This window comes from Porcisia hertigi, chromosome 30 (genome assembly GCF_017918235.1).
Source record: "Porcisia hertigi strain C119 chromosome 30, whole genome shotgun sequence".
Taxonomy (NCBI): Eukaryota; Euglenozoa; class Kinetoplastea; order Trypanosomatida; family Trypanosomatidae; genus Porcisia; species Porcisia hertigi.
In genome coordinates this window covers 1442599-1509172 of record NC_090589.1, presented here as the reverse complement: position 1 = coordinate 1509172, position 66574 = coordinate 1442599, and the positions used below count along the sequence as shown (strand labels likewise).

General features: G+C 53.6%; 25 protein-coding genes across 25 annotated transcripts in view; all 25 read right to left on the bottom strand.

The window, feature by feature from the left end:
• Positions 1-2552: 2552 nt before the first annotated feature.
• Positions 2553-3221, bottom strand: JKF63_03166 (uncharacterized protein; the record flags this gene model as incomplete). Its single annotated transcript, XM_067899187.1, has 1 exon — positions 2553-3221. One exon carries the CDS (start codon positions 3219-3221, stop codon positions 2553-2555), a length of 669 nt encoding a protein of 222 aa, XP_067755631.1.
• A 326-nt stretch (positions 3222-3547) lies between these two features.
• Positions 3548-4716, bottom strand: JKF63_03165 (uncharacterized protein; the record flags this gene model as incomplete). The annotated part of the gene is made up of 2 exons (XM_067899186.1): positions 3548-3697; positions 4534-4716. The coding sequence occupies 2 exons, from the start codon at positions 4714-4716 to the stop codon at positions 3548-3550; spliced, it is 333 nt and encodes a 110-aa protein (XP_067755630.1).
• Positions 4717-5116: 400 nt separating this feature from the next.
• Positions 5117-9160, bottom strand: JKF63_03164 (uncharacterized protein; the record flags this gene model as incomplete). The annotated part of the gene is made up of 1 exon (XM_067899185.1): positions 5117-9160. One exon carries the CDS (start codon positions 9158-9160, stop codon positions 5117-5119), a length of 4044 nt encoding a protein of 1347 aa, XP_067755629.1.
• A 778-nt stretch (positions 9161-9938) lies between these two features.
• On the bottom strand, positions 9939-10184 carry JKF63_03163 (uncharacterized protein; the record flags this gene model as incomplete). Its single annotated transcript, XM_067899184.1, has 1 exon — positions 9939-10184. The coding sequence occupies one exon, from the start codon at positions 10182-10184 to the stop codon at positions 9939-9941; it is 246 nt and encodes an 81-aa protein (XP_067755628.1).
• Positions 10185-11026: 842 nt separating this feature from the next.
• Positions 11027-13600, bottom strand: JKF63_03162 (uncharacterized protein; the record flags this gene model as incomplete). Its single annotated transcript, XM_067899183.1, has 1 exon — positions 11027-13600. The coding sequence occupies one exon, from the start codon at positions 13598-13600 to the stop codon at positions 11027-11029; it is 2574 nt and encodes an 857-aa protein (XP_067755627.1).
• Positions 13601-16320: 2720 nt separating this feature from the next.
• On the bottom strand, positions 16321-18084 carry JKF63_03161 (uncharacterized protein; the record flags this gene model as incomplete). The annotated part of the gene is made up of 1 exon (XM_067899182.1): positions 16321-18084. The coding sequence occupies one exon, from the start codon at positions 18082-18084 to the stop codon at positions 16321-16323; it is 1764 nt and encodes a 587-aa protein (XP_067755626.1).
• A 1606-nt stretch (positions 18085-19690) lies between these two features.
• On the bottom strand, positions 19691-21010 carry JKF63_03160 (uncharacterized protein; the record flags this gene model as incomplete). Its single annotated transcript, XM_067899181.1, has 1 exon — positions 19691-21010. One exon carries the CDS (start codon positions 21008-21010, stop codon positions 19691-19693), a length of 1320 nt encoding a protein of 439 aa, XP_067755625.1.
• Positions 21011-21801: 791 nt separating this feature from the next.
• Positions 21802-22236, bottom strand: JKF63_03159 (uncharacterized protein; the record flags this gene model as incomplete). The annotated part of the gene is made up of 1 exon (XM_067899180.1): positions 21802-22236. The coding sequence occupies one exon, from the start codon at positions 22234-22236 to the stop codon at positions 21802-21804; it is 435 nt and encodes a 144-aa protein (XP_067755624.1).
• A 1020-nt stretch (positions 22237-23256) lies between these two features.
• On the bottom strand, positions 23257-23931 carry JKF63_03158 (uncharacterized protein; the record flags this gene model as incomplete). The annotated part of the gene is made up of 1 exon (XM_067899179.1): positions 23257-23931. The coding sequence occupies one exon, from the start codon at positions 23929-23931 to the stop codon at positions 23257-23259; it is 675 nt and encodes a 224-aa protein (XP_067755623.1).
• Positions 23932-24858: 927 nt separating this feature from the next.
• On the bottom strand, positions 24859-25473 carry JKF63_03157 (uncharacterized protein; the record flags this gene model as incomplete). The annotated part of the gene is made up of 1 exon (XM_067899178.1): positions 24859-25473. One exon carries the CDS (start codon positions 25471-25473, stop codon positions 24859-24861), a length of 615 nt encoding a protein of 204 aa, XP_067755622.1.
• A 950-nt stretch (positions 25474-26423) lies between these two features.
• JKF63_03156 (uncharacterized protein) lies at positions 26424-28091 on the bottom strand (the record flags this gene model as incomplete). Its single annotated transcript, XM_067899177.1, has 1 exon — positions 26424-28091. The coding sequence occupies one exon, from the start codon at positions 28089-28091 to the stop codon at positions 26424-26426; it is 1668 nt and encodes a 555-aa protein (XP_067755621.1).
• Positions 28092-32512: 4421 nt separating this feature from the next.
• On the bottom strand, positions 32513-33223 carry JKF63_03155 (uncharacterized protein; the record flags this gene model as incomplete). Its single annotated transcript, XM_067899176.1, has 1 exon — positions 32513-33223. One exon carries the CDS (start codon positions 33221-33223, stop codon positions 32513-32515), a length of 711 nt encoding a protein of 236 aa, XP_067755620.1.
• A 1946-nt stretch (positions 33224-35169) lies between these two features.
• JKF63_03154 (uncharacterized protein) lies at positions 35170-36255 on the bottom strand (the record flags this gene model as incomplete). The annotated part of the gene is made up of 1 exon (XM_067899175.1): positions 35170-36255. One exon carries the CDS (start codon positions 36253-36255, stop codon positions 35170-35172), a length of 1086 nt encoding a protein of 361 aa, XP_067755619.1.
• A 902-nt stretch (positions 36256-37157) lies between these two features.
• Positions 37158-38324, bottom strand: JKF63_03153 (uncharacterized protein; the record flags this gene model as incomplete). The annotated part of the gene is made up of 1 exon (XM_067899174.1): positions 37158-38324. One exon carries the CDS (start codon positions 38322-38324, stop codon positions 37158-37160), a length of 1167 nt encoding a protein of 388 aa, XP_067755618.1.
• A 2261-nt stretch (positions 38325-40585) lies between these two features.
• JKF63_03152 (uncharacterized protein) lies at positions 40586-41131 on the bottom strand (the record flags this gene model as incomplete). Its single annotated transcript, XM_067899173.1, has 1 exon — positions 40586-41131. The coding sequence occupies one exon, from the start codon at positions 41129-41131 to the stop codon at positions 40586-40588; it is 546 nt and encodes a 181-aa protein (XP_067755617.1).
• An 853-nt stretch (positions 41132-41984) lies between these two features.
• JKF63_03151 (uncharacterized protein) lies at positions 41985-42419 on the bottom strand (the record flags this gene model as incomplete). Its single annotated transcript, XM_067899172.1, has 1 exon — positions 41985-42419. One exon carries the CDS (start codon positions 42417-42419, stop codon positions 41985-41987), a length of 435 nt encoding a protein of 144 aa, XP_067755616.1.
• Positions 42420-43140: 721 nt separating this feature from the next.
• On the bottom strand, positions 43141-45369 carry JKF63_03150 (uncharacterized protein; the record flags this gene model as incomplete). Its single annotated transcript, XM_067899171.1, has 1 exon — positions 43141-45369. The coding sequence occupies one exon, from the start codon at positions 45367-45369 to the stop codon at positions 43141-43143; it is 2229 nt and encodes a 742-aa protein (XP_067755615.1).
• Positions 45370-47856: 2487 nt separating this feature from the next.
• On the bottom strand, positions 47857-48660 carry JKF63_03149 (uncharacterized protein; the record flags this gene model as incomplete). Its single annotated transcript, XM_067899170.1, has 1 exon — positions 47857-48660. The coding sequence occupies one exon, from the start codon at positions 48658-48660 to the stop codon at positions 47857-47859; it is 804 nt and encodes a 267-aa protein (XP_067755614.1).
• Positions 48661-49755: 1095 nt separating this feature from the next.
• JKF63_03148 (uncharacterized protein) lies at positions 49756-50244 on the bottom strand (the record flags this gene model as incomplete). Its single annotated transcript, XM_067899169.1, has 1 exon — positions 49756-50244. The coding sequence occupies one exon, from the start codon at positions 50242-50244 to the stop codon at positions 49756-49758; it is 489 nt and encodes a 162-aa protein (XP_067755613.1).
• A 2017-nt stretch (positions 50245-52261) lies between these two features.
• On the bottom strand, positions 52262-53791 carry JKF63_03147 (uncharacterized protein; the record flags this gene model as incomplete). Its single annotated transcript, XM_067899168.1, has 1 exon — positions 52262-53791. The coding sequence occupies one exon, from the start codon at positions 53789-53791 to the stop codon at positions 52262-52264; it is 1530 nt and encodes a 509-aa protein (XP_067755612.1).
• A 1196-nt stretch (positions 53792-54987) lies between these two features.
• On the bottom strand, positions 54988-56361 carry JKF63_03146 (uncharacterized protein; the record flags this gene model as incomplete). Its single annotated transcript, XM_067899167.1, has 1 exon — positions 54988-56361. One exon carries the CDS (start codon positions 56359-56361, stop codon positions 54988-54990), a length of 1374 nt encoding a protein of 457 aa, XP_067755611.1.
• Positions 56362-58052: 1691 nt separating this feature from the next.
• On the bottom strand, positions 58053-58796 carry JKF63_03145 (uncharacterized protein; the record flags this gene model as incomplete). The annotated part of the gene is made up of 1 exon (XM_067899166.1): positions 58053-58796. The coding sequence occupies one exon, from the start codon at positions 58794-58796 to the stop codon at positions 58053-58055; it is 744 nt and encodes a 247-aa protein (XP_067755610.1).
• A 1191-nt stretch (positions 58797-59987) lies between these two features.
• On the bottom strand, positions 59988-61166 carry JKF63_03144 (uncharacterized protein; the record flags this gene model as incomplete). Its single annotated transcript, XM_067899165.1, has 1 exon — positions 59988-61166. The coding sequence occupies one exon, from the start codon at positions 61164-61166 to the stop codon at positions 59988-59990; it is 1179 nt and encodes a 392-aa protein (XP_067755609.1).
• Positions 61167-63476: 2310 nt separating this feature from the next.
• JKF63_03143 (uncharacterized protein) lies at positions 63477-64655 on the bottom strand (the record flags this gene model as incomplete). Its single annotated transcript, XM_067899164.1, has 1 exon — positions 63477-64655. The coding sequence occupies one exon, from the start codon at positions 64653-64655 to the stop codon at positions 63477-63479; it is 1179 nt and encodes a 392-aa protein (XP_067755608.1).
• Positions 64656-65482: 827 nt separating this feature from the next.
• JKF63_03142 (uncharacterized protein) overlaps positions 65483-66574 on the bottom strand; it is a gene marked incomplete at both ends in the record, with an annotated part of 1788 nt that continues 696 nt past the window's right edge. The window contains one exon of the mRNA XM_067899163.1: positions 65483-66574. This exon is cut by the window's right edge and continues 696 nt beyond it. Within this exon, the coding sequence (XP_067755607.1) occupies positions 65483-66574 (1092 nt within the window).

The window sequence follows — 66574 nt, the reverse complement described above, 5'->3', positions numbered from 1 at the left end:
GCAAACGCCAACGACCCGGGCAATTCACATGTGTCACACATTCGTGGAAAGCGAAACTCCCTCGAGAAAACGCAGTCTTCGAGAAAGAGAGAGAGGGGGAGAAGGCGGGAATGGGGTGTCGGAAAAGTGCGTCGTGAGGTTAATGAGAAGAAAAGAGCAGCGTTCAGGGGCGGTACGGCTCCGCATTGCTTCGATGGCGTGGCATTTGGCCTTCCCTCTCCCTCTCCCTCACACACACACACACACACACACACACACACACAGAAATTAAGTGCCAGTCATATGGCGCACCCCATGCGCCCCACATTGTGATGAAACACCTTTGCAAGGCAAACCAAGACACACACAAGATGGAATCAAAAAAAAGGGAACGTGACGAGTCACGTCCGGTGCGGCCTGGTACGCACACTCGTTGCGGCCCAAACACGCATCATTGGCGTGTCACCGTCACGTGCATCAAAATTGTGTCCAAACAAAGCACTGCGGCTGATCAAAGGAGCAGGGCTTGAGCTGGCAGCATACCAAACGAGCGGTGCGAGGTTATCCAGCTCTTTGAAGCCCCTGAGATTAGTGCTTTCAGTTCGAGATCTTTCTCGATGCAGTTGAAAGAACATCCACTTGCCCCCCGCCTCCTTCCCAACTACAACCCTGGGCAAGCCTTCGATGCTTGATAGATGTGCGGTTCGTAGCAGACCAGTGCAACAAAACTAAAATTTAAACGCTCCCAAAATCAACAGAAAGGGTTGAGTCTTCACATGACAACCAGGAAAGAGCAGAGGCCTTGATTACTGTCAACATCCTCGGACTTGGCAGTGTCTTTAAACAGCATCTTTGCGTGCAGTGACAGAATGGCGCCCTGGGAAGACGCCATTACTGCAATCGGCCGAATTGCTCTCCAGACAGCTTCCTGGAAAATCTGATAATGTAAATCTCAGGGATATCTGCAATAGTCACTGATGTGCTTTAGGTGTCCATACATCTCCCCCCTGCTGGAGCGGGGAGACCGTAAGCCAAATCGATAGACGGCGGAGAATATCTCAGCCTTCATCAAGAGACGGTTCACAGGGGGGTTGGGGCCTCAGGCAGAATCTATCTTAGAGTCGACGGTCGTCATGGTCAGGGTTATTGAAATTCGTTTCACGTATCTTGCCCCACCTTTGCATCAGGGGGCCGAGGCCTCCACTGTCAAGAGTCGCACCTACAGAGACCATTGCGCTGTGGTGTAGGTCCTTCCCCGGCAAGATAGCCAACCTCCACGCTTTGAACAACAGCCCGCAATTCCTTTGAGAACTTGGGGAAATCGTGGGGTTTCTGAATGAGTCGTGTCCGACACTGGAGACACAAGAAGGAAGTGGGGTGATTTCTGAGCACATTGGCACCCTCGGTAACAGAGCAGACAGGACCTGGGTCCTAATTGAATAAATAAAAAAAGTGCGCAAGTGAACATCGGAACAGACCCAACTGTGGCAGCGTTGGGGGAGATTTGATTGCTCCCGAGTGAACGTCTGCATGGAACACTTCTCCTCCCAGTACACGCAGGTACACTTTTGTTTTTTTTTCTGGGCGTCAATCGCAACTCAAAACATGTTGGCTAGTGCGTAGCATAAGTGTGGTGATTTAAAGATGGGATTTGGGTGTGATAAGTCGTGAATAGTAGATGGCAGTCGTGTAAGTGATGTGAGAGTGGGTTGTATGAGATATGTGGCGCTGCTAGAGGTGCAACGAGTGGCGCTGGGGATACAACGACGACGCTTCTCTCATTCCAAACCCCAGGTTGCGCAGGCTATTGGCCGGAGGGGGAAAAAGGGTCACAGAGGGGATGATAGTCCGGCAGCCTTATGGCAATACATGACATGCAGAATACAGTCGTATTCAAAGAACGCATACACGCTGGTGGTGATTGTGCAACACCTCGGGTTTGCTAAAAAAAAAGACGAATAAGCCTGATGGACGATCCCTGGCTTCAGTCGACTTTCGGGCGTAGAGGACAAAATGCGAATCAGTGACGCTGGTTTCGTGAGGCTCGTGAAGGAGCCCCGAAAAACTGTGCGGAGCAGGGTCCTCGCTTGGGGGGAAAATGAATGAGAGATGAGCTCAGTAAAAGTCGTCGTCCTGCTTGTGTTTTTTTTTTCCTGGGCGCCGTCGGTGTGTGACGACGACTCCTACGCGGTGGTATAGCAGCTTGAGCTTTGGGCCGCTGAATGAGAGATTCCAAAGGGGTCGCTTTGTGCGCAGTGAGCGGCGGAAATTCATTATCTGTGATGTACTATGGAAAAATTGTGAGAGGGAGAGTGCTTGCAAATTCCACACAGCCCTATCATGAGTTTGAAATGACATGACAGCTCGTTCTTTTGCACCACCAAATGCTCCCACATCACCAGGTAGAACGCGAAAGAGAACTTATATGGTTCTCCGGGGGAGAACTAGGTGTGGTGTGGTAGGAGTAGTGGCAGTGGCTTTGCGAAGGCATGCAATATACGTACTCAAGGGCAGACAACAGGCCCCCTTGAACCTAGAAAACTAGTGAGGAGTACTAAACAGAATGCTGTGCGTCACCACCTTGGAGATGTGCCACTCGACCCAGACGAAGTTGGCATCGTATCAGGCGTTGGGCTAAAGCCGGCTGACGTGGAGATGTCCTCCTCCTTCATGTTCACAGGAGTTTGACGCGAACGTGTCCAGCGGCGCATAATCTCCTGATCAATGTTCTTCGCCCCTTCCAGCACTTTCCGGTGCGCTTCTGTCGGTGCTCCGTCTTGGGACTCGTCAAACTTGGTGACCGCCTTTCGCGGATCCGAGACTCCGAAAGAGATCTTGCTGGGCTTGTGCGCCAAAGCAAATAAGATGTTTGAGAAGAGCTCGACGGCATGCTGGCATCTCGAAGCCTCTTGCAGGATTGTCGGATCTGGCAGGGCTCGCTTTTTCGTCGTGGGCGAGGCCGTCGCGAGTGCTTCTTCGTACTGCCGCACTTTGTTCTCTGAGGGGCATATGCTCTGCATGTAACGGCATCTCGACTCGCAGATGTCCAAGTCCTCTAGCCGCCGCTCTTCTGCGACGGAGTTATAGACACTTTCCCATCCTTGCGGAGCGCGACTGCCGTTCTCCAGGATGCGGGCCGTCTTTTGGAGGCATACTCCACGACAGTCGGAGCACCGCAGCACAAACTCAGCTAAAGAGAAAGCTTGGGCCTCGTACGAATCTTTGTTCTCTTGAAGGGCCATGATAAGAACCTACCAGTAGTGTGTGTGTGTGCGTGTGAGTACATGAAACGCACAACTAAGATGGGGGTTATGAAAAGGGAGGGTAATCTGAAATGGAAGGGGCGAAGTACATGATAAATGGGCCGACGCCCTTGTGCCGGAATCGGCACCAAGTGCAGGCGTTCAGGACGATTGAGATAGCGTCAAGACGCCCATACACTTCATGGTGGGTTGGCCTCGAAACGCAAGGGTATTTCTTGTTGTTTTTTTTTTGACGATGAGGAAAAAAATAAATCAAAGAAAGAAAAAAAAACAGCGTTAGTAATCGTGAGCGATCCGCAAGCTGCTTAGTCGAACAGACCGAAGCCCATATCGTCGTCCGCTTCCTCCTCGGGCTCGTCCTTCTTTGTCTCAGCGGCCGCGGCAGCGCTCGCGCCGGTAGCGGTGGCGGCGGCAGCAGGGGCAGCAGAGCCCGAGCCGACCAGCTTTGTCCGGCCCTCGGCCATCACGTCATTGAAAGACTTGCCCTCCAGCTCGGTGAAGAGGGCATCCACGCGGGAGGAATCGATGGCAACGCCGGCGGCCTTCAGGACAGCCTGAATGTCAGCCTTGGACGGCGTCTTGCCAGAAAGCGCCACGAGGGCGTACGCGGCAAGGTACTGCATATTGACTACCCCTGTTGAGTGTGAAGGGGTGAAGCATTGTACCATAAGCAGAAAGCGAAAAGATTGACGGGGTAGGCCCAGTGGGGAAAAAGAGGGAGAGGTGGTGGCGAGGAATAGGCGACATGATAACTCAGCATACCAGAAGAAGAGCGCCGAAAAAAATGTGGAACAGCACTGCTCGGTGAGGACAATAGTTTAGGACAGGAAAACTGAGCTGTTGCCCTACAAAGCACTACAAGTGCCTTTTAGATTGCATCGTCCTTATTGGGCCTCTTTTTTATGAGAAGAGAAGCGACAGGGGAGGCAGGGAACTCTTTCGTGGGTGTTTTTGAGGTGTTTGACAGCGCCAAGAATAGGCACGTGTTCTTCTCACCAACATGTCCCGCACAAGCTCCTTTACTTGAAAAGTCGTTGTACTTCAATGGAGGAAAACCAAAACAAGGTAGAAAGAAACATGAAAACAACCTATAACAACGAGGAGACAAATCTTGACTCAGCGGTAGAGGCGTACGACGACCTGCAGTAGATGCGGCTTAGTCGAACAGACCGAAGCCCATATCGTCGTCCGCTTCCTCCTCAGGCTCGTCCTTCTTTGTCTCAGCGGCCGCGGCAGCGCTCGCGCCGGTAGCGGTGGCGGCGGCAGCAGGGGCAGCAGAGCCCGAGCCGACCAGCTTTGTCCGGCCCTCAGCCATCACGTCATTGAAAGACTTGCCCTCCAGCTCGGTGAAGAGGGCATCCACGCGGGAGGAATCGATGGCAACGCCGGCGGCCTTCAGGACAGCCTGAATGTCAGCCTTGGACGGCGTCTTGCCAGAAAGCGCCACGAGGGCGTACGCGGCAAGGTACTGCATATCTCGGTGGGAAAACTGAAGTCAGAGAGAGCGGATATTCAGGAGACACGGTCATTCGTGCGCGACGCGCGTTATTGATGTGGTGACGAGAGAGAAGAATAGATGACAAAAATGGGTGGGGGTAAGCCAGAAGGCACATGGTCACCGTGTAAAGGGTGACTAGGGAAGGCGAAATTACATTTTAAGTTGGGATTGAATATCCTCTTTTGAGACGGTGTGCAAATGACCGAGAGGCTCATGGGCATGTACGGATATCCGCTCTCTCGCCTGGCCTTTTGTTTTTTTTGCCATTCCTTGGGTAGGGGAGGGGGGGGACTCCGTTAATCGGGATTCAGAGGAGAAACACTACGACACGCGAGTATAAATCGGGTCTTCAGGTCTGATCTGCCGAGCACCACGACTAGTGCACGCGCTGAAGATTCACAACTTGCTGCTCCACCGCCTCGGTCGTGAACGGAATCAGTGGAAGGCCTCCTTTCTCCAAGAAAGAATTCGCCTGTGCGACTGTTTCATCACGGTACTGTTCAAATGGTTGCATTTCGGTTTCCACGGCGCTGAGCCTGCACTGCTCCTGTTTGGCTGGCGGTGCTACAAACAACCCAGACTCCTCTACGCCCTGGGCGAAAGCGTGGAGAAACACGTCCGTGGCGACGCGGCAGACGTGGTCCTTCTCGTGGGCCGACAGCTGCACGAACTTTTCCACCATGTCCCCATCGATAGTGTTGAACGATTCATACCGGCGCAGACGCTCGCGCGTCAGTGCGCATCCCGTCTTGGAGGCGAGGTAGCTCACCCCTCGTTCTTGGCCGGTATGTAAAACCTCCCGAAAGATCTGGTGCGAGAGACCGGCTAGCGGCCGCAGCGTACGCTGCAGTGACACCTCCAGCGAGCGCAGGACAAGGTAAGTAGCGATATGCAGCGGTGTCACCACTCCAAAACCACCGTGTGCTGTGGCAAAAACGAGCTGTGGGCCAGCAATCCCAGGCAAAATCAGCTGATTCAGGACCGAGGAGGACAGTGATGGGGGCTCCATCAGTGACGTTGCGGCAAAGCTGCCTTGCCTCACACACGTCACCAAATCACCTACGTGGAATTGTGCACGCAATTCGTAGCGGTACTGCGGAGTCGAATTTGCAGACGGACTAGCATCGCCGTCTCGTGCCTCAACGGGTGCGGGCACCACCCTCAATGCAGTGAAGTTTAGGTTATCATCGAACAGGCAAAGGTTCTCCGCGTCGGAGCTGACGTGCCCATCTATGACGCCGCGCAGGTTGGCGTCGCAGCAAAGAGCCTTTAGACCACCCTGTAGGGTGTCCACCTCGATATAGAAGGCGCTGTGGCGCACGTCTAGTGCAACGAGCACCGAGGCGGCCAGGGCTGTGTTATAAAGAGGTATCAGCTTGGTTACCGTCAACCCGACACGGCAACGTTCCTCCGCAACAAAGGTCTGATCCTCTGAGGTCCACTTGTACAAACAGACACATCCATTCACACCGAGCGCAATACGGCCCTTGTAATGCGGTACAGTAGCACAGCACTGCAGCGCACCACCGATGTCCTTGCTGGCGATGAGGTGCAGCCGCTGACGCTGGTGGCTCTCCCGCAGCGAAAACCAGGCAATTCTGCCAGAGCGTGCACGCTGCTCATCGGGAAACGTGAAAGACGACCCAACAAGAAGCAGTTGCTGACACTCCTCGTCGCTTACCGCGGCATGCATGCTCGCCGGCGCGCTCATCAGCTCGCCGAACCTCTCCCCAGCCACGCGATTTTCTGCACCGTCTAACCACGCCATGTGGAGAAAGACGCAACGCTCGTTTTCGAGGAGCGGCACGGCAGCACCACGCCACATGGCTAGGTCCGTAGTCCACGGGGACTGTATGACAGCCGACGGGAGGAAAAGGATCTCGTCCCCCTCGACCTTGCGCACCGACATCGCATAGCCACCCCAGGATGGAACCTCATGCAGATGGGTAATTGTTTCACCGATGGGCAAGAACGTCTGAGACATTTTCTCGAGAGCCTCAAGGGAGCCAATATGAAGGCAGCCATCTTGCTTGGAATAGAGGGCATAGCACTGTAAATCGGCGTCCAGTGTCGCGGCGGCCGAGACGCCCATCAGGTGCAGCCCAGTAAGCTGGACACCGCCACCAGGACAACACAACACAACAAGGGGGTCGTTGCCGAGGCACAGAAATGCCGCATGTGAGCCTCCGAGCTCTTGGAGCTCGAGCAGGTGAGGAGCGACAAACACAGAACGCCGCGTCTCCCCCCGCCGCAGAAGGTTAACCGTGGTCTCAATCAGAAACCCGTGAAGGGTGCCTACGTAGATGATCGGCGACACATCCATGTCCTCCACGGACGATGACAGAAGATGCGGTGCTGTACATACGATACTGCGGGGTACCGAGTCCAACTGAAGCCGCCCTATCAAGTCCGTGTGGCAGCGCCCCATCTCGTACATACAGACAGCACCGTCCCACTGCCCGACAACCAGCAGTGTCGAGCTCACCAGCGAGAGTGCGGACACCGCGACGCAGCCGGGTGATGAAACGGTGTGGAGGAGTTCCTGGCCACGGTAGATGATCACAACGCTCCCGTCACACACGGCGGACAAGCCGTGCCGAATAACCGCGAAAAGGATATCTGGGTCATCGGCTTGCCGGGGAAGCTGCGATACTAACTCGTACCGAGTACCAAACAACCGTACCCAGGCAATGCCACGAACGGAAACGAGTACCAGTATGTCCAATTCCGCATCGGGGCCAATTTCCACGAGGAGGTGGCGGGAGGCTACCTCGGGGAAGAGACTAGAGGGAAGCTCCTCCAGCTTGAGAGCTCGCGATGAGACACGGAAGAACCGGTTTGCCGCAGCTGCTGACGTGAGGCACATTAGTCCGCTGGCACAAAGAACGCGCTGAGGTTGGCAGTGAAGAGGGATACTCGCCTGCTCCCGGAGCATCACAGCGCTTCGCAGCACGCTGATGCCGCCACTGCGGTGGATGCCGGTGGAGGCCACGACACTGCATCGTCCACCATTTTGATGCGTGGTCATGTCGAGCACCGCCCCGCAGTTTTGCAGCACTCGTTCGCAGGACGCCTCATCGAGGCGCACAGTAAAACTACTGTCCAATCGGGAGCAAAGCAAGTAGAGATCTGCGCGCAGTGCAACTATCTCTGTAGGGATCGTCGGCGCTGGATGCGGCAAAAAGCGGAATTCCAACTCAGGACCTTCACCGCTCATGTTCCTCGAGAGCACCGCCACACGTGCTAGGACACCGTCGCTGAAGCCGATCACCAGCTCTGAGCCGTCAGCGGACACGGACGCGCAGCTCACCTCCGGGACTACGTGCCGTGAAGGTATTTCGCGAGAAAACACGCCCTTGCGCGGGCGGACTTGATGGATTAGCGTGACAAGGTGATTGCCCACAACAAACAGACCATGGCGACTGACGACGATGCGTGTCGCGGTAGGGTCGACATTGGGTTGCAACAATCCACAACGACGCACTCGAGAACCAAGCCAATTTAACGCTGCAGGTGCAGTCGGTAGGTAACCCGGTTGGAGAATTAGATTATCCCCATGGCTAGTCTCACCTGCCGATCCAGGCTCGGTCACAGGCGAGAAGGACAGCTCATACACGGAGACGTGCGCCTTGCCGTAAGGATCTGTATAGAGCACGTAGAACGAGGTAGACGCCGACGCGTTGTCTTCCCTGGTCGCTGCCACTCCAGGCCGCTGTGTAGGTGAGTACGCCTGCCCCATTAGCCACGGTGAGGGAAGCCCAAAAGAAATATCCTTCACGTCATACTCAGTGCAGTCCATGTAGGAATGAGAAAAGATCTCAGCCTTGGCATGGCGACCGATGCTAGAGATCAAATCCGGAGAGAAAAGTCGTGTTAGATGACCGTTCTGCTTGCGCTTGACCACGTCTCGGGCGAGAGCGGCAAAGACATCGAAGTAAAAAAGCTCCCCGCGTGTAAGTGCAAAGGCGACGAGCGGTGGCGATGCGCCAGCACCAATGACAGCGCTGGAGCAGCAGCACAGCTCCACCTCGCCGGGGTCATATTGGTACATACAGCCACTTGGCTCGCTATGAAAAAGTGTGGTCATGCGCAGCGGCGCGGCGCCACTGTTCGGCTCGGCGGATGTCTCAAGCGCTGCAAGGATAATCTCCTGTTTAAATGTGCACAGAAAGAGCAGGTGCCGTGGAGGCTTCTGCGGTGCGGATGGGTCTACAATGAGAACGGCACAGATATATTTCAATGTGCAATGCAGGTGAAAGTCTTGCACATGGTCGATCCCAGAACTCCCCTGGCGACAGGCATAGAGGGACAGGAGAGAGCCTCGATTAAGCGCGACAAAAGTTATCCCATTGCCACAGAAGTTGCCAACGCATGCGCCAAATACCGCCGCTGACGGTCGTGAGGTCGATAAAACGTACATGTGTGCCCCAATGGGGATGAAACGGGGGTATATAAGGAGCGATGTCGAATAGACCAACGAAAGCCAAGGCGAAATAGGAAGCTTTGCGCCATGTATGTATATGTGAGGGAGGTCAGAGAGACGTACAAACATTTTAGAGTTGGGAAAAGCGCGCGAGCAAGTCAGTAAGCAGTGGGGGGGATGTAGATGTGAATCACTAGAACAGACGTGAGATTGTGCGAGGGCCTCGACACTATACACACCGGTAAAGTGTTTCGCGGTGAGCAGCCCTACGAAGGCTCGAGTGTGCAGCCACGAGCACAGCCACTGAAAACTCACGCAAAGCAAGAGAAACCTTGGGGTGGAAAACCAAAAAAAAAAGCTTTGCTTCGCCGATAGAATTTGCTTTTCATTTTTTAAGTCCAGCTGGAACGTCGTCGTCCATGAATACAAGAGCGTGACCGCCCGCATGCCGGGATAATTGTGTGAGTCCAAGGCGGATTGAGCACAGCCGATTTCGGGGAAGTACAACGGTCTGCGCTGAGAAATAGACTTCACACGTCTACTGCTCTGCTCGTGCGTGGACAGTGCGGTGGACGTTCTTCAGTTCTTCCCTTATACGTTTGAAGCTCATACTACTACACCACCGTCGCCAACAAAGGCGCCTTTCTTTGAATTTCTCTCGAGTTACTGAAATTGCGTGTTCCATGAACGCGCTTTTGGGGGGAGGAGGAGACTAGATGGAAACAAAACAAAAAGAATCGCGATCTTCGCCTACGGGAGCTCTCGCGTACAGATCCTAATGCTGGTGTTGGGGACCAGGAACGGTCATCCACCACACCACCAGAGAGCCAAGGGCCGCCGTGAGGAGAACTTTGTCCATTACCGTGTCCCCGCCCGTGGCAGAAGCGCCAGTTTGGGTTGTCATTTCGGGGGCCTTTGTGACCGGTGGAGCTTTCTGAGCAGCAGGTGCAGTCTTCGAAACCGCGGCAGCGCGGAGGAGGCTGCTGCGCTGCAGTGCGGTGATGCAGGTGCGACGAAACATAATCTACAGTAGGATAATGGGGTAGCGAGTGGGGGGGGGGGAGGGGAGGGGAGAGATGAACAAGAAATACAGCTTGGAGAGTTTCTTCAGTCGGTAAAGGAGAGAGCCAGTTCCCGTGCATGAGTGGGTGTTGTGAGGGAAATTCATACAAAGCGATATGAATGAGAAAAAGGGGGGAGGGCAAAAATGGAGACGAATTTAGGAGGGAAGACCGAGGGGGGGAGAAAGATGTGTGCCATTTTTTTTTTCGAGAAGAAGACAACGGCATGGCAAACATGATGTGCGGCATACTGTAACGCCGCCATTGTAACGCCAAGTGCTGAAAAAAAAAGAGTCGGCAGTGGCAGTCGTGAAAGAGCTATCACTGTGAACCGCAAACAGACCCAGTGACTTGTAAAGACGCGGGTTTTCTGTGCCGGCTTCATTATCAGCCATACGTCAATGACCCCTGAAGTAAAAAAAACAAACGAGTGCTCCTCATCTCCCCTGATCTCGGGCTACAAGCAAGAGACGGAAAGATGCAACACGCTGAAGCAAAACAGGCGGGAGAATGCAAGCGCAGTCCACCAAAAGCGGTAACAATGAGGGGTGGCTTAAAACCCTACGGATACATATGATCAGCCAGATAGCCGCCTTGGTCACCTGGTAACGAAGGGTACCATGCTCTGCGTAAGGAGGGGGGAGGGGGGGGGGTTGAGGGTCAAGAGGGATCACAAAGAAGTGAGGCGAAAACAAACAAGGGAGCCATGATGGCAGTAATGAAGGCAAACGCACGCGCACATGTTTGCTATGAGCCAGAAAGAAGAACAGAGCTACCCAGGCAACATATCTACAAAGTATATCTAGGCTTGATTCATCGAACGACCTGTGGCGTCACCGCAGGTCTCCAACAAATAGGACAAAACAGTGCTAATGCGGCCGCAGCGGTTGGAGGAAAGATTGGAATCGCAAGGATAGTAGGCTGTGTTTACCGTGTCCTCCAGCGAGTCCACATACGACCAGAGACCCCGCACAGAACTGAGTTGCACCCCGTTTGTCAAGAACACGTTCATGTACTTGGTGCCCGGTGGGTTGAATGCGACAAAAGGCAAGTTCAGCTCGGCGGCGAGTATTTTTGCGTAGCCGCCGTTGAACTGGTCTCCTACGATCAAAATGTCACCCGGGACGTTGGTGCGCCTAAGCTCCGCTATGTAGCCCTTCACGTTATCCAGCGCGACAGACGGCGGGAACCCCTTCTTCAAAAAGCCCGCCTTTTGCACAAACGCTGCCCGGCTTTTTTCGTCCCATATAGTGGTGAGGGGAGCGATTGTGCCGGCTACCTGGAGAGCGATGGACTCCCCCCAGTCGTCCAGATCGCGGAAGAGGGAAAGACCCCTGCTGTTCGAGTTCAGTGTGATCACGTGGTACTTGCTAGAGAGATCAACATAGTCAGAGAAGGAAATATTTGTTCCATCGGTAGCCGAATTGAGTGTGGAGGGCAGCGCCACTGGGTGCATGCGCACCAGGGAAGGTTTCGAGGCAAACCACGTGGCGAAGTCAGTGTCGCCGTCAGTGCCGAAAGTGTACGACAGCGCCGCTAAAAAGCCCAGATCTAGCATCCTCAGCGGCGCGTCACCGTTGGCATTGAACACCCGTTCACACAGCGGGGCAAATGGAGTGCGTCCCATCACTGGCGTATTCGTTGACACTGCGATAGGTGTAGTGAATCGATACTGAATGCCATTCGAGAGTGCCACTGTGAATGCCACAGCGAGCATCACGATAACCCACCAGACAAGGAGTGCCTTCTGATCTGTGCGCAGTGCGATGCGGCTAATCATCAAGCGTCTCTCCGCCTCCACCACATCTGGGTGGCGGTAGCCACAGAGCTTTTTGACATCGAAACACCTCAGGTAGTCGAGGATGAGGTTGCGGCAACAGAAGAGATATGTGTCGATACGCCGCTTCTGTTCCTTTTTCTCGTCTGCCCGCGCGTCATACGGCACCCTTAAAGCGGCACCTAGTTCCTTTTTCGTCAACACGTGCTTGCGCTTGCGGGCCACCATGCAATGAGACACAAGAAAAAAAGCAAACACGATGCCTGCTGCTGCCGGGGAGTGGCTAATGCCTCCGCCGATGATACCCAGAACGAGCAAGACTGCGATAAGCGCAAACGAAGCGTAGGTAGCCCACTGACTCTTGCGGCGAAGCACAGTCATCCAGGAAAAAATGTAAATGCACGTGAGGCCGAGGGACGCGATCGCTGGCCAGACCACTGACGGGGGGCTGCTGCGGGTGCTAAGCGTCTGCGCCGCATAAAGGGCAAAAAGTGGCACACAGCCAACAGTAACCACAACGGAATTGTACAGCAACGTGTCACGGTCCATACCAAACTCCTCTAGTACTGTGGAAGCATAATACCAGTGTACCTTTTTCGCCTTTTCCGAGTGGCGTTTGTTGGCATACCGGCGCATCTCGAGATCGTCACACTCAGCACGCTTGTTGATAGCAGACCACTTGTACACCAGCGCCTTCCAGTAGAACCACACGTAACAGATGACGACTAGAAATGTTGCCACCAACACTGCAATGTTCGCGTAGCGCTGCGCCACAAACACGAGCGACTGCCCCTTGACTGGGGTCTCGATGATCGCCCATAGCACCGGCATGAAGACCGTTAAAAAAATGATTACGAGGTATACAAGGTAAGGCGGCTTACACTTCGAAATGAACTTGTGCGACATTCCCCAGAAAACGGTGTCACTCCGCTTTAAAACCCACAGGTTGCGCAACATATCCATCAAGGCGCAAAACACTGTGACCATCACAAAACTGAAGTAGAAGAACATGGCCAAGTATGCAAACGGTTGCATGTCTTTGTTCGCGATAGGATCTGGTGGCGAGAACAATCGATACAGTATCGCAAAAGTGTAGTCCAGTCCTAGCACGCCCATAAACACTGCGGCGCAGTAAAGTAAAAGAGTGAGATAGACTCGGTATGGCTTCGAAATGAACGTGTCTACAACAATGTCCACAAACCAGTTGTACGTAGGTGGATCGTACGATTCGTATTCGTAAGACCGAACAAGATTCTCGGGGGTTAGCGGCACGTTGACGTTCAGGTCTCGCAGCACCTCGTTCGATTCGTACTGTTGTGGGTCGGTGTAATAATAGTAGTTCCCGTCGCCATCCTGGTAGTAAAAGTTTTGATACGACGATGGATCGTAGTAGTTCAAGTAGTCTTGACCATTCGACTGGGTGGCTGCAGTTTCGAGCTCCGCCGGTGTCTGCTCTGTTGGGAAAGCGTTGGGGTCTGTCACCACTTCGGGCGTGTAGGCGTTCCCATTCGATGTCTCATACGACGTCTCTTCTTGCCTTGAACGATTGAGAAGGTGCGAGCCCTCGGCCGCACCTACACAGCGCCGGGTGGAGCTCATATTTGTCTGTCCGTCTCTCTCTCTCTTGCTGTCGCCAACGCACGTGCTCGCTCGCGCGCTCCCTGTAGTTAAGTGCACAGATGCGTGCGACAAACGGTGTTTCGCCGTATAATCTATGCAGACTGGGGAGAATAAATTCAAATGGTCCACAGCCCAAGGAATAAAAAAAACCGTGCACCATGGCGTGATGATGACCAATTAAGGCACAAGCAAGCAGGAAAAAAAAGATTGGTGTGTGGTTGTGTGGAGCTGTGGCGTCGTCTCCGTCATCACACAGAAGCGTTTCTCCGACCAGCTGTGTTGGGAAGTGTTGAGACCCCTGCATGATGTGACTTGAGTACATATATATGTATATATATATATATATATCGATTCCCATTGGTGTGGGGTGCATATTGCATGGGCCCGCCAAAGGTCTCCGCCACTGAGCACGACTACCCGAAAAGACTCGGTCTCCCTCTCTACATTTACAGAAGTGACACGCCCAGCCTCGCTTGCACTGCTCGTTGCACGTCTCTTGAGCCTTTCCTATCTTTTGGGTGCGGATGGTGTGCTTTGCTGTTTATCGTAAAACTCCTCAGAAAAGTTGGCTGATCTCCGAACACCTGCCGCTCATCGTAGAAAACGAAAAAAAAAAAAAATGACGTCGAGTGGGACGAGTTCCCAAGGAATCGGGAACACAAAAAATGCAGAGAGAACGGTAAAAGAGAAGAGCACAACAATGGCACAGAGAACAGCCGAGCTTCCCTACACAACACATTATCACACACAGTCCGCAAGAGAATAAACGCAAGAATCACGTCGACGAAAAAAGGAGAATGTCGAGAGGAAAAAAAACAGCAACAGGCATGTTCCTGAACCAGAAATGAGACAGTCAGTGTAGAGAAAAAAAGCCGTGACGGCTTTCGCTAGTGTCAAGCACCGGCCCAACTGAAAGTTTACCAATATGCCTCGGGACCATAAAGACTCCATCAAATACATTACGCGCGCAGCCACAGCTCGTCCGTCTCTGCTGCGGTGCGTCTACGTCCGGGTCGTCTGAAATGAGATGTGGCTAGTCCAATCAGGACATGCCGGTGTTTGCTGACCCCTCCTCTCGTTTTTTTTTGTTTCCCGCCTTCTCCGGGCATGTGCTGTGCGCGATCGGCGCCAGGCAGGCAGGCAGACGGGCGGTGCACGGCACGCTCCCCCCCCTCCCCGTCCCCGCCCTCCCTCACCCAAGCGACCCGCGCGCCAAGCGTCCTGCTCCAGAGCAGACGCTGGTGCTGCTGCTGCTTGCCATGCAGCCGACGACAGCAACGCATCGGCTACGTGCATGCCGGGTGGGGAAGAGGGAAAGGAGGTAGGAACCAACCAGGGGTACGTCGGCGCCCCCTGAGCCCCCCCCCTGCACCCACAGCCCGTGGGCTGTGTTTCTCCCGCAGTGTCGCATCCAGCCGCCGTGCTTCGCAAGGTGGCGTGATGCCTCTTCGCGCAGGAGTCTGTGTCTCCTACACTCGTCGACAGCGTGGGAGCTGGTGTGCCTGAATGGTTTGCCCGCGTGCGTCGAGACAGGTGTGGCGCAGCTGCGTCAGGGACAGGCCGCCCAGCTGCTGAGCCCGGGCAGGAAGAATGCATGGTCCGTCGTCCTGCGGGGGGGGCATAGGATATATCACGCTGAACAGCCAACGGAGGAAGAACAAGCAGCGCTGGGGTGATACGGGCACCCGCAATATTGCATGACCGCACAATACATCAAAGTCCGTTTGTTTTACCGCGCGTGCTGCATAAACGAGAAGGAAAAACAAATGGCTTTCCTTTGGTATGCGATGTGGAGAGAACAACAACGGGGGGGTATTTCAGTCAGTGCGTGTTCGTCTGTTAAATCTACCTGCCTCCTCACCAGTGTCACTCTTGCAGTGTGTCTTGGGCATGTTACTGATTATCACTAGAGCAGAAACACACACAGCACAAACTGAGGCGCTGGAGAGCAAGAGCACAGTAAAAGCAAACAGAATCGGCTGCCTCCCAGGTGGCCCAGTGTGGAAATCTACGCAAGGGATAATCATTACAGTAGAAAGACCGCTAGCTTCGGAGTACGGCATAGAAACACCTGCGCGTTCGCTCTCTCTTTGTGTGCCGCCGGCACCCCCCCCCCTCTGCATACCTTTAGCGTCCACGTCTACCAGCTCCAGGTCTGAAACATCGGCAATAACCTCATGTGAGCGCTTTTTTTTTTGCGTGGCAGCGTGCGCTCAACGGCGGTACCAACAAAGAAAATCCACACGCAGACGCATAAAGCTCCCTGCTACCCTCATCACACACACACACACACACACACACACACGTCAGGACGTAGTCGTGTCCGTAACTACACTTGGAGAGTAAGGGAAAGTAGCGCGTAGACGCACGATCCAGAAACAAAAGGAGGAAAACTGAAAAGTGGGGGGGACGAGGGGAAATCGAGACAAATCCGATGTGCGAAAAAAAAGGCGCAGGGGAAAAAAATGAGCAGAAACAGCGAAGCGCGGGGATATACATAAATATATATATATATATAATTTCTTTTCAACTGAGCTTCGCAAGGGGATCAGCATCCACACGCCCGAACGCACGCTAAAATATCGGCAGGCACGATGCTTTGGTAAACCGAAAGTACAGGCGGTGTGACGGAGAAATACTTGCACGCCTGGTTTGATCAGCATGTACTCTTCTCGGGTTCTGCTTTGTGGGGAGCAGCGCTACCGCGCGCCGCGGTCCATCGTAGCGCGGCGTAGCTGCTTCATAGCGATGCTGTACCTGTTAGAGAGCGTTTCGTTTCCGTCGCCTTTGATCTTGCTGCCTTTGTCAAACAGCTCCTTTGCCTTGTCTACATTACCGCGGCGGTACTCCATCTCCGCGGTTTCGTAGTACGTGAAGGGCAATATCATGGAATCCTGCGGGATCTTCTTTTCATTTTCCAAGATTTTGTTCATGTAAACGAATGCTGCATCGATGTTCCCACTGCCCTTCTCAATGACGCCAGCGAAGAGATTGTACATGTTCTCGGCCTCCGGTCCACTGAGATCTTTTCCCTCTGTCACTCGCTTCAGCTCGGCCAAGACCCGGCTGCCCTGCTCCTTGTTCATGTGTGCCAGGTCACGGTTGATGTAGAGCATGTACACCCCCGAGAGCGGGAGCAGGCGTGGGTTAGCGATCACACGGTTTGCGAACCGCGGTGAATTGGAGTCATTCTTGGACTTGGGATTGTACATAGAACCCACCTTTTTGAACCAGATCAGAGCCTCTTTTTCCTTGTCTTGCATGACGTAACACGCCGCCATGGACAGCACAACCTGGCCAGTGTAGGCGAACTTTTCGTTTGTTTGTGCCAGGTGTTCAAGGATCTTGCGATACTGCTCCCTCGCCTCGAACCACTGCTGGTCCATGAAGAGAGTGTCGGCGTAGAGGTACTTGATAAGCAAAGGCACAAGACCGACCCTCTCAGCGTTCTCGGCAGCGCGTGTGATAGAGCTTAGCGCCGACTCGACCTCCCCTTTCTTGCGGAAGTAGAAGTTTGCGTAGCCGTGAAAGTAGGTGTTGGTTGGGTAGCGCGCATTCATGGTCTCTAGAACGTGTCGCGCGCGCGACAGAGATACCTCAACGTCACCGAGGCCAGTCGGCAGGAAAAGGTAGAGCGTACATAACACCAACGCGGCAAAGGGAGAACGAATCGTGTTGCTCTCGAATACCTCTATCAGGTACTGCTCACCGAGGTCGCGGTCAGAGATGAATCCGATGATGCTCAGCAACTTCATCAAGTTCGCTGGCACGAGCGCCAAGAAGGCGTAGAAAGTGCCGGTACCGTACTTGATGCACATTTTCAGCTCGTACGGAATCCTGTTTTCGGTGTCTCGCTCAACTTGCTGGATGAGGTTGTGGTAGCACCCCCACGCCTTGCGGAGGTTGATACCACCCTTGATGTAAGAGTTCATCATCAGCTGACCAATGGAACGGATTAGAAGCGCGTCCGCATAGATCACATCACACTCCAGCTTCCATGTCTGATCAAAGTAGTCCCCATCTTTGGTCGCGTCCTTTTTGCGTGCCTTGAAGGCTTTCTTGTTCCTTTTCTTTTCTTTTTTCAGTTGCTTGCGCGTCTTCTGTTCCTCCTCCTCCTCCTCCTCCTCGTCTCCGTCATCCCCCTCTTCGTCAGAAAACATGGGGTCGTTATACTTCGTTGAGGTTGAGAGAGAATCTGCTGCTTTGAACAGGTCAAGGAGAGTTTCGCGATCTTCGTTTGTCGAGGTCATCAGAGTCTTGACAAGGCTGACGTTGGCCCACTCGAGCGCGTAGCGTGGGTTCTTGTCCTTTTTTGCACGTAACTTCTCGAGTGCTTCGTCATACTGGTTGTTCCACATCATGTGCACCGCCTTCTCCACACCGCTGTGGATATTTCCTACATCAGCGGCGGTGCTGGTGACACTCGCCTTACTGTTGGCGTCAGTGGAAAGGCGCTCAGACATGATTGCGGTGATAAGGACGGAAAAGGAGGAGAGAAACGAATGCAGCGGGGGAAGGGGGAAGGGGGGGGCAGCAAATCGCAACAAAAGAACAAACAGAAGCGGCCCACTACTCAAGAAAGGAGCCTCAGCAAGAAGAGAGCCACAGCGGCGACAAACTGGGTACACGGAACACTAGTGTTGCGAAGGAAGACGACACCTATATACGGAGATGCATGCACGCACGGGTTTGCACAGCAGATGACTGACCGCGCACGGTTTAGTTGCCAGCGTAATTGAAAAACACCTGAAAGCGCGTGCAACTGCGTCCCTTGTACTTGAAGGAGAACTTTTTTTCGAGCAAAAAAAAACAAAATAATTTACTGCTTCACAGAACGACGGGAGGGTCAGAGAAAAGAAAAGTTGTGGCATAGAGGTGGAAGTATGTGTGCTCATGAGAGCAAGTAGAGAACCGCGGCGTTTTCCCGCCGCAATAATTTGTCCTATCACGAATGGCTCGACCTGTGTGACTTACCACGAGGTGACCAGTCAGGGGCATCATAACCAGCTGTGCCACGGATCCAGGAACTCTCTTGTCCGGATAAAAAGAGAATGGGAAGCCTTATCCTCCGTGTGAATCAGCGCACGGCGGCGTGTGTCTGTGGAGGGGGGGAGGGAGGAGGAAGGGGGCATACTACACATCACATTCACCCCATTACCATCGCGCAGTGACTTGTTAGAGTGGGTTTCTGTTCGGTGATGTTTTTTTCTTCCAGGTACTAGTCGAGCTGGAAGTGGGAGAAACACACACAAAAAAAAAAACAAGAGGGCCGTAATATCGCCCTCGGGAGACAGAGAAGAGACACGGTACAGAGTTGAGATGGGGGGGGAGAAAGAGGAGGAGAACAACGCCAGTACAAATCCGTCGAATCGATGGGCACCACCATCGCAACTTCACACCAACAAAAAACAAAAAAAAACGACAACACCACACAGAGGCGAGGAGTTCTGCTCAAAACCAGCACACCGGAGCCGCCGTTAGATGGCAACCCCGTGCCCTCACTTAAACCACGTCCGCAGTATCCTGGTGCCCCCCCCCAACGCTGCGTCATTAGTGCATATAGATAATGCCGTGCGTAATACGAGAGCGGGGAGGCGTCAAAGCAGCTTCAACCACTATCGGCTGGAACCGTACCCCCTGCCCGAGATGCATTCGCGAACACTCATACACGCACGCGCAGAAAAACCGACACGAAACTACCACCCCTGCGCCGAGCCGAGCGGAGTGCTCGCGGAGTTGAGAGGCACGGTCATGCTCAACTAATAGCAACCAACAAAACCATTGCGCACAATCAGAAAAGCGTCTCTGCGAGAGTAAAGACCAGCAAAAAAAAAGATACTACATATATTCATACGAGAATGAGGAGAGGCAAATGTTACAGGGCAGAGATGACGAGTGGGCAACGCGCACGAGCGTCTTGGCGGCGCCGGCATAGAGGGCTCAGCTCCGATTCCTCATCATTGAGACATCAGGAAAAGCACGGAATTGGCACTGGACATTAGGTTGGGGAAGCAAGCATCGGGTTGACACGCTCTGCTCAGTGGCAGCAGAAACCTGCAGCTCGTCACCTTACTCAGCGGTTTTCACGAGGAGTGCTTTCTCCTCCAAGAGCTCCGCGCAATACTGGCGCTGCTCACGCACCCACTTGAGGGCTTGGAGGCGCTGCTTTTCCTCGGAAAACACCAGCTTGGAGGCGTAGTCATCCAGCTCCTGAATCGCCACATTGCATTCTGCTGCCAATTGATTTAGATGAGGGGTGAGCGCGGCAATCACCTCCTCCTTCTCCTTGGCAGATATGGTGAGAATGCTGACCGTGCGCCCCGCCCTCTCCTTCTCGGTGAGGAGCAAATTGTAGATTCCGGGATGGATCTTCTCCTGCGCTGGGATGATCTTCTCAATGTCGTACAGCTCCTCCTGGATTTCCGGCACCTCTACCTCCCGCCGCGACCACCCACGCGCTACGATCTTGTCGACCTCGTGAGAGAGACCACACTTCTTCAGCGCCCTGTCCACCACCTTGGCCCGCTTCTCCAGCTGTGCGATGCGGAACTCCTGCGCTTTTATAACACGTTCCTGTGGGACGCGCTGCTCATTCATCGCCTGCTCCTTCTCACCATGGATCGTGGCGGAGTCCTCGTCGATAATCTTGCGCGCCACCGAGTCTGATGGGTCGGCCCGTGACTCAAGCCAGGCGTCTGCGGCCTGCATGTCTGCCTTCATTCGGGCTAGTTCTTCCCCCGTGACGGTTGTATCACGATCTACAACACGGATTTGGTTGTACAAGGAATCGACGTCGTCAATCGTGGAGCGGCGTTTCTCCACAAGTTTGGTCAGCGCGACGATCGCAGCGCCCTTCTTTTCAGCAATGATCTTCGCTGCCTTCACCTCGTGATCGACCAGGCGCTTGCGCGCCTCCAGCTCTGCGAGAGAGACGTCACTCTTGTAGTCCTGCATCTTTAGCGCGCCAGCACAGCCCCGATCTGTGAGCGACTTTATGTTGAAACCAGCCTCCTCGGCAAGACACTCCGCCTTTCGCGTGAATGTCCTTTGTTTCTTCTCCTGCTCGCGAATAAGGCGGTGCAGCTCTTGGATCTCAGCACGGTCCTTTTGGTTCTGTGAATCGATAGCCTTCTTAGCGATCTCCAGTTGAATCATTACGTTGCCGTACTGCTCCACCGAAACACGCTGGATTGACTGGCGTGGCTTCTTGCCACAGTAGTCGAGCACAGGAAAGGAGGCAAGTAGGTCATCCTCGCGCATTTTCGGGTTCTCAACGGCCATGCCGGACTGCAGCTCGCTCTTCTCTTGCTCCAGCGCGGCGATCTCCCGCTTGCGAATGGCGATATTCGCCTCCAGCTCGCGCTCACGCCCGGCTCTTGTAGACTTCATCTCGGTGTCGGTACTCCTCTTTCAGAAGTAGCTTCGAGCAATTCTCACAGGGCACCTCGCCGGAAAGACAGCAGAAAGGTTGAGCGTTCGAGGTTCTGGAAAAAGTGAGGTGTATTATTTTCCAGTTTGAGGGTGGAGGAGAGTCAGGGCCGTCAGACTCGCTTTCTTGTCGCGTAAAAGAGAAAAGGGGGGGGGGGCGGAAGGTGTGGAAGATGAGTCAAGTTGGGTGCTTCTACGTGCTGGGAGCGGTGACGGAAAGTACGTGGAGAGATTGGAGGCAGTTCCTACCCATTTCAAAAGAAACCACCACAGCCACAGGTGCAAGCACGCACGTGTCGCACACCACGCCGTTGGTGTGCTGGTCAGAGAACCGAGAGATGATCCACCGGGCTGGCGCAAGCCCAATTTTCGTTTTCTCAGGACAACTGTCACAGCCATGTAAGGGAAAACCCCCATAACACACACACGCACAGACAACACGATACGTGAGCACAAATCAAAACCGCCGGGGAGGAGGCCCTCTGCGAAAATGAATACGAGAGGCAGAGGATAGTGCGCGATGTCATGCATTGCGCCCGCATGAATTGGTAGCGGGCGGAGTATTCTACAGGCAGCTGTAGTCTGTGATACATAACTAGCCTCTGCTACTTCAACAGCGATAGGCATGGCGGGTGCAGGCGTGTGCCCCCTCGAAAACAGTTCATCGCCACCCGTTAGCAGTAACCAAAGGAACGTTCATGTCAACCTTTCACAAGAGAACCTACACACAATATCGTCTCTTGCCTCGCTTGTCACAGTTGCTCCATCAAGGTTACTAGAACTACCTTGTTGTCTCGAATAACAATCGTTTCCTTCACATGCGTTTTCTGCATAGAGAGCTTTACTATATTTGCCATTGTGCCGTCGCGCTCGAAGGTTGCATACCCTTGCCCATCGTACCCCTCTCGGTTAAAGAGGGCTGGGTCGCCGACCTCTGATTTGTCAAGGGATCTGTTCAACTCCGGGTCCAGGCAATGCTGTACTTGCCTCCAGCGATTAAAGTTCTTCGTGAAGTGCAGGAAGCGCAGGTTATCTCGAAGAAATGTCATAACGTTCTCCTTCCCTTCGACGACGCCAAGCCAGGTAACGTAGATGATGTCATCGGAGATATAGTTGAATGCTGCATCGAGATCGCCACTGCTGATCAATTGAGTGTACCGCTGTAGCACCAATTGTGATGCAGCCATCTGCCGATTTCGAGCCCCCTCGAACACGCGAAATATCGGCCTATTTGCGTGAACCCTTTTCACACTGGGAGTAGAATGCCCCCCTGCCACTCACACAAAAAAAAAAAAACTGTATAAACACATATCAAATAACAGATTGATCAAAGAGGGGAAAGGTAGTGCAAGTGAGCAACCGAAAAGCCCACAGGGGTTTCCGACGCAGTGACGAACGACTTCAAAGTGGCAGATCTGTCGCCATTCAATTAGATGTCTAAAAAAAAAGGCCGCTGTCCAGAAGCGTTGAGCACTGCACTGACGCGCTCAGGTCTCCCTCCTGTGTGTCAGAATTTTCTTCTCTATTCTCCTCAACAGCACTCGGAGTTCGAATAAGAAAGGTAAAAGCTGCGGGATGCTTCATCGAGACAAAGAGCTCATCTGCCAACGTGCCAAGCAGCTAGCCAAAAGGGGGAGCTATACAATCCATCCGTATCGCCACCATCTCCATGAAATCGCTGTGTCTTGCTGACCCTGATCACATGTTGTTTTTTCTCCCATGCCTGCTAGTGAAGTATTGCCAATCGTGCAAAGGTGCAAATCCAAACAACCGTGACAAACTCACGCGACATCACAAAGCAAACGAGATGCGCATCCATCACTGCCTGTGCACACAAATACGCACGCCAAAAACAGCAAAAAAAAAGAGCGAAGCACGAAGAGTAACAGCGGCGCACCGCGTCTCGGGCACGCGTCTTCGGCGCTCAGAAACAAGATGTTCCTCATAGGGCGACCACGAGACCGATCAATCGATAAAATGGAAAATGCAGCGATGGCAAGGGTGCGCAAAACTATCAGAGCGCGTCTGACTACCCAATTAGTGGTCGTTAGACCAGCAATTAAGGAAGATCCCCCAGCCGGGACCTCCTTTTCCAGTGAGATGTGGGGTCTCCCAATGGAAGCCGTTTTTCATTTTATCCGAGTACCGCAGCTCTGTGTTTGACGCTCATCTACTCCCCCCTCCTCCTCCTCCTCCTCCTCCTTGAATTACTTCATTTCCACCTTCTGTGCCATCAGAATCCCTGTGATGACGGCAAAGATACCAAGTGCTGAGGCGAAAATCTCAATCACAAGCACTTTTACAAACAGACTGCTGCTGTGCGCATCGGCAATGGCACAGCTGCTCCCGACAATGCCGACCGAGATTCCACACGCCATGTTGCCGATGCCCACTGCGACACCGGCAGCAAAGAGGGTGTAGCCGCCGACAATGGTCTCATAAGTGTAGGTGCCACCCGCACCGACCGAGGATTTGCTCGCCTGAATCTTACCCATCATGATGATGGAAAGAATAACACCGTAAATAGCCACGGCTTCGCAGAAAATGATGGAAATGAGGTTTTTGCTTCGGATTTCCGGTGCCCGGATGGCCGCACCGCTGATGGACGCGCCACTTGTGAGGATGCCCCACGCGGCTCCGAGAATGGAAAGAGTAATGCCGATACCGGTGCCCATCGAGGCCCACGCGTATGGTGACACAGCCTTCAGGATGCTCCACAGCGCTGAAAAAGGCGGGAACACGGTACCACACAAAGCCGGGATGACCCCAAAAAGCACGACCACAATGAAGAGTATGTACCGGATAAGGGTTCCCACCACGTACAACGCGTCATCTGGCGGGAGACGTGCTGGTGTCGGGAGTACCTTTGATTCGACTGGCATTGCGACTTGTTCTCACCGGTGAAAAAATAAGCCACGTGTAAAACACTGAAATAAAACTCCTGTGAGGGGTGCCCTGAGCGTTGTAGAAAGCGCACCGCTCCCCTCCCACACACACACACACACACACAGAAGTATTGTGGGGGTGGTGTGGGTGGTGGACCCTACACTGTCGGTTCAGCGGCACACGTTAGTGTACCACCAACACAGGACACAGAGTCGCAGAAACCGCAGTGCACAGATCCGCACGTAAAAGCTGTCAAAAATGAAACACTCGATTGACCAAGGTCGTCAGATATCATGCGAGAGTCTCTCTCCTGTAACGCAACTCCCCCAGCACCCCCTCCCCTCCCTTACCTGGTGAGCGAATGTGCTGTGAAAACGAGAGACCAAGGCGCAGTGCTGCCGGTGAACGCGAACCGTAACCAGCGGTGTCGAAAATATTTTTTTTCAAGCTGTGTGTTTTTGGTCAGGTATGTGAGAGGGGAGGTCAACAAAACCACAATTGAGTCAGGTGAAGACAAGAGAAGGGCATGAAGAGTCCTGGTACATGCTGGCTGGAGTCCCTAGGGATGTGGAGAGATGAAGAGTTGGTTTTTTCTCTTCAGCCTCACGCCCCAATCGGCCCCTGCCACTATGCCACACACAGGATGAGGCAAGCAGTGTATGTGTGGTGAAAGGCGATGATGAAGACAGGCATGAGCTCACACATAGGAGAAAGGGGGTATCAAGAGACGAGTGGGGGAGGGGAGACCTGTCCAGTGGGGAAAAACCCACACCTCTGCGGAGCTGTGCCGCAACCTCCCTCAATCGATTTACAGCAGTGCTTGCCACTGTTGTGTTTGTCTGCGGTTGTCGCTTTCATCAAATGAAAAAGAAACACAAAATAAAAGAAGGGCGAGTAACACAGAGCGGCACCACCAAAGTGACTTAACGCTTGCGCAGGAACACGATGCGGTTGTTGCGGCGCCACGCAGCGCGGTACGACGGGCGCAGCTTGGAAGCCTTGTGACCCTTGTGGCGCAGACCACGGTGCTTGCGACCAGCAGAGGTCAGACCGCGCTGCTCACGGTGCTTGTGCACGGAGTTGACGATCCAGTTGATGCGGGGGTCGCGGCGGATGGTCTTGCACATCGGGTCCACAGCAATGACCTCGTACCACTTGAACGTGGAGTCCATGTTCACCCAGTACGAGTTCAGCACGCGCAGGTTACCAAAGCGCTTGCCCAGACGCTGCTCCGCAACAGCCTGGTTGTTCTTGTTCAGCTTCATGCCAAGCACACCGCTGGTCTTCGGCTTACCGTACGTGATACCCTTGTGGGCCGGGCGTTTGCGGCCACCACGGCGCACGCGCACGCGGAACACGCAGAAGCCCTGCTTCGTCTTGTAGCCAAGCATGCGGGCCTTCTCCGGGCGCGTCGGGCGGCGCAGGCGCACCACCGTGTGCTGGTGGCGGTACTCCCACGAGCGGATGCGCTGAATGAAGCGCATCACATCGGAAGACTTCTTCTTCCACAGCTCATTCAGGTACATGAAAGCCCCCATGGTTGCGGCGCGACTACTACGCGGATTTCTCTATCAGTGTGAAACGAACCAACACACAAAGTGGGCGGGGGAAGAGCGTCAAGGGAATGACCCACCGTGTGAAAATGCCGAGACAGATCGAAGTACAAGAAAGGAATAGAGCAAGCAGAGCGAAATACAAGCAAGAGGTGGGCAAGCATTAAAAAAAGAGTAGCAGCGTCAGGAGGTGCTAGGGAAGCAGCACAGTGCCGCGAGCGCAGAGGTGCCAGATAAGTTCACACTCCTAGGTCCCCAAGCAGCCCTTTAACGCCGTAAAAGGGAGAGGGGTGTGTGGCGGGGGCACACGGAAAAGCTGTCAAGGCCTCAGCGACAGCTCATCACCGCGCTGGGGGAGAGGGGAAAACAAAGGGTGAATTGTGCTAGGGAAACACCGACAGGAGATCAAGACACGAGCTTCAACAGCTACCGGCGTCCATCAAGTCAAGCGCCCGTGCGCGAAAAGAAGCAAGCCAAGGCAGCATACAGCAGAGGTCAACTCTCCAAATTTAACGCCCCGTGCGGATCATGCTTCTTGTAGTTTGTTGAGTTGAAGAGGGCGTTACTTCTCAACATATCACGCTCGCGTGTTGCGCCGACACACGCACATTCTAATCTACATTTCATCGGCCCATAGAAACAAGAGAAAACGAGGGGTAGCCGAGGGGAGGGGGGGGGGTTAGAGAGGGAGAGGGGAAAGGGGAAAGCGAATGAAGCCTCAGGCTCTTGAGGAACAAAACCGTTTGAAGCAAAATGCACACAGACTAAGCCGCACACACGACCACGCACTTGTTGATTCACCACACATCGGATAGCGGCACAAAGACAGATGCCGGTAAGAGGCTAAAAGGCGGCAGCTGTTTCGCACATGCCAAGAGGGAACGTGCGGCCTTGTGCGGCTGTAGGTTAGGGCGAGAGCACGGCGCATGAGTCCTTCAACTATCCGTCCCGTCTATCATTATCGACATGTTCTTCACATACTCGCACACCTCATGCACTCGCTGTCGGTGGCGGTCCTGCTCAGCGTCCACTATAGTTTTTGTGCGAACGTTCAGCAAGGTCTCCTCTGCCTTGAGGTGGTGCAACTCAAGCTCCTCCAAACGCTTTCGACGAAGCTCGTACCACTCATTCACGGTGCGCTGATACTCTTCTTTGTTATCCAGAAAGGCGAGCATGGCCTCATCCTGGCCTGTGTAGTGGAACCCCCTTTCCGCATTGTCGTTCTTGCGTCGCTGCTCGAAGACGGCGTCAAAAATGTGCCGCACAATCCCCTGAAAATCTGTCTCGAGGCGAAGCAGCCCCTCAAAGGAGCTCTGAAGTACGACCTCCACCCCGTCCGCTTTCCACTTTGTGATCGTATTGTTGTGCAGCACTTCGAGCACGTCGTACTGATGAGCCTCTTGCTCTAAAAGCTCTTGACGCAGCTTCTCCAGCGCCGCGTGCAGGGACCGGGTCACCTGAGACGAGAGCTGCTGAACAGAACCAGGTTGCTGCTGGGCAACTCCTTTGGGAATATTGCCCTTCATAAGCGTCTCGAATTGCTGCATCGAGGCCCGGGATAAGTCTGCGTTTTGGCGCAGTGTATAGGCAACGGCCTTACGATAGGCCGCGTCGTCGAGATCGCGGCGGTCGCGGATTTCCTTCATGGTGGTGGTCAGCTGCTTCAGCTGCTCGTTGAACTCAATCTGATAACGCTCCAGTGGATCCTTTGCGACAGGGAGCACTGCCTCACTTCGCAGAATAGCTTCCATGTTGCGACCATCGAGGTCGAGATGAAGTAACTCATCAAAAAGTGTCCCCTCGTTCGGGCAGTTGTAATGCATGTAGGATGACGCGATGACATCTTGTTCTGCTTGCACCTTTGCTTCTGCAGCGCGAGCCTCGTCCCCCTCGTCGACGGAAAGCAACTTCTCGTGAAACGCCTCGCGCGCCTTCGCCGCCTCCTCCCCCTTCACGAGTTGCCCATCCACGAACTTCACCCCACGTACAAACGCGATCACTCGGGCTCGGTAGTTTGGCAGAGCAGCCAGCGGGCACTCCTTTAACGTCAATACCCGTAGCCGTGGCAGCTGGTGCAGATAAAGCACAGCTTCCTCGATGTTTTCCAGGGGGTTGGAGCCAAGACTAAGCGTGCTCAGCTCCGGCAAGCATGTCAGCCCACTCAACGCCGTAATTTTATTTGCATAGAGAGACAAACAGCTGAGATGCTGTAGCTCCTGCAGCCCCTCAATCACCTCAATGGCATTGTAGCTTAAATCTAGCCACTCAAGGTTCACGAGGCTTTCAAGGTTCTCAATGCGGCAGAGACGGTTGTTGTCCAGATGCAGCTTCGTCAAAGAGCGTAATGCGCTCAGGTTCTCAATGCGTTCAAGACCGCGGAATGAAAGGAGGAGGGTCTGAACGTCCTCCAACGCGATACTAGCGGCTTCGCTTTGCAGCTTACTCTCGCGGAGTGCCTTTTCCCTATTACCAACGACCCGAATGCGATCATCCTCGGTGGTGAAGGACGGCTTGAACGAGATAGCAGTGCGAATAAGAGCTTCGTTGATCACCACCTCTTTGCGCGCCGTCGTCAGCGGATGAACCGCGAATCCTTTGGACATGGCGGTCCCCCCCCCTCCCCTCTTCTGCGGCGACAAAAACACACTCGCACTTTACGCGTCTGGCAGTGTAGTGGGAGTTACAGAAAGTCACAAAATCAACCAAAACGAACAGTTCGACTATCGAGGTGGCTACAGCGGCGAGAAAATAATTATGCATTACGAGAACACGGGATGGCGGAGTTGTGGATGTGCGCGTGTTGTCATGAGCATGTGGAAATGGGTGTAGCAAGTGGCAAACAATGTGACATGGAGTATGTAAAGACACAAAAGCGCGGTGAAGTGAAGGAGGAAATAGGGGGGGGGGAGGCGACGGATCCACGAGCCTCGGACCGAAGATGTCAGAATTACAGGGTGCACTCCCTGGAGTGCAAAGGCGTTGTCGCATATTCACAAGCCCTGGGGATTCTTCTCTTAAGCCCTTGAACATCTGGGTGTCCAAGTAGTGAGGTCAAGACTACGTGTTGCACAGGGTTTCACGCAACTCAAAAATAGATGGCGTTGGGCCGCCGAGGCGCGCGCGCGGGGGGAGGAGAGAGGATAAAAAAGAATCACCTTGCGAGGTGGCTTCTTTCGCTATTTTTTTTTCGTGTGTTTCATCATCTTCCATGCGCCTGTGCGCTTAGAGGGAAAGGGCAGGGGAGAAGCCACGACAGCTTTGAAAGAAACGAGTGAACAGAGAACCAGTCGCGTGCTTCTCAACATCATAGATCACACATAGCGAGGGTGAACGAAAATAACGAGGGCACTCGAAAAAGCAAAAAAAGAAAAGCCGAGAGATGAACAGAGAAAAGACATGAAAACAGAAGGAAAAGTGAATAAGACGGGGGGCAGGGTAAAGAAAAAGGTCAACCTCTGTGCCTCACAATTTGAAATATATGACGGCTGGTGTGTGGCAGATGTAAACTCACAACCCCCATTTCCCAGAACCCCCCCCCTCCCTTTCCCATAGCGAAGGGATAGTCGTTGAGCACGTCCGCCTGTAATTGTGTCGGGGAGGTCATATCTAGAAAACATCTTTCCGAAGGGAAGGACGATCGGAGGGAAGCTAGGCGTTAGGGGGTATGTGAAGTTAAAGGACTGGGGAGGTAAAACATAAAAAGGAAAACAAACTCAAGACAAAGGAAACACAGAAGAGCAGCAAGTCATCTTCGGCCTTGCCATGTTGTTGAAGGAAATGAGAACCGCGACGGCCACCTCCCCGTCCAGAGAAAAAAAAGAGAGAGGGAGAAAGGAGGGTGCCGCAGTACAACAACAAAAACTCGGACGGTCAAGAAAATACAAGTGTGAAGAGTCTGTGACCATGCGCACTAAAGGAGCGGAGGGGAGGGGGAATGTAAACTACAACAGGGGGAAAAAAAAGAGCGGCTAGCACATGCGCACCAACTCCTCTCAATGAAACTAAATTTTTTTTAGGAGGGGGACTGGACAGAGACAGGGAAGCAGGGGCGCAGCCAACGGAGACAAAAGAAGGCGCAAAAGAAGTTAAGGAAAAGGCGAGAAAGTACCAAAACTATTCAGCTCGGCAGGAAAAACAAAAACATCAACAAAAACTTTAAAGGAAAAAAGGATTAAAAGCATCACGAATTTTTTTTACAACGAGTCCATGGAGATATGCAAGCGGGTGAGTCGAATTTAGCTCCCTACCTGGCAATCTCCAGACCCACCTCGATGTGAGATGTACCGGTGTGGGCACGCGCTACAGCAACGTCTCCTCGCCCGTCCTCGCACAGTCTCTGCCTACAGCTCCGGTGCCCGCTAGTTAGCAGGTCACCATGGAGCTCCTAGATTAAACAGGTCACTACGCAATGTAGTTTCCTGACTGGTTCAAGCCTCCCCCCTCAGTGGGCATCAAAGGGTTAAGTGGGATGCACTCCAGTCACGTTAATCGCCTCACCCATCTTCTCGAGGATGCCAGGGGTATGGCATTGTCGGCACGAGTAAGCACATATCAATCTCACTTGGATGGGTCGTAGCTGCCTCACGCTGTTACTGAAAGCAATTATCCAAGATCGGTAAGCGCCAACGCGCTGCGCCGCTTCCGTGGAGAGTGCAGTACCAGACCACGACACCACGATGAAGCGTCTCATTTTATCAGGGATTAGGTGGAGGGGAGCGAAAAACGGGAATCTGCATAGCAGGGTGACGGGCGAGGCGGAAAAAAAGACAGTGTCACGTCAGCGAAGCGGAAAGGAGCCACGTACCCCCTCAACGTGTGTACACGCGCAATATATTTTAGCAACACCAGCGCAAAGAGGATGTACAGGAGTTTCGAGAGAGAGCCACTCTGAGGCACTTGGAGGAAAAAATGGAAAAAATTAAATGGCAAAAATAGGGAGAAAGGAGCCGTCCTAGCACAAAATCTAGAAAACATGACATATTTGAAAATATACCTATATATTCTTCGAAACAATAAAAGGTGGCGGCGGTATACACAAGGTTACACGAGACACTGGAAAAGGAAGACATCATAGAGCGCCCTGGAAGACAGCGAGGATGTCACGCTGCGTCCCTTGACCACTGGCAACGCCCAAGAAAACAGAAACCGAGGGGAAACCGAAGAATCAGCTCGCCATCAGCACTTCAGCACCTCCTTCCTTCCCCGTCTTGGAGGTAGCCTCATCGTTCTAGGCGTGTTTCCCTCACCGTGGACATGTGCAGGTTCATCCATCACGAAGCGTGTCAAACACCAGTGATGGGTGTTTGGTTGAACTTGCTTATTTCCCCCCACCCGGGTACACACACTTCAATTTCTTTTCCACACTCGGGTTTGCTGCCCTCCCCGCGGGTAACCTTCACTCCTGTAGCGTCTCCGGATATGTCGCCATTCCCACCAGGACCATTATCTCTTATGAGAGACTACGCTAGATGGAGGGAATACACATACATGTATATACATATATATATATATGTGTGCATTTGCCTTGAAACAACAAAACAAAAAGTTACAACACTTAAAAAAGATCAAGTAAACAAATACATTACGCGCCCAGCCACAGCTCGTCCGTCTCTGCTGCGGTGCGTCTACGTCCGGGTCGTCTGAAATGAGATGTGGCCAGTCCAATCAGGACATGCCGGTGTTTACCGGCCCCTCCTCTCGTTTTTTTTTGTTTCCCGCCTTCTCCGGGCACGTGCTGTGCGCGATCGGCGCCAGGCAGGCAGGCAGACGGGCGGTGCACGGCACGCTCCCCCCCCCTCCCCGTCCCCGCCCTCCCTCACCCAAGCGACCCGCGCGCCAAGCGTCCTGCTCCAGAGCAGACGCTGGTGCTGCTGCTGCTTGCCATGCAGCCGACGACAGCAACGCATCGGCTACGTGCATGCCGGGTGGGGGAGGGGGGAGAGGGGCGGCTGAGAAACTGGGCCCACCAACACCGCTTGGCGTCGCTTGGTTCACTGCACTTGCACCGGTATACGGGCGCGGGCAGCGCCCGGGACGACGCCAAAGTTTGAGCGCACCGCAGCAGATGCACGCGACACTCGAGCTGGAGCCGCGTATATTTGCGGACCCCACGACCAAATTGATACTGGGTCGGTTCACAACATGGTCACCAGTTAATGTCTCTTGGGCACAGCGCCATCCAACGCCTGCACATCGATACCAGGACCCCAGAACCGCACCCGGCGAGCAGGTGGCGGGATATTCGCTGCCCCACTAAAGTGTGTGTGTGTGCGCGTGTGGCGGAGGTGACACTACTGCCGGACATCACGGTGAAGCGACCAGCATCACAAGAACAGAACAGGAAAACCTGGAAAACAACAAATACTGTTGACGGGAAGGGGGGGTGAGAAAGACAAAAACACTCAACCATAAAAAGTACCGAAAAGAAGATGTGAGAGGAAAGCGGCAGCGAGCTACAAACGACGTGTCAGGAACATAGAAAACAATCGCATAATACCATACGTAATTAGAGAAATGAGGCGAAGAACATTAGTGAAAGACTAAGGGTTTACGGTTAGGGATGAGGGGGGGAGGGGAGGGGGAGGGGGGTTAGCTGCTTTTCGTTCATGGAGATGAGACGGGAGATGAAAAGAGTGGCGCGTACCTGTCAAAGCACCACAACGACAACAAAACAAAAATGAGCACGAAAATTCTTACTGCTCGGATACCTGGCATGCCCCACTTCGTTGTTGTCGCTGCCACTTTTCGACCTCCGGCCTCCGCTCGTCCTCCTTTTTGTGCAGTCACTCCACAGAAAGTAAAATAAAATTCAAAAGTAAAGAACCTTAGCAGCACAGAGCATCAGGTGTTTCGTCTCCTTGACATTCTTTTCGCGTTGGTACCGTTTGCAGTGACACAGACTTTGACACTTCCTCAGCTAGACCTCTTCAGTGAATCCTTTCAACGACATGCCTCTATTCTCTGCGCTTCACGTGGGAGTGTGCCGGCAGCTCTTTCTGCAGCGCGAGGAAGAGAGACGAAAAGCCTAGCGACCCCAAAACAGCTCGCACTCGCTAGTCCACAAGGGTGCGAACGCGGCACTCTTTCCCCCTGGGCAGCTGAGATTGCTCGGGCTAGAGGCAGCGGAAGAACTTGCCGAGACGCCGCATGGGCTGCACAACCCCGAATCGTTGCTTATACTTTTCACAATCACGCGTCGTGAAGTCACTCGCGTGATGTCCTCCATGACGGTGTGATAATCCTCTAGAGAGATCCCGCTTTCAAAGTGGATGAGGTCGGACAGAAAGCGGATCTCCATTGTGCGCAAATCCTTTGGGGTGACACCACCTACTTCGGCGTAGAAGCTTATGTGATAACACAGGTCGTCGCGACATTTGAGGGCTACCAAGACAGCTGTTAGCAGCAGTCGATGAACAGAGCGCATGTGCACCGGGAATCCGCTAAGCACTAGGCGCCGCAGGTAGGCCACGGCGAACACGAATGACTCAGGTGAGCAGTGCATGTAAGTCACTAGTCGATGCGTGTAACTCTCCAGTGAAATGGGTGGGGTGTGTATTGCGCAGAAGAAGTCGTGCGAGGGATACTTGTCGCTTGGCGAAGGGATCATGACGTCGTCTAGAGAGGCCTGGTCGCTGCCAGACGCCTGCAGATCCATCAGATGCTTAATATAGGCCGCTACGACCTCGGCTAAGCGAGCCTGTGCCGGCGTCTTGGACGCGCACGTACGCGAAGACATGGTGGCCCTAGATGCAGTAGCCTTTTTTGTCAGCCAATGAGGATCTCACGTGCTATAAAAATAAAATAAAACAGTATTAGTGTCCCCTTCTCTTATCTGACAGACAAAGAGATAAAATGAATACAAAGTCCTTCACAAAAACACACACACTCTTCTGTCAGGGCGAGTTCGAATGTGTGATATTTTTTTTTGGTACGTGAGGTATGTGTCCGGCAAGCAAGTAGAGCAAAAGATGCGTGTGAGCCGACCAGAAGCAAATGTGAAGCAAGTGGAGGAGGAGAGAGAAAGAGGGGTGGGGGAGTCGACAATCATCAAGTGAGAGACCCGAGATCCACACAACTGGAACAACAGAAAAAGAGAGTACTGTGGAGGAGTCCGTCAGTAGAAAAAAAATACAGTAAGTTCAAGTGGCGACACACTTCACCTGCGCCTTTGGTCACTACTGAGAGAAGGAGACGGCAACTCTCCCAGCTGGGAATTAAAGCTTTTGGGGAGTGAATGCAGCTGCTGGCAACTGTTGCAGAAGGTTTTGTGATATAGGAGGGGGGGAGGACTCGCACAGTGTTTCCGAGAGGCGAGCAGAGAAAAACCTGATAGGAAAAGGCGGTGACATTAAATCTACTTTACGGCTGCTGTGAAGACTTTTTGCTCTACCGCCCCCCCCCCTGCCTCTATACCCTCCCCCTCCCCACCAGCTTCGGGCAAGCGTGCGACAAAAACTGCACGCCTGCTGCACGTCTCCCTCTATGGGAGATGCTCTTGATTGTTTGGTAATATTACCAACAATACAATAAAAAGAAGAAACAACTGACAAGACGAAGGCGAAGAGTTTTTTTTGTGTTTCCTTTGCGATGCCTTAAAACTACGAAGAAACGTCTTCAAAGTCCTCAGCCGCACCGCTGAGTGGGTGGGGCGGTAAGAGACTTCAGATTCATGTCTCCAGAGGTACGTCACACGGCAGCAAAGATGCATGAAGCACCAAGCCTTTCGGGCTGCTCTCTGGCCTTCTATCCACTTCGGGTTTTTTTTTTGCCGTGGCTTGTTTCCCTGTGCACGAAGAACGCGAAAAAAAAAAGATGGAGAAAAGACGCGCACACAAGGGATGAGTTCGCTTGTGTGCGTGCGCACGACTGTTAGTGTCTGTGTATGTGAAGCACAACAATATACACCCACGAACCCGTACACATGCGCACACGACTTGTCATTGCACATTCTTTCCTTTTTTTGACGGGCGTGAAGTCCTTTGTTGCACTCATATGCGTCTCCATTTTGTTGTCCAACGAGAGAGGTGTCTGTGCAGACACAGTTGAGTATCGTACACCGGAGAAACAAAAAAAAACGGAAGGCACCTGGTAAACGAGAAGTGGGGGAAAAAAAGTGAATACCAACACCGTTCACGGCACACGAGTACAATACAGTCGTCATTACTTACCTTCTTGCTGCTTGCGGTTTCCCATTTGCCAGCGTTGTGGGAGTAGAATATGCTCACACGGGGATAGACTGATTTGAAGCCGTCCATCCGCCCTGGGAGTAGAAGTCCTGGACAGGGTAGTCACGGGCCGGCATTCGTGATGGCAAAACGGTGATGGGGGGAGAGGAGCCATCGGGGGGGAAGGGGGGGGGCAAAAGCAAACAAAACAAGAATGACGTCCATAAAACAAAAAAAAGATGGAGAGACAACTGAAGAAACAAAAGGAAAACGACAAAGAGGGCGTCTGGGGAAAGAGCGCAAATGAGAAGGGAAAGAAAATAAAGAGTAAAAAGCACACAAAAGAAACAGTCGCGAGCAAAGATTAACACGCAGAGAACGAGCCTTGCCGCAGCCTGTCCGTTCTGTGTCCGTAGGCAGCAAACGTGTAGCTGCACAGCACTTCATTGTCCGCCCTGGCCAGAGTCCGCCAAGTGTGATGATGAGCGTGCGTGAGACACAGCCACTGCTGTTCCTTTCACATTGTGTTGCCCGGTACAAAAGGCATTGCCTTTACATTTGTGCCGGGCCGCATCATTGCAGCGGCGGGTATCGCATAGCCGGGCGGAATATGCTGAGGCTGCGCCAGCATCATTGGAGTCGCGCCGTAAGGGAAAAAATGTGACACATTGTACACCATCCCTGTGGGGAACTGCGGTTGTTGTGTCATGTACTGAACGGGCATTGTGTACATGGGGTATTGAGTGTTTATTTGAGGCGGACTAGACGCCTGGACAAGACCGCCCATCATTGGCATTATCGAATGTGCCATCGCTGTCGGCATTGGACTGGCGGTCACTGTGGGAAGGGGAGGAGATGCCACTAGTTGAGGCTGAGGCACCGGCTGTGGCACCGGCGCCGGCGGCGATGCAAACGCGTTGGCGCTGTTGGAAGCAGCGCTGGCGTAGAGCTCTGACAGAGACGCGTGAAGCTGAGGCTTCGGGGATGGCTTTGAGGACGGCAACATCGTGAACGCGTCCAGCGCGCCGCCCCAGAGCGGATCGTGGAAGAGGGCCATGCTGGATGACTCATCCATGGCCTCAGTGCTCTTCACAACCCCCTGACCAGGTATGTTCGTGCCTGTGATGAACTCGAACTGACCGGAAGCACTCGGTGAGGACTCCTTAGGGTCAGGAAACAAGGGATCGCTTGCCTCCGGGTTCACCACAGTCGGGGACGGCGCGGCGGCCGGAGGAGGGACACGGGCCGTCGACGGCAGCGCTGGACGCTCTGTCCCGCTAGGTAGAGCGGAGTGAACGGAGTTGGAGAGGGGATGTGGCGCAAGCGACAAAGACTCTTGCGATGATCGAGAAAGCTGCAGTTTTGCCAAAAGGGCATTGAGTCCCTCCTGCTTTGCGGTCTGCGGTCGGGCCGGCGGCAAGGGAGCGGCAATCGCCTGCTTCGTTTCAGCCACGGGTGATACCGCCGGTGGCTCCCAGATCCTCAGCACCTCAGTCGGGTCCCTGAGGTTGATCACGGTGAGATCGCTGGTCCTGCTCTTCCAGACATGATGGCGTGTGATGCCGCGCACGGCGGCATCCTCATACTTCCTCGACCCCTCCATCGTCTCAGTGCGCAGAATCACCCCAGGGAAAAGAGCTTACCAGGGTGGCCGCGACCCCGCAAAGCCACGAGCGAGTATGACGGAGATGGGAATTCACGAGATACGGGTAAAGCGGTGCGTGATAGAAAGAGAGCAGCTACAACACTGCTGCACGCAACGTGGGTGTGGTGAACGTGCGGCGAGGAGAGACGGCGTGCTTACAGGAAAAAAAAAGTTAAGTACGAGGAGAACGTAGGTCTCCTGTGGTGAGTCGGATGCGGAGGGACAGTTGAAGGAAAGACGACGTGCGCGCAGATGCACAGACTTGGTGTGATAACGACATCAAAGCCCTAGTAACGCTCACTGGTCGAGGGAGACCAATGTGACAAAGGTAGCGTGTTAAAGAGAAAGCCTTGGCAACCGCACAGCAGAAAGGTATCTCGCAGCCACGAAGAAAATGTAATGAACATCAGAGGGGCCAACACAGATGCGCATGCTGCGAGAAGAATTGCAAAGAGTTTACTGGGAAGCCGGACTGTGAGGCGCACACTAAGGAGTGAGAAAGAAAAAATCGATTAACCTCGTGGGGAGGAAGGGAGAATAGCCATCCGTGTCCTCTCTCGGTTTGATGAGGGATGGTGGTGGTGGTGGGCGGCCCATATCACCGTGTTGAAAAGTGTAGGTATTGGGCCTTCGCACAAACGAATCGGCATGTGAAAGAAGAGGAGGGCTGCACTCATGTAAACTTGAGGAGGTGGTGCTGAATCCCCAGGCTGCGGAACCGCATGTCGCGAGTAAATGATGTAGTGTCCGAAACACCGTCACTCATAAAGAAGCGCCACGTCAGGGGCAGAAGCGGCGCACATCGCACACAAACACACTTCCAATTCAAGAGAAAAACGCGTTGATGACGTAATGGCACATTACGTCAGATACTTGTTTAGATCACCGAGGATGAGGATCTCGCGTTCTGGGAACATTTGCCTTAGATGTGTGAGCGTCTCGTCCCGCATACCTCTCAGTCGTGACAGCAGTTCATCGTATCGCGTCTTTAACTTCTCTAGTTCGTCTTCGGCATCGCGCATCTTGGTCTGGTGCATCGAGGAACGCCTTTGGGTAACCACGATTTGCTCCGCGAATCGGTCAATTCGATCGACAAAGTTGGCCCTCGTGCGGTAGTTCTCCTTCATCCGCGCGAGCTCGCACTCTTTGGAGTTTGAAAGCAAACTGTGTAAGCTCTCTCCCTCCTTCGCACACTCCATTAAATCTGCGGAGCCCCGCTCACGGCAGAAACATAATGCCGCCTCCAACTCCGCGATTACGTTGACGCGATGTCTTGCAGACGCGAGATCGATCGAGAAGTGCACTCCATCTGCTACTGGAAGACCATCGTATTCCCCTGAGTGGACCTCCATTTCTGCAGTATCCCAATTAACCTCCACAACGGCCTCCGGTAACGCCGCAGGCGCCCCCGCCACCTCGTCGTCGCCGTCACCCCAGTCGATGCAAGGCCCTGACGCATCGGTCTCTTCACCATCGGCGCCAATAGCCTCAGACAAGGCACCAGCGGGGTTATACTCTGCCTCACCAAGAGCACGATGGTGCCAAGGGAAGTGGAAAGAGAATGGGTCGGTGCCATAGTAGCCGGCCGCAGTTTTTCCCAAGAGTGCGTTGTAGACATCCCTGAAGGTCTTCATATGGGAGCAAATGTACGCTTGGAAAGCGGAGTTGATGTGTACGCACGCCTCGCCGACACGCTGATCGACCGCGGAGGCGACGTCATTTGCCCCTTCAGTAGCATCGAGCTCCATTCCGTACTCGCTCAGCAGAGCGCTCCGCTTCTCCCACAGCTTGAGCTGTTTTCGCTGCGCCTCCTCGCAGACGCGGCGACACTCCTTTATGGCAGTCTCGTTCTTCTTTAGGTGTTTCTCGAGGGCGGGGATGTCGTACTGCGCCACTTCCACAAGGCGAGGAGCAATGGACAAGAGCCTCGCGTACGCCATTCCGTGCATCCGAGAAAAAACAGACCTTCGATCTTCCAGCCACTCCTCCATATGCTGATAGTGAATAGAAATTGGCTGCATTGTCATGATGACCACTAACACCGACGTCCACGCTACAAAAATATATATGAATAAATATATTCGTATTTGGCACCTCTACAAACGCTCTCGAGAAGTCGTGATAAAGCCCACGACAGCCAAATGAGGTTACTCGCTCTCGAGCACACGATCTTCTTACTCAGAAGAGTCGCGCGGCTACGAACTAGTCAGTCGATACACGCATACGTTCGCACCTCGCACACCCTAAAGAGAAATCGAGGAGAGAGCAAACACCCTACTTGGTGTCGCAAAAATAAACACTGCCGACCAAGAGCACAAGCGCTGTCTATCTACCGGCAGGGAGGACAAACACGGAACCAGGCACCACGGCAATGCCGGCACTAAGCTCTCACACAAAAGGAGCACAACGCGCAACGGTACTTGCCAACACGCCCAGGCTTCGCAACGCAAATATAGGATGTGAGGTTCAACGTGAAATCAGAAAAAGGGAAGAAGGTAGAGGCGAGTGTACAGATGCAAGAAATGAAGAGAGGCGCGGAAAAAACGACAGCGACGCGGCATTCACACGGCAAAAAATCGCTGTGAAAGTGCAGACATGTTATTTTTTTTTCGTACTGCATCAAAGCGAGGCACACAAAAGACCTAGCTACATTACGCGCCCAGCCACAGCTCGTCCGTCTCTGCTGCGGTGCGTCTACGTCCGGGTCGTCTGAAATGAGATGTGGCTAGTCCAATCAGGACATGCCGGTGTTTGCTGACCCCTCCTCTCGTTTTTTTTTGTTTCCCGCCTTCTCCGGGCACGTGCTGTGCGCGATCGGCGCCAGGCAGGCAGGCAGACGGGCGGTGCACGGCACGCTCCCCCCCCCTCCCCGTCCCCGCCCTCCCTCACCCAAGCGACCCGCGCGCCAAGCGCCCTGCTCCAGAGAAGACGCTGCTGCTGCTGCTGCTTGCCATGTAGCCGACGACAGCAACGCATCGGCTACGTGCATGCCGGGTGGGGGAGGGGGGAGAGGGGCGGCTGAGAAACTGGGCCCACCAACACCGCTTGGCGTCGCTTGGTTCACTGCACTTGCACCGGTATACGGGCGCGGGCAGCGCCCGGGACGACGCCAAAGTTTGAGCGCACCGCAGCAGATGCACGCGACACTCGAGCTGGAGCCGCGTATATTTGCGGACCCCACGACCAAATTGATACTGGGTCGGTTCACAACATGGTCACCAGTTAATGTCTCTTGAGCACAGCGCCATCCAACGCCTGTACATCGATACCAGGACCCCAGAACCGCACCCGGCGAGCAGGTGGCGGGATATTCGCTGCCCCACTAAAGTGTATGTGTGTGTGTGTGTGTGTCTGTGGGGAAGGGATTGAAACGGAGGTGTGCGGGGATGGTTCAAAAACAAAAAAAGGTCGAAGGAACAGAAGAAAAGCGAAACGCAAAGATGGAAGAAAGGGGAGTCAAGAGGGGAAACAGGCAATACGGGAAGTATAGAGCGGGAGCACATCGAGAAAGAAGGAGAAGGCAATTTTGCATCCTTTTTTTCAAATATTTCACCGCAAGGTCAAAAAGGTGCGACCCGGTGTCAGAGTGGAAAGAGTGTCGTTGCCGTCGAGAACGAACACAGCCAATGTAATGTGTTCTGAAGATGGCACTCAGATGCACTCTGAAGGCTGACTCATTATTTCGAGAAGAGCGTCGACGTCGGCGCCTTCTGGGCGACGCTGCGGCATTGCGTATTCTTTCGCTTTCTTTACCTTTTAGCCTCCCTATCTTCGCGAAGCCTCGCGTAGAGGCATCCCAGACGCTCTCTATGGCTTTCAGGCTTCGTGTTTTGCGCTTATTGGCGAGCTGCAGTTTTGTGTGCACTTCTGCGTACGCTTTTTTTTTTACTATGCTACAGTTAACAACTCCCTAATCACTAAAGATGCGTCTGAATGCCTGAGCGAGCGAGCGAGCGTGCGAAGTTGAGTATGAGATGAAGCAGCCGCTGCGCTACGGGCAAAGACCCCCTTGATCCAGGCAAGGGATGTGGCCCATTAGAACTGTCAAGTACTGCAACGTCCCTACTCTGCGAGCTCGTGCACGCCACTCAGGTGAGGTGAAAAAACAAAAGGACACAGAGAAGAGAGAAGGGGTGGGGGCAAAAAAAAAAGCATGAAGATCACTCGTTCGTGTGTCCTGTAGTGACGAACACAAGTCTGGATATTTCTACTGCCCGTTCGCTTCCCCCACTGCTGTGAGCCCGCGGTTGTGTCGGTGCGGTTGGCGACGCTGTAGAATTTTTGCATCTTATGCGTGCTTGAGGGCCTGAATAACCGACTCCAGTACACCGATGCGAATCTCAACAACCGCCTTCGCCTTTTCGTCTTGAGCGCTAGTCAGAGCTGATTGCTGCTGCGCAAGCGCCTTTTCCGCGGCATCGACATCCAGCTCCGCGAGCGGGATGCACTCCACGCAGTTGATATCACAAGAACCTTCGTTGTTGATGTGGGCGAAACCGCCGCTTGTGAAGAATCTCTTCACGGTTCCATCCGGCATCTCCACGGAAAGCGGCGCCGGCGCCATCTGCGTGATTTCGTATGCGTGGCCTGGGTAGATGCCGCTCTCACCGTTGACGCCTGTGATCGTGACGCACTTCACTGGCGTCTCCTTGAAGAGGAACTCGTCCTGACGGGTGATGGTGAGGCGCAACGTTTCCATATTCTCGTAGGCGGAATGAATATCCTTGTCAACGACCTTGTGCTCGATAAAATCAAATGCCTCAGGCAGCCCGTGGTGATCAGCGAGGAGGGGCAGTGTGCGCGCCACCAAGCGCCGACCACAGAACCGGAACATTCTCTAATGCAAACAGTGAACAGATGGGATTCAAGAGGAGCAGTGGGGATTAAGTGGTAGAGCTCCTGAGGGAGTGCCGACGCAGGTGAATCAGAGACGCAAAAAAGCGGAACACGTACCCATCACTTTTTGTTTCTTTTCCAGTGTGTGGTGTTGTGTTCACATGTCCATCGCCCCCCAGTGGAGAATGTGGAGAATGGAAAGTGGGCAATCGAATACGTAAACGTACACAAGAGAACAATAAGGCAGAGTGGGGTAGGTGAAGGTGTGATGGAGGATGTCTATTCATGAACAAGAAATGGTTGCGTAGAAGCGGCGTCTCATGTACGACCAACCTCTTCGGTTGACAGCGATCCCGTCAAGTACGTTTCAATCGCCAACTCACCCGACTACCCGCTGACGTGCGATGCAGTAGCACCGTTTCATGGAGACAGAGCGAGAAGCCGCACCGGCGAAGAGGCGCAGCGAGAAAGGAAGAGCTCAGAAACTCCTCAGTGGTGAAAGGAGAAACCACTGGTCGCGACAACACAGTCCCTTTGTCTATCACATCACCTGGATGTAATATATTTTCCTCTCTCCTTTCCCCTTCTTCTCCCCTCCCCCCCCCCCGGCAACCAGCACACAATAAGAACACCCGTTGCTGTCGATGAAGTCATGAGGTGCTTAATGCAGCAGCTGGTATGCGTTTGGAGATGAGGCAGAAGAGAAAACGGTTGTGACTTTTTTTTTTAATGGGGGCGTTGTAAAACAGGAAAATGAAAAAAACACAAAAACAGAGAAGCCAAAATATCGCTGCTCACGTTACTTCGGGCTGTGGAGATGTCAGCAAAACATACGGTCACAGGGTTTTTTTTTACAGACGGCGACCACGGCGAGAACCCTTGCGGCGGGTGGAGTCAGTCGGGATCGGGGTGACATCCTCGATGCGGCCAATCTTCATCCCGGCGCGGGCGAGAGCGCGGAGGGCAGCCTGAGCGCCAGGGCCGGGAGACTTGGTGCGCACACCACCGACGGCGCGCATCTTGACGTGGAGAGCGTTGATGCCGCACTCCTTGCAGCGGGCCACGACGTCCTGGGCAGCCATCATGGCAGCGTAGGGGGAGGACTCATCGCGATCCGCCTTGACCTTCATACCGCCGGTAACCTTCACGTACGTTTCGCGGCCGGACGTGTCTGTCACGTGCACGAACGTGTCATTGAAGGAAGCGAAGATGTGCACAACGCCGTACACAAGGTCGCCCTTCTTCACGTTCGGGCCGTACTCCTTGACTTCCTGCTTCTTAGACATTCTGGCAACCTTCACGAAATACCTTCGAGCAACGACGGGGCGGGGTCAACACGACGAAGCGAGGGAAAAGCCCACAGGTGTTTCGATTGAGTTAACACACAGACACACGAGCACACGTGTTAGTGTGTGTGCGTGTGTGTGCAAGACCAAACAAAACAGCAGCAATGAATGGAAAAAAACGTAACGAGAGTGAATACACACACCCGTGCGCCACCATGCGAACGGAAAAGGGAAGCGGCCATGAAACAACGTGAGCCGAGAGGGACGTGAGGAGATAGGAGAAAGGGGCAAGGAAGAAGAAATGTTACGAGGCGAGGGAGAACGAAAAAAAAGAGGGGATAGATAAAAGAGGGCTTCACGCTCCTACCATTGAAAAGGGTTGGAGACGAGTAGACCCCCCCCCTCTACTACTTTCTGTGCGGCAAGACTTGCAGTGCGCTCCTTTTCAATGTGGAGATGTTTTGCATCATGCCCCTTGACATGTTTCCCGGAACTGCTGCGTTCCCTGGAAGCAGGGCAAGGCCCCTCGCACTAGAATGCTAGTGGGAGAAGTTGCGCAGGAAAGAAAATACGCTGTTGCCCATCCTTCTCCCTCATTGAAAATCCATGCATGGATATATATGTGTGTGTTTATCGTTGATTGGAATTCTCAGCATCAAACGTGCAGCTTTGTTTCGTGTCTCATGCTGGCTTGTGTCAATTTTTAACATAACGTTATCTTCTATTCAGCGCTACCATCATTCTTCGCATCCTCCTCATCCGTGGAGTCCTCGTCGCCTGATTTACACGTAGCCGCATCGCCTACCTCGGCACAGCCCTGCGTGGACTCCTCCTCGCCATCGTCGCTGCTGTCGTCCCCGTCCTCATTGTCTGCCTCGTGGCCGTCGCTACCGAGATCGTTGGAAAGACGCTCTGTTTCCTCTGAGAGAAGACGAATAACCTCCGCGGCAGCCTCATGGGCTGAGACGTCGGCCAAGACGTTCCCGGCGAGCACCGACTGAATATCCGCAATCGTCAGCCCTCGCTCACTCAGGTAGGTCCGATTGAGAAACGGATGGTCCTCCCAGTACCGAAAGGCCTCAGAGTGGTCGACTTCTTTGTCCTTCTGACGGGAGCGACTTACTTCCCGCTCACTGGAAGAGGCGGACGAGCATGTCTCTGAAGAGCTAAAACTGTCAGCCTCCTCGTCCTCCTCATCCGAAGCGGAATCTTCGTCACCTCCTTCTTCAACAAAACAGAGCGGCGCGTAGTCGTCGTCTTGAATGTCAAAGAAGGCGTCGTGATCACGCAGCATTGCGGCAGGGGTGGCGCGCATAGCAGGCACATATTCTAGCATGGGGAGCAGAAAGTCGGCAATCTCCTTCGCCTTCTTCCTCGTAAATTTGTGTCGCTGATGGAGCACGTCCTCCAGTATCCAGTACTGGAGGTCCTTGATGTTCCGCAAATCCCCTTTAGATGTGTAATAGTAACTGCGATACTTCCCGTTGCCCAGGCGCATGCTCTCCGGAAGATCACCGAGGAGTTCGCTCATCAGAGCAAGGTGATCCTCATCACGCGAGTAGTCATCGCCTTTCTTGGGATCGAATAGAAACTGACCCGTGATGAGCTCGAAAATCATGCAGGCACAGGACCAAATGTCTATGGGTGTCGAGTAGGGTTCCCCTAGAATGACCTCGGGGCAGCGATACTGTCGTGTCTGGACCTCGTCCGTGAACTGTTTGTACGTCCAGCAGCTATTACCAAAGTCAGCCAATATTATGTGGTGAAAGCGCTCCACCTCCCACTCTGGGTCTGTCTTGCTCGCCTCGGAGTCCACGTCACTCTTCTCGTTGCTATCGCGCTCGTCGCGTCTAGGTTTGTCGGCGACATCGTCTGCGCCTTGCGGCACCTTCCGCTCCTCCTTTGCCCGCTTTTTGTAGTAACGCCTTCGCTGCGATTTGGTCATGGTCTTTGGGTCGCGCTCCATGAGCTTTGGTCGCTGGTGGAGTGGTGGAGGTCGAAAGTGCTTCATCAGTGATATTATAGAGTGCTTGGGAGTCGATAGGAGTACGTTCTCCGGCTTCAGGTCTGTGTGGATGATGTCAACAGAGTTAATGTGGTAGAGGCCTATGAGCACCTGTCGGGCAATGCACTTGACAATCGGAAGCGGAATGCCGCGGTACTCATAGCGCTCCATCAAGGAAAGCAAATTCTCGCCATACACATCGAAAACCATGCAAACGTGAGTCCCGTTGGGACCCGTGTGGTTAAAGTAGTCGTTCAAGCGGGCACAGCACCGTTTCTTGTGCGGATCCGCCTCCATAATCTGAGAGAGCAGCTTGATCTCATCATAGGCGGCCTCACTGTAGCTAGCGGCGGATTTCTGTATTTTCATTGCCTGGTAACGCTCCATTTGGTAGTCCCACACCAGCCACACAGTAGAGAAGTAGCCCCAGCCCAGCTTCTTGACGATGCGGTAGCGGTCATTGTAGACCTCGCCGATCACGACGTGGTGATAGCCTCCCTTTCGGTACTCCCGAGAGGGTTCGTTGGCCGTGTCACTGTAATCCTCCTCGGTGCCGCCACCGTCTCCGTCGTTGCTTTTGTCGTCGTCGTCGTCGTCGTCGTCGCCGTCGCCGTCACTGTGGTGCGCCGTGCTCTGTTGTTGTTTGACTCGGTCAGCCATGGCATGCACCTGCTCTTTTGTCAGGTCGCCTCTGATGGGATTATCCTCTCTCTCCGCGAGATCCTTCCGCTTCCTCTCTCCTTTGGTAATCGGCCGCGGTTTGTCCTTCATTTGCGGCTCCTCGCGTTCGATTTCCTCGACGAGAGCCGCCACACTTTCACGAACATCGCGACTTATGCCGCTCGTAGGATCTATGAACTTACTTTTGCGCTTGTTTTTGTCGCCCTTGTTCCCCCTTTTTGAGGCACCTTTTGCGGGTTTTCCGTGCCTCTTTGGCTTCCCCATTTTTGAATGCACACGGACGCGGCCGTGTGCGCTTAGACGTTGTTTGATGCTACGTTTTCTCTAAGAGGGCAGAGAATAGGCACGGCGGCGAAGCAAACCTACAAACGTCGAGGGGATCTTTGGAAAGAGAGACAAGAACAAACGGGAAAGAAGGGGGAGGAGAGCGAATAGAGGCAAAGAGGGGGAATGCGTGATTAGCGCGCCAAAAACGCTCAAGCAGGCAGGGTAACATAAACAGAAAAGGGGGGAGAGGAGACGAGACAGAAATATGAGCTCTGGGAAGATATCAAGGTGACTTTTTTCCAATCAGAGCGACAACACGGCCAGGACTGCAGGACCCGGTAAAGAACGCCAAAACAGAAGTGCAGGGGGATCGCCTCTACACGAGAAAAGAAAGATTGTGCAAAGCGACACAAAGAAGGAACCTAAACAAAGAATGGATAAGCACTCACATGAAAAGGCCAAACATAGATGTGTGAGGGAGAGGCCCACAGGTCGTAGGATAAATCATCAAGATCAGCGGGGATAGAAATGGCTACGGTGCACACACCTTCCCTTGAGAGATGTGTATTTCCCTTCGAATGGGCGACCGACAAGGTGATGACGTAGCCAGTGCCAGCAATACGGTAATGCGCACACAAACGAAAACGAGCCGTGCGAGCACTGTTGGTACCCTCGAGACTTCGCTGTTGTGTGCGCTTAGGGAGGGAGGGGGGGAGTGGAAGGAGGGAGGGTTTTCGGTGAGGTGGGTGGGGTGAGTAAAGGGGAGGGGAAGAGAAGAAGGGAGTTGAGCATGAAAAAAAACAAACAGCTGAAAGACGCGGTGTGTTGGGGCCAGCGAAAAGTACGTGTGGGCAAACAAATTTTTTCCCAGAGACAAAACGGCAACGTTGAGCAGGGAGAGAAAGCGTAGAAAAAGGAGAAAAGGATCAGCAAAGAGGTTGACATGGATAGAGTTTTGGGGGAAGCTAGAGCGCAGCAGCGCACGAGTTGATGAGGCCGCGTTACTGACGAGGACACCATCTGGCGCGGGTTACATATGTATACGGTTTGTGTCATGGGGCGCACGACCGGCGGAGCGGGGGGCATCATGCAAGCAAAGCAGTGACTTGGAGTCGTCAAAACAAACGTAGTCCATTGTTTCGAGTGTTTTGGTTGGAGGTTCCTCCTTGTTCCACAGTTCCCTCGCGGCTTTGTATTTGACTCGTAACGATGAAAGCGGAGCACGTACACACACAAAAGCCTGTAGAATTGAGAAACCTGCCCACCCCCTCCACCTCGGAGAGGGTTCAGAAACAGAAGAAAACGCGTACTCTACAACGCCACGGTGCCGAAAGCTGGCGGTTACTGTGTGCATGAGGATTCCTTCAAAATTCCGAAGGAGGGCCCGACTAGAATGCGGCGACACATCCACACACACACACACACACACACACGTGACACTAATACCAACTTCTAGAAAGGGAAAAAGCTGTCAACAGAGTGAGACGATAAATGCATACAGGGCAGAGAGAGAAGGGGAGGGGGGGGACAGGGCCACGTCATCGTTTCGAGTGCACAACAACAAACGCCATCGTCCATGTGTTGTCGGTTGTGCTTGTGCGTAGGGGGGCAATAGGAAGCAGGGCGGGTGTGGTGGGGATAGGAAAAGTGAGAGTGTGAACTGAAGACTGCCAACAAGACAGACGCACAAGGCGGATAACCCATAAAGTCGAACAGCGGCATACCGCGAAGAAATAAAAATCTCCAGACAGAGAAAGAAGCCCAATGCAAGAAAGTGAGCATCCAAGGCAACAGTGATGGGATAAAGCGAGGACACACAAGAACGGCGTGGGTGACTGTCCTAGCTGTAGAAGCCGCTGCCACCGATTTCAAGCGAAGAAATCAAAAAGCTGACACCTACCACACAAGAGGGCACCTCAGCCCAGCACAGCTGAGGCAAGCCATATCCAAAAGGTCACAATGCCTCGCGTCAGTCTGACTCAGGCGCCCGATAGACCGACGTACTTTTCGACCCGTCCCCTTCTCTCCGTCGATGCAGACCAGATAACATCCAAAAAGGGAAAGAGACACCAAGAACCAATATGCAAAACCTGTCCAGGAGCGTCCGTACACGTAGGCAGCATGTAAACAAGCCTCGACACTCGGAAGAAACACCCACCGCACCCGCGTGGTGAACTCGGAAAATTTCGTAAAATACCGTGCAATTCGGGTCTTGAATTTCCGTCTTCCTTGTCCCCGCTTTTTTCCCTGTGTGTGTGTGTGTGTGTGGCGGGGGGGTAGAAAGACGATTACAAAAAAAAAGTGTTTCAGTAACTTCTTCGCCCGCCATTGCTGTCGTCTGTCTCTTTTGCCGCCATCATCTCTGTTTCCTGTAACCACGTGTACGTGTTGGTCCCTTTGAGCATTGTAAGAAGCGCAGGGAGGGGCAAGATGAGAGAGAAGTTACAAAGGATGTCGAGAAAAAAAAAAGAGGCGACACCGCGCCTACCGCTGAAGAGCACGCAGAAGCTCCTCAATGCGCGCGTTTTCGTACTCCTTTCCAACATCCTCTCCATCATCCGCTGTGGACCCGGCGATACCGGTGGAAAAAACATCTTCCCTCTTCGCATCCGTCTCAGGGAAACTTGCCAGCTGCGTCTCCCACTGGTCGAGCAGCGTCTTAATCTCTGGAGAGCTGTCCGCCACCTTGCGAAGCTGCTGATTGCGGGCAAACAACTCCCTCGCGAGCAACTCACACTGCTGCGTCTTTTCCTCCAGCTGTCTCTTAGACATATCATGTTGCGTCTGTTCTCGGCGCAGCATGGCCTCCAGAGTAGTGTTGGCTTCAATGTGGACCGTCACCAGCTCGCGTTGATGTAGAACTTCCTTGTATAACATATCCAGCAACTGCTCGAGCGTGTAGTGACCTGAAGGCGGCGGCGGCAGGGTTGGCTGCGATGCACGCAGAGAAGGCGTGTTACTCGGAGAGATATGCTGTGGGCGGAGTACTGGCGTGTGCCCATCAGGCCGCACAGGCGCGCGGAGCTCCTCGGCACCGTGGGCGAAGGTGCAGCCGCGGAAGGTACACGTTCCTGTCTGTTCCCAGTTTCGGCAGATGGTTGTCTTGTATTTGGTGGGATCAATGCCGACACGTTTCGGTACTCCGACATACTGCTCGTCCCCCAATGAGAAGGATGGCGGCGCCTGCTGCCCGTGAGACTGCGGCAGCAACGACGGCGAGACGTACGGGTGCATCGCAGGGCTGGGATGCGACGATGAGTAGCTGCCGCCTTTCACGGAAAATGACATGATGCTGCTACGAACAGTTTTTCGATTATTTTTTCCCTTCTACACAACCAGCCCAAATTTTTGTGGTCGTGCGGTTTTCCTCGCACCAGTAGAATCTAAGAGAGAGAGAGAGAGAAAGCAAGACGAAAGAGGGCAAGAGGCACGGGGAACGAGACAGCTCGTGAATGGTGCGCATGCGTCTCTTCTGTGATTCCACACCAGCCTTGCGCGCAGGAGAGAAACCTGTGGTGTCGCGCAGGGAAAAGAAAACAAGTTCCAAAGCAAGAGCGCCAAAAACAGGATCTCAGGATTTCCTTCGTCCAGGTTGAGTGTATGGGTGCCCTTCTCTGTGGACGGTACCTGTGCACGCTCGTTGGCTCAACAATGATGATAAGCGCTGCACAAAAATATTTGTGTGCAGATGCGTACGAACGTGTCAACGAGTATTTGTATGCCAGAAAAAAAAGTGCGTGTAGATGTATTGTGTGTTTTGTGTAGTGCTGGTGCAAAAGATAAGAGGCGCCGCTAGAGACCCGCCCGCTGTAACGACCGTGGCGCGTTGATGTGGGTGGGTGAGATGGAAAAAAAAAGGGAAGAGGACATATTGAGAACACAAAACAACGCGAAAGGGTGACAGATGTGCACAGCCCTCTGCACCGACCGACGTGAAGCACAGAAGACAAAATGCACACAATGAAAAAGAAGGGATACAAAGATGCCTTCAGACGTGGGATGACACCGCTCGGGGAGGGGGGAGGGGGAGGGACATCCCAAGAGAGCTTCGATCTGCGTTGTTCTCGAGTGTTTTCCCGCCCGAGCACTGAACCGGTTAACCGCACACCCTCGCTTTAAGCATCGTGGTACATCGATACAGAGTTGTCGGTGCACACATCAGCACACACAGGAGTTACAACTGAGGCGGCAGGTAAAAAAAAAAAGGTACACGGGGGATACTTCTCAGTGCTGCAATGTTGCGTTTAGGGGGGGGGGTCTTCGATTCCTTTCCTGTTAAAACCTCATCCTCACCAAAGGGAGTGCACTCTGCCGTGCGTCCACAACTTCACCCAGATAACCTCTCCCTTCAGAAAAAAAAAAAGACAGAAGGACGCCGGTACCTCATATCGGCTTAATCTTGAAGTGGATGGAAACCAGCGCGAAGATGAGCGCTTTGATGTCCCGCACAAAATTGTAGAACCGCACCAAGCTCTCACTTTCAGAACTCTTCGGTATGTCAGCCATCGACGTCAACTTGTTCGTCACCAGGGAAATGTGCGTGTTGCCAAGGTGAATCTCCAGCTCCTGTCGCCCGTTTCGATCCGGAGTTGGCCACCGCTCATCGTCACTCTCGCACACAGAGTACTGCACAATTAGCTTCTTCACCTCCTCTAGCACCACCGGAGACACACGGGCTTGTTTCTTTATTATGAAGTCGTTTCTATAGTTGCTGTTGTTGACATACTTGAGGGAGCCGCTCTCGGAGATCTCGAATTCCAGAAACTCGTTGCCGTAACGGCCAGTATGCCCGGAGTAATATCGAACGTAGTACAGTTGAGACTCCACGGTTTCGGCCGGCCCCACTGCAAGCGAATCCCCCTGCTCTGCCATGGTGCTGAGCGCTTCTGAGGGGGGGGGCAGTAAGTGGGAAGTATACGTTGAAGTGTAAATGTGTGAGTTTATGCGCGTGTGTACCCGGGTGCGTTGTGGAAAAGGCACGCAATGAATAAAAGCCTTCTTTGTTCCCCCTCCCCAAAAAAAAAGCCGAGTCCCCGTTTCTTCGAGGGTTGTACGTTGCTCACACGAGGGTTAGCAAAGGTGGAGAGGAGGGAGGCAGTATTGAGGGAATCGAGAGAGCGCTTACGTATAGTAGAAAAAGCAAAGAGTTGTGGCCTTGATGCAACTCTGAAGCCTGCAAGTAGAAAGACTAGACGTACTCATCCCACCCATAGACGGATGCACAGCCCGAATGCACCAAGCCAAACTCCCCTTATCCTGCTTGGCCTCTACTGGGATTGGTCAAACAGAGGTGAGATCCTGCCGGACACGACGTGGTCTAAGCACGACATCTACTTTCCAAAACGTTGCAATGCATCCTGTCGATCCCACTAGGTGCTCTTAGCCTAAAATCCATAGAAACCCAAAACAAGCTGGAGAATGATCGAGACCAATCGGTAACAGCGGTGGTGTGGTGGATATTCGCGAGGTGAGGGGCAATTAAATCGACCCAGCCGAGAACAAGTGCATATGTAGTGATAAAACCAAATAATCAGATGCATTCTCTACAGTGCTACAGTCCATCGACTTCTCCCCAGTCACACACACACACACACACACACACACTGGAAGCCGTGACGTGTGTCTCTGAATTCGCTTTTTTTTTGTAGATCCGTCTTCTGCGTATTCGTACCCCTTTGGGTGGGACGCAAACATACACCTTGGTAAACTTTTTTTTCGTTGTTAGCACCGAAGACCCCCCCAAAAAAAAAAAAACTAAGTTTCGAAAATCAAAAATAAACATATGTTTGCTTCTTCTCCATACCTCTACCTCTTGTGCTTTCCGCTGGTCGTCCTCTCCTCGTTGCGTGATCATCATCATCTCTTTCCCTCTTCTGTCCCGTTCTCCACTGGGCCGCGGGCGCACCACAAAGATGAAACAGAGTGCAACAGAGCAACTTGTCGAGAGGGAAGAGAGCGCAGCACAAAGACAATGTGCAGTTGCAATACCAGGCAAGAGAAAAGGGAGAGAGAGAGAAAGAGCACGTCTAAAAGGCAACCACGAGCCAGGTGAGGGGAAAGTAGCTTAAATAGGAAAAATATCAGCGAACAAAAATATGAATGGTCCCCTCTGATGTTGGAATCAACAAGAGCTTCACGGAGCAGAAGTTGTCGAAAACAAGAGGGGGAAAAAGTAGTGACGCGAAAAATAGTTCGAGGCATCCTAAGTAGAGAGCGATGGAAAAAAAAAGGAATGGGGAGGAAACAAGACCGCATGGGAACGGTGGTGAGTTCGAGGCGTGGGGAAACCACAAAGTCGAGAGTTGACGCGAGGTCAACTCCCTTAACGCACACGATCGAGAAATACAGGGTTAAACGGAAACTGAATAGGGTGGTATGACAGCCTCACACTACCTCTTTCACAGTCATACGCGCGATGGAAAAAAAACTCCTCTTCACTTGCATACGCACAAACCTATGTATACATACATGCGCAAGCCTTTAAGGCTTCTCCTTTCCCCTTCACGTCCTCTGCAATAGCGCTCGGGGTAGAGAAAACTTGCAGCAAGCGTTGTCTGGCATTGTGCTCGCCCTGTTCTCGTTTTCGGTTTTCCGTGTCCTCCCCTCCTCCCCCGGACTTGGGATTCGTTTCACAGTCGTTACAGAGACCGGTGCATAAGCGCGAACGCACATCGCGGAGGAAATTGGGGAGAAAAAGTCGGAATAACCCGGAAATACTACTGCAGCCTTATCGTGTTCATGACGCCCACCCGCTCCCCGTTGATAAGCACAACTGTGTACGAACAAGTGCACCTGCAAGAAGCAAGTGAAAAAGAGTATATATATACAAATATATATATGAGACGCGCTAGCGTCCCGCGATCCAACCCCTCCCCCTCTCCTTTCTCATCTAAACCACCTTTTCGCCATTCGGACACATCCCCTCACGGTAGCGCCATGTAATCAAGCAGTCGTGGGGGTACAGGGTGGGCAAGTACAAAATCTTGTCGGAGTCAGGAGTGCGCGTGCGTTGCCACTGGGTGTGGTGTGCGAAGAGTGCGAGAAACACAGTAAGGTGGTTGATCGCGTAGTTGTAGCCAACGCAGCGGTGCGGGCCCACACCGAAAGTGAGAAACTGCTTCGCGAACTTGCGGTCCTCCTGGCGCTCGGGGCCCATGCGATCAGGGTCGTACGTGTCTGGGTTCGTAAATCCCTCACGACAACAGGCCACCAGCGACGGAATGATCATGCTGCCCTTCGGCACCACCGTTTTCTCGTCCAGCTGAAAATCGCTGTGGGCTTTCATAGGCACCATCGGCGCCGGGGGGAATAATCGAAGCTGCTCCATTACGCACTGGCGAGTAAACGTCATCTCTTGCACCAGTTCAAACGTCAGTGGTTCGTTGTTGGGGCGAAGGCGGGCTTGCTCCTTACGGACACGCTCCAGAATCTCGGGATGGTCCGCCATTGTCGCCGTTATCATGGTCAGACTGGCAGTGGACGCATCCTGAGAAGCAAAGAGGAAGTCGAGCATCGTGTCCGCCATAGCGTAGTCAGTTGAGTACGCCGGCGGGTCTCTGCCCTCCTCCTTCGCCTCGTTAATTTTCTCCAGCACCGTCGCCGTCCAGAAGTCTAGCAAGCAGTGTGGTTCGGCACCGGGCTTCTCCATACGGACCTTGCTGCGCACTACTGCGGCCTGTAGATCCATCATAGCCAGTTTACGTGCCATCACTGCCTCGTATAATGCGGTGCCGGGCAAGTACACCGGTGCAGCGAGAAACCCCTTGGTGATGGTATTGTAACGGCGCGTGAAGGCTTCGCGGTCGAGCAAGTGGTCACCAAGGAACACCGTCTGAGAGGTCTCGCAATTCAACTCGCGGATGTGCCAGCGCATCTCCTCCGGCGTCGAGCCCCATGGGTAATTCTTGACCCAGCGGTCCATGTGCTCCATGATGAGACGTTTCTGGATCGGAAGGTACAGAGAGAGGGCCTTGGCAGTAAAAAGGTTCATGAAGCTCAAGCGGAGCGCCTTGTGAGCAGGGCCGCTCTGGAAGGCGATGTTGTTGTCACCGAGAATCATCCTACCATTGGGGTGTAGCTGAAGGGTGAGACTGTCCTCGCTGTTTGTAGCGAAAATTTTGTGGCACAAGTCGGCGCGCGTCACGAAGACGACGAACTGCGTGAGGATGGCCATCCAGCTGTAACCGTGCGTGTCGTACTGGCGCTGGCGCTCCCAAAACGTGTAGGGGTCCCTGATCATAGCAACAACCCCGCCAAGAAAAGGAATTGTTGAAAATGGGCCAGGTATCTTGAACTTGTGGATACGCGCGAACATGATGGTGGTTACCGCCCACGCCGTGGCGTAGGCGAGGGCTAGAAAAATGAAAACCTCCGCCACATACGGGAGTTGAACGCCGAGGAGACGACTAAATGCGGCCATTGTGGAGAAGGAAATGATAAGGAAACCAAAAAAAAAGAGGGGGAGGGGGAAGGGGGAGGGGGTAATAAGAGCACGAGTGTGCACGGTGCGGGTGCGGGAATGTGAAACGCGAAAGATGAGAAGAGGAAAATAATGGAAATACGGATGAACCGTGGTTGTGAGGGGGAAAAAGGAAAAAAAATACACAAAACGACGACGACGAGGACAATACACACACACACACACACACACACACAGTGTGAATCCCAAAAGAAGCAGGCAATAGCACTCGCCCCGAGATAGATCCTGCTGTACGCGCCGATCTGAGATGAAGTATCGTGTTGGTCAACCACCAGAGTACCAACTTGGTGAAATAGAATGGATCGCTTCAGCTATAAACGAGTTTACATATCTGTGAAGGTGGTTCCTGATGCGTAGGCGCACACCAGTAGGTAGAAAAGGACGTGTAGGGGGAGAGGGAGGGAGGGAGGAAGAGAGGGGGAGGGGGGGGGGGCATGGTAGCGTCAAAGAAAAGGATGGAGGGAAGCGTACATGTGAAAGTAAGTACATAGGTTTTTTAATCAAGTAAGGGCCGCTATTAAACCTTAGGGCTTCGAGCATTGCGCTCCCCAACACCAAGACTTCAACTCTCACCTGCGGTCGAACAAGAGGCACAGACGAGTATGAGGAAATGGAAGGCGACGGACAATGAGCTCCAGATGAATGGACTCGGAATCCTTCCGATTAAGACGAACAACACACGACAAAACACCGCTCATGGGAGTAAGAGAGAAGTGCCGGTTTGTGTACAACTCAAGCGTCTCTCGTTCTGAGAATCGAGCACTTTGTTTGTGGTCTTGGCTACTCTCCCCCCCCCCTATCCACCCACAAATTACAAGCGGCACCAGCAGCGTCACCTCTAACGGGCGTAATGAACAGGAGTTGTCTCACGCACAGCGCCATCGTCGACAGGCCAGACCTTAGCAGGAAAAGAGAAAAAGCACAGAAAGAAAAAAGTGTGATCGAGGGAGTGTGTGCATATCGTTCACCCACCGGATGTGCAACAGCGGTGGTGCCCGACCACGACTGTCCTCGGCCTGTGTGCACGGAGGAAACACCGTACTCAACAAAGAGGCGAAACCAGTAAAGACGCCGCGCTACACCTGCATCACCTCCAAGGAAGATGATGACACAAAGCAAGCGAACAGAAAGAGTAGCTACTCCACTCTCGTTTGTGAAGATGGGTTTGTGCTCGACAGCTGTCGAGTCGCCGGCGGTTTGCTTCGCTGAACCGCGTCGGCAAAGCACTGCAGCGCCTCCGCTGCCCACGCTCCCGACGCTGACCCTTCTGGAGTCTTCGTCTCATTCTTGAAAAAGATGACTATTGCACGCGCCTCTGGCTTCAAGTCGAGTCCACGGAGACTCATGTAGACGTGTGGCCAGCATGTGCGAGCAAGCGGAGTCAGAAAGCCATTAATTATCATACGTGGTCGATATTCGATCCAGTTCAGCCCGTCTTTCTCGAGGACTAAACGTGATGCGGCAGTGGGCTCTGATGACGCGATGCGCCGCAAGTGCAGACCGAAAAGCTCACAAAAGCACGCCAACGCTCGTCTCACGTTTGTTCGTACCGCCTCATTCGATTTGCATACCGCGAGTTCGTCCCGCTCCGCACGGCTGCTGTTAGCGTAGACGCAAGGGAAGAGGTACTGCAGGAGCAACGGCACATCACCGCCGACAGTGGCAGCGCTCTCCGCAGCGGCTTTCAGCTTCGGCCACCATGAGTTGCACTCGGACCCGAAGAGCACTGCCGTTGTCACCGGCAACGCAGCAGCATCCTTTTCCAGAGTCATCTGAGAGACAGCCGCGCGCGGAAGCGGGGACTTACCCGTCAGGAAGGCGAGCCAATGGCACCGCCGTGTATCCCTTACCTTCAGGCGTACGCCTTTGTCGTTTAGGTACTCCATTGTCCGGTGTCGCCGTCGTCGGCGCCGCTCCTTCGCCACGCGGGCCCTGCCTAGCCGCGAGGCTGGCCCCAGGAGATGCTCCTCCAGTCGCAGGCTGAGAAGCTCACGGGCAGTCCGGCGGTTCAACCACAGCGAAGGAAAGCGGCTAAACTTTACGATGAGACCAGATGGTACGTGTTTCACAACAGCAGTCTGCATTCTTCTATTCGTGGCCTGCCCACCCGGACCTCTGCCCAACGTGCTCTCCTCCACGATATCCTCCTCGCGAAAGAAATAGTTTTTCTCAAACAGAGCACTGTAATACTTTGTTAGCTTAGGAGATCCCCGGCCACTGCGTCGCTTCTTTCGCCTCTCGTGAAGCAGGCGGCTAATATCCAACCGGTCACGCGGATGCAGCGCATCGTAAAACGCCTTGGCCCCCTGCGGCGACTTTTTCATTTCATCCAGTAGCTCCTTTGCCTGTGCCGCACGCCCCCGCGTATTCACAGCAGCATAGCGGCGCCTACTGGGACGCTTTCTTTCGCTCTCGGCGGTGTGTACAAAGCACACCCCAGCGCAGAGGGTGGGTACAAACACGGATACACGAAGCAGCCCAGCAGCTCGACCCGCCACTAGCGCCTGCATGAGAAATGTTCGGTACACGAGCCGCAGGCCTCTTCCGTTCGCTGTGATTCACTCGCCGCTGCTTGATGTCTTTGGTAACCCATTCAAGCTATGGAGGCGGGGGGTGTTCGCGTGCTTGTGGGAAGGGAAAATCCAGCAACTAGCTTCTTTCGTAGAGAAGACCAGAACAGAAATCGGTGGACACGCACCAGTCACTACAACGACCACAACAACAACACACATATACCCGGAAGCAAAAAACCATAAAGCGAGGTGCACCCACACATAGAATGAGTTAAACAGCCGCCTATGGCCGCTAAGTGTGAATGTTTATGTGCGCTCACGTGTGCGTGTGTGTCGTCTCTACGTATCGGTGCGTGAGTGTATGTGGGTTTAGAGAGGTCTTGTAAGTGGGGTAAGCAGAAAATGAGTACATATATATATATATGACACTGTACGGGTCAGGCATTTCCAGTGAGATTCGCATGTCCAAGTCAGCAATGAAACATGCTCCCCCCCCCCCCCTTCGTCAGGGCCGCATTTTTCCACGCAGGCAGAACACGACTGCCACAAAGACGCGAGGAGGCCGCAGGTGGGTCCACGCCATGCACTCTTTTTCTCACAACATGAAAAAAAAACAACGCAGCTCAATTGAAGCGAGGAATCATACCAAGTATAAAGATAGAGTATCTGGTCAGCAGGTCGCTTCAGCGCGATGTCCGGCAGTAGTATCACCCCCCCCCACAGACACACACACATACACACATACACTTTAGTGGGCTAGCGAATATCCCGCAACCTGCTCGCCGGGTGCGGTTCTGGGGTCCTGGTATCGATGTGCAGGCGTTGGATGGCGCTGTGCCCAAGAGACATTAACTGGTGACAATGTTGTGAACCGACCCAGTATCAATTTGGTCGTGGGGTCCGCAAATATACGCGGCTCCAGCTCGAGTGTCGCGTGCATCTGCTGCGGTGCGCTCAAACTTTGGCGTCGTCCCGGGCGCTGCCCGCGCCCGTATACCGGTGCAAGTGCAGTGAACCAAGCGACGCCAAGCGGTGTTGGTGGGCCCAGTTTCTCAGCCGCCCCTCTCCCCCCTCTCCCACCCGGCATGCACGTAGCCGATGCGTTGCTGTCGTCGGCTGCATGGCAAGCAGCAGCAGCACCAGCGTCTGCTCTGGAGCAGGACGCTTGGCGCGCGGGTCGCTTGGGTGAGGGAGGGCGGGGACGGGGAGGGGGGGGGAGCGTGCCGTGCACCGCCCGTCTGCCTGCCTGCCTGGCACCGATCGCGCACAGCACATGCCCGGAGAAGACGGGAAACAAAAAAAAACGAGAGGAGGGGTCAGCAAACACCGGCATGTCCTGATTGGACTAGCCACATCTCATTTCAGACGGCCCGGACGTAGACGCACCGCAGCAGAGACGGACGAGCTGTGGCTGGGCGCGTAATGTATTTGTTTACTTCCTCACAGTTGAAACTTAAAACGGCCACCAAAGGGAAGGGTTGTCGCAACGATCACAACCCAAACTCAGGAATGTCATAGGCGCATGCGCGATGACGAGGCAGTGTCCAGCATGAAATATCCAGTGCAGCGGCACATCGAACATGAATACAGGCATCTTGGAGGCACCACCTGCAAAAGTAGCCTGCAAAGGCGACGCGCCAGGCAACCCTTTTTTTCTACATTGGCCCATCATTCATCGCAGAGTAGCACTACTGCAAGCCATAGGGCATGTTCTGACGTGGTCCGTCCTCCGAGTGCCGCGGCTTCTCGAGCTCCAGGTCTGGTAGAGAAAAATCCTGCATCTCGTATTGGCGATCAAATGGGCCGGTGCGCGTGAGTACTTTGCGCTTACTCCATTTATCTACAAAAATGCTCTTTTGCGGGTACGGCCCTTTCCACGGATCCAAGCGATCCTTCAGTACAAAATCCTGGTAGTCCTCCCCGAAAAGCTCATTTGTACCGCCGCGGTAGTTGTACACGTGTTGGTAGTACTGCTTGCGCCACTCCCAACCAGCTTGCTCAGAGGCGAGCCCATTATGCGAGATCAATATAACGTCATCATCCTTGGCGGGCTTTGCAAAGCCGTACATTTCCTGGAACTCATCGCTCGTGAGCTGCAGGGCGTACTCAACCTCGTCACGAGGGAGCCACATGCTGTGTGGGACCCAGCGATGCATCTTTGCCGGCGACATACGGCAGTCTATTATAACGGTGCGCGGCTCCGGATAACGCGTGAGGTGCTCCATGTCTTTCAGGTACGCTTGATGGCACAGGAGGTGCTGATAGGCGGCGAACTGGCCTTGCTCGTAAAGAAACTTGTGTCGATCAAAGTACCACGGCTGGTATTCCTTTGGGTGCCAGTTGAACCACTCCCTGGGGTTTATCTCGCCATCGACCATCATGTGATGACGCGTGCGCCGGTCGGACTGCAGAAAAAGACGTGCCGTTTTCATGACCTGCTGCGGTGTGGCAAGAGCGCGCAGAGCGTCAAGGAACAGAAAGAGAGGACAAAAGGCGGAGGTGACGACCGTCCCGAGGAGGAAAAAAAACTGCCACTCTGATCACGAAGCGCTACACACAAACTAAACAGAGGAAGGGGAGTTGCGGCATGAATAAATGCATGGTACGTTCTTGTTTTTTCGTTCTCTAGTGGAACACGGTTTGATTTTCTGAAGACAAAGCGCACAGTTGCGCGCGCCATCCTGGTAGCTCTTCTTCCGTATTAGATGCAACACCCCAAGGCGACCTCTCGGATGGGTGCAAGTCCGGGATGAAGGATGCGCACCAGCATTGCCCCCTTGATACACACACACACATATATATATATATATACTCACAGTTGTGCTTTTCTCGTTTCGGGTAGTGCGCCGTTCTCTCTGTGATGGTCTGCATTATCCCCTTTTGACCATATAAAGATGCCTTGACTACTCGATCCCGAAAGACATGCAGGAGTATCAACAACTGAGAAGAGATGTCGCCTGCATGAGTGTCCCACTCCTGAGGGTCATCTAAACCCCCTTCCCTTTTTGGGGGGGAGGGGGTAGCGAGTGCACAATCGCACCGGAGAGCGAGACGAGCGTGTAACCCTTGTATAACGTGCTCGACGACACCTTCTGCCACTTAAGTGGCCACCCGTGGATACAGCAAACCGCTTCCGTGAAGGGGGCTCGGCGCCGCCTTGAGAAAAAAAAACAAAATATGTGTTTGTGAGCGCTAAACCACACCACCAATATAACAGAAAAAAAAGAAGAAAAGTGAAGGCGGGAAGACTCTAGCAACTAGAAAAGAGAGAGAAGAACCCGAACACGTGTATCCATGAAAAGGGGTTGAGATTCAAAAGGCTTAGCCAGAAGAGAAAAAAAAATCGTATCACATGTCCGTTACCCGACATGTTCAACGGGCGCACAGGTGGTCCAGTGAGGGGGGGGGAGAAGGAGAGGTAGCGCCAAGGCACTTGGAAGGGATGGAAAAGCACAGCATCCCATCTTCTCAGTGCGGCGCGAGGTTTGGAACCAAAGAATTCATCATGAGCTGAGAAATGCAACATCCATAACACGAAGCTCAATTCACTTCGGTGAGGAAGAAAAACCAACGCACCACTGAAGGCGCTTTACAGAGAGACCTGTCCGTGCACGTCTCTTTACTCACTCCACCAGCTTCTTTGGCACCTCCCAGGTGAACCCGCCCTTGCCGGACTCGTCCTTGCGGCCAAAGTGGCCGAAGCGCGACGTCTCGTAGTAGATGGGGCGGCGCAGGTTCAGCTCCCGGATGATGTCGTACGGGCGAAGTTTAAAGTTCTTCTTCACAATCTCCAGCAGCTTTGCGTCATCGTACACGCCGGTTCCGTACGTCTCCACGTGCATGCTAAGCGGCTCCGAGACGCCGATCGCGTACGCCAGCTGCACAAGGCAGCGGCGCGCCAGGCCGCCTGCAACAATGGACTTTGCGATCCAACGCGCGGCGTACGCGGCGGAGCGATCAACCTTCGACGGGTCCTTCCCGGAGAAGGCGCCGCCACCGTGCGCGCCCCAGCCACCGTACGTATCCACGATGATCTTGCGGCCTGTCAGACCAGCGTCGCCGTGCGGCCCACCGCGCACGAAGCGGCCTGACGGGTTCAGCCAGTACTTCGTCTCCGCGTCAAGCATGTTCGCAGGGATCACGGCCTTGATCACCTTCTCCATCAGGTCCACACGGATCTTCTCGTTCGTCACGTGCTCGTCGTGCTGTGCAGAGATCAGCACCACCGCCACACGTTTTGGCGTCAGCACCTGCTTACCCTCGCGCGTGTCGTAGTCGTACTCGACCGTCACCTGTGTCTTTGCATCCGGGCGCGCCCACTCCAGGCTGCCATCGCGGCGCAACTCGCTGTACTTCTTCGCAAGACCGCGGGCCAGCTCGTACGTCAGCGGCATCAACGTCTCCGTCTCGTCCGTCGCGTACCCGAACATCATGCCCTGGTCGCCGGCGCCAAGATCCTCGCCTTCGAAGTTGCCCAGACCCTGGAAGATATCTGGCGACTGCTGCTCAATCGCAACCAGCACGTTGCACGACTCGTAGTCTAGACCCTTCTCCGCAGAGTCGAAGCCGATGTCCTTGATCGCATTGCGGACAATCTTCTGGTAGTCTAACACCGCCTTCGTCGTGATCTCGCCGAACACCATCACCATGCCGGTCTTCGCGCACGACTCACACGCCACCTTCGAGAACGGGTCGCTGCTAAGGCACGCGTCAAGCACAGCGTCAGATACCTGATCGCACAGCTTGTCCGGGTGACCCTCCGTCACGTGCTCGGAGGAAAAGACAATGGTGTGAACGGACATTAGAGAAAAAAATTGAGACCTGCTCGGTCGATGAAATGAGAATTGAGCGGATACACGGCTGGCGGCGCCGGGGTTATTTCTGAGAAATCGCTTGAAAGGCGAAAAAAAAGGGGAGGGGGTATACTGTGAGGTGGCAAGGCGCTGATGAGACAAAGCAAGTGAAAAGTGAATAGAGCGTTTTGTAGGGCAAAATAACAACAAATAGAGAAACGGTGCAAGGAAGGCGACCTTTCAGGCAGACATCCCTTGGGATGTGCGCCGATGTGATTCCTGGATCGAGGTTCATCCAACCAAGAGTCGAGTGCACACTGTGAGACAAGGACAATTAATTCACAGCGAGGACCAATGGCACATCTTTTAGCTCGACCCCCCCCCTCCCCTCCCCCCTCTCCTCTCGGTTACACGGAGCCGAGGAAAGCGAACCGTGGTATTCTGGCAACGCAGCGCACGGGAGGCTCTAGACAATGCGCAGCACTCAAAGCATGTGGGTAGCCTTTAGGGTCTAAGCAACCAAGGAAGACCTCATATATTCTCTCTTGATTGTTGCCTTGTCTGGGGCCTGCTGCCGCGTTTGGGGTAGCGGGGTGGGGTGGGGGGGTGGAGACTTGCTGTTCTCCAACACGAGCAAAAAGAAGAAAAAGTAGCACCAAGATCCTATGGTGATTTGTTTCTGTTTTTTCGGGTTTTTCACCCCCGAACCGCCCCCCCTCCAATAATAATAAAAAAATGTCGTTAGATAAACAAAAAAAAAAAGATGCGGCTCAACCCTTCGAATTCTTTCCGCGCTTCGATGAACGCTCGCCAAAAGAAAAAGCTTGTTACCAAACGAGTTCTCTTGGATGCCATCGCAGATGTGTTCAGCAAGGGCAGGAAAGCGCTCCGGAGTCGTTGGGTTTTTGCTTCATATTCAATCATGAGCCATAAAAACACGCAAAAAAAAAATACATTAAAAATTTGAACAAACAAAGTTGGACTACTACACCCTGGTGCTCCCTTCGACGCGCTGATTCGCTTAGTGTGACGGGGTAACGACATGGGTTGGAGTAGACCAACGTGTTTATTTGTTTTTTTTTTCACAAAAAGACAAAGTAGAGGGGGAAAGGACGGAAGGTCGAACTGCAAGAGAGTGGCTGAGGAGGGAACAGGCAAGTATGCACGCGTACTCTGGGTCATGGAGACAGGCACTCTGAGAAAAGGATCTGCAGAACGCCAGCAGGACTTTTGCTCTTTGTTCAGTCCTTTTAAACAGTGGCTTTGACCGCCCTCAACGATGCATGAGAATACACGTACACCGCAACAAAGTTGAGTCGTTCGTGACCGCTCCCTTCCCCATACCGCCGCATACATCGTGAGAGCAATGGGGGGTATCCTTTCTCCTCGCTCCATCTCTCTTGACCTGCTCTATTTCCTATTAGCTTCGAATTTCTTTTGTCCTCAGCTTTACTTGACACCAAGATCGCAGAACTTAGCGTCAAGTAAAGCCAGGAACACAATCGTCAACACGCACACACACACACACGCGCGCGTTTTCTCACCCAAACCGACAAACAGGCACCTGTACAGCGAGGGGGGAAAGAGAGACGTCCTCATACAGAGCCACCAAAAGAAAAATTCGTCATGTCTCAACCCTTTTTTATTTGCATTGGACAAATACAGCGAGCATATAAAAAAGGAGGGTGAAAAAAACGGGGGTGGGAGGTGGTGGAGGGAAGGAAGGGGAGGGAGGGGAGGGGAGGGAGAGAGGGAGGGGGGGGAGTAAAAATGACAAACGAAAAGCAAGAACAAAGAAAAAACGTTCTTACCAATTCGACAAAAAAAAAACAGAAGGAAAAAAATGTTAAGCCTTTTTGACTACCGTAGAGCGAAGATGAGCAGAGCGATCAAAACGGCGAGAGAGACGTGCGTCCGAAGAGTGAGAGACCCTCCAAAGACGCGAGGAGGACACAGCCACACATCAAGTACAACACGTGAGAAGCGAGAGTCGCACGGGAAACATGTAGAGCAGCATGAGCCAAATGGAGAAGAGCACCAGCTCTGCTCGCGCGGACCCCTCTATGCGAGCGTTACGGGTGAACAAAACACTGTGACATGTATCTTCAGAGAACGCCCCCTTAGTAGGCGCGCCAGTGGTGAGCAATGAACCTCTGCCCCCCCCCCCTCCTCAGGTAGGCCCCACACACACACACACACACACACATTCGCAGACTACTTAAAGCGAAGCAGTTCTTCAAGGGAGGGGAAAAAGGCCAAATCGCCCCACAGAGGGTATCAGACGCCCATACCAGAGCCGCTTCCCCTTCGTCTCTTTACTCACTCCACCAGCTTCTTTGGCACCTCCCAGGTGAACCCGCCCTTGCCGGACTCGTCCTTGCGGCCAAAGTGGCCGAAGCGCGACGTCTCGTAGTAGATGGGGCGGCGCAGGTTCAGCTCCCGGATGATGTCGTACGGGCGAAGTTTAAAGTTCTTCTTCACAATCTCCAGCAGCTTTGCGTCATCGTACACGCCGGTTCCGTACGTCTCCACGTGCATGCTAAGCGGCTCCGAGACGCCGATCGCGTACGCCAGCTGCACAAGGCAGCGGCGCGCCAGGCCGCCTGCAACAATGGACTTTGCGATCCAACGCGCGGCGTACGCGGCGGAGCGATCAACCTTCGACGGGTCCTTCCCGGAGAAGGCGCCGCCACCGTGCGCGCCCCAGCCACCGTACGTATCCACGATGATCTTGCGGCCTGTCAGACCAGCGTCGCCGTGCGGCCCACCGCGCACGAAGCGGCCTGACGGGTTCAGCCAGTACTTCGTCTCCGCGTCAAGCATGTTCGCAGGGATCACGGCCTTGATCACCTTCTCCATCAGGTCCACACGGATCTTCTCGTTCGTCACGTGCTCGTCGTGCTGTGCAGAGATCAGCACCACCGCCACACGTTTTGGCGTCAGCACCTGCTTACCCTCGCGCGTGTCGTAGTCGTACTCGACCGTCACCTGTGTCTTTGCATCCGGGCGCGCCCACTCCAGGCTGCCATCGCGGCGCAACTCGCTGTACTTCTTCGCAAGACCGCGGGCCAGCTCGTACGTCAGCGGCATCAACGTCTCCGTCTCGTCCGTCGCGTACCCGAACATCATGCCCTGGTCGCCGGCGCCAAGATCCTCGCCTTCGAAGTTGCCCAGACCCTGGAAGATATCTGGCGACTGCTGCTCAATCGCAACCAGCACGTTGCACGACTCGTAGTCTAGACCCTTCTCCGCAGAGTCGAAGCCGATGTCCTTGATCGCATTGCGGACAATCTTCTGGTAGTCTAACACCGCCTTCGTCGTGATCTCGCCGAACACCATCACCATGCCGGTCTTCGCGCACGACTCACACGCCACCTTCGAGAACGGGTCGCTGCTAAGGCACGCGTCAAGCACAGCGTCAGATACCTGATCGCACAGCTTGTCCGGGTGACCCTCCGTCACGTGCTCGGAGGAAAAGACAATGGTGTGAACGGACATGATTAAGGCGAGACGATGGAATGAGGCAGTAGAGGTTATCTGTGTATAAGTGCGGAGGAGAATTGCGCAGTAGAATGTGGAGGAGAGAAACAAAAATAAAAATTGTCAAAAAATGTTGATGGTTGCGGTCGAGGGAAAGAGGGTGAAGACAAAAATGGATACATACACGCAGGTGAGCGCCAGCGGTGAAGCTGGAGGACAGTCTTAAAGGAGACGCGCCAAGAGCCATGGGGAAAAACACGGCGTGGGTGCTCGAGGGAGGGGGGAAGGGAGGAGGGGGGCTGAGGCACACACACACACACAGTTGTGGCCTTCTATCGTGGCGCAGTCGCTCCACATTCACACCGGTAACGTAGGTCAAAAGACATGCTAGTGCGCTTCATATTCACAGCAATAGAAAGAAGAGAGATAGCTGGCGGTTATTCACTTCCAGTGACTCTGCGCGTACTCGCACCCTCGCCTCCCCGGGGGCACATTCTTTTTTTTCTGCTGCAGTGTCACTGTGAAAAAAAAAAAAATACAGTCGGTGAATTCACGTGCAACTGCATGCACGTTCGTGGTGGCTGCGTGACGCTCATCTTTGCTTTATTATCGGGCTCCTTGCTTGTGCACACTGCCTAAACACTGCTGAGTGCAGTTCGTAAAAAAAAAAGGTGGGGGGTACAGCGGGGAGAACAGAAGCAGATCTGCGCTTGTACGTACGGGTGTGTATGTGTAAACGAGCACCCAGAAAAAAAAAGGGGGGGTTGACAGACCTCCATACGCCCCTTGGTGGCCTACTCGTGGGTGTGGTAATGTGTCCACAAATGACCAGGCAACCACCATTATTACTCCTCGTCATCCACGACCTCAACTGTGGAGTGTCTCTCAGATCTCGTGGGCTTGTACAGAACTTTAAGGGGGTGGCCAAGATCTGCCTCCACCACATACTCCACCTGCGCTACCACCTCCTGTGAATGCGACGCAATCCACTCCTTTAGGCGATAGTTAACAACAATGTCGTCTGGCCTCATGGAAGACGCACACAGTGGGCAGTTCCATATGTTTCGCCGAGTACATTGAATCAGTACCGCAGTCAACTCCATGCACTGTAGATGCTCGCAGTACACACCCCGCACAGGATTCTCCATGGTGAGAGTGGTAATGGGGCACTGAATCCTCACCGACGCCTCCGTGATTGCCACGACGCTGCGGTCGCCAGATGATGAAATCGGCAATCTTTGAATGGAGGACCCTCTAGGCTTGCGATACGTTGACACGATGCGCTCACTGAGATATGTCAGCCCCACTTCCTCCACAAACACACAAGCGATCACACCACGCCACATCTCCATCTCATTCACGTCGCCGGAGAAGACTACACGTAAGGAGAAGGAGTCCTGTTTTATCGGGAGAACGAGGGAAGTGATATCCACTGTGATGGCTGTTTTAACGGCAGCCGCCTCCTTGGCCGGAGAAAGCTCCCAGTTGGGCGGCAGAGAGACGGGTGTGTCGTTGATGTACAGGGACATGGAAAGCTTTGAGCCCTCCATTTCCATTGGAACCATCCACCCGGTAGTGTGCTCGTATTTTTTGGTCAAAGGCACCAGAAGCACACGCCGCTGCGGAGAAAAGCCCTCCGCAGGCCTTTCGCGCAGTTTGTGAGGAGTGGGAAGCAGAGTGGTCAAATTCTTGTTTTCAACCACCACTGCACCGAGGATGTCCACAAAATGATACACAGGTGACAAGACAAACCTCGACGGATTCTCAAAAACTTCGTGGCGAAGAACCTCTAATACAAATCGGCGTGCAGCCGGCACAAATGGTACGGTACCCCCCTCTGCATCCTCGTCCTTCGCCTCACCTCCCTCGCTGGGGCTGGCCGAGGACGACGACGACGACGAACTCCCCGGAGAGCTCGCCAGTACATTACGAATACC